The following is a 72,089-nucleotide window of genomic DNA, read 5'->3' as shown; positions in this document are numbered from 1 at the left end:
TTTTAAACACTTATATATGACCCATCACCTCTTATATACAATTAACTTATCTATATTTACAGTAAAATCCCAGAATGTAATGATAAACAATTTCCCCCCCTAACGTACCTATTAATGTTAAATTTTGACAGAGGTTATACTCAATAATTATGTATTAATAATATAAAATAAAATATAAGATAATATAAATATAAAGTACTACTCACTAATATAATAGTTTAGTTTTCGTTTAATAAATGTTAAGTTTGAAATGAAATGAAACTCTCCGGGTATGTGTGCACACGATAACCTGATGAAGAGAGATTCAAGGGAGAGTCAAAATCTCATCCCTTGGTAGACAATAAATAATTTAATTAAATTGTACTGACTATTGTTTTAGGAAAATTGAATGTAATTATTATTAATGATGTAAAAGTTAAAACCTTGAAGAGGACGTAATTTTATTAAAGATATTTAAATAAGAAACAAAAAGATAAAACTAAGTTCTTCCGGCCAGTTTCCGTAGGTTTCCCTGGAAGGTCCTCTGGTGAAGAACTAGCTGCAGGTGGGTAAATTTACTCCAAACCTGGGTTCCATATAAAAAAAGGAGGTACTTTAAACCAAGTCCATTAAATTCTTCTTAAAAAAAAACCATAAACTTAAAATTCTTCTTCCCCTTGTCTTAATAAATTTTCCATACAAAAAAAAATAATTATTCTTCCCTGACTTGCACTGGAATCCGTAAGTAGGCTAAAAAAACAGTTGTGTTACTCCAAGTCCTTTGTTCATACAAGAAAGTAAAGAAAAACCAAGAAAGGTCAACAGGTTGCTTTAAATTAAAATAAAAACTATATTGTTTTTCTGTAAAAAATAACCTTGGGATGGTATGACAATGTTTTATAGGATATATTAAATAGATAGGTTTTCAGAAAGCATGGTCTATATATATTATAGAATAGAAAAAAAAAGGAAATATTAGCCGGTTTAACGGTATGGAATTGAAATAGATAATTGTTGGTTTTCATCTTTGGAAAGAAATAAAGTCTGAGATAATGATAAAATCTAATACTTGTAATATATTTAGGTATTAATGAAATAAGTGAAATAGGACATATATAAGATAGAATAGATAGATAGATAGATAGATAAGAATATATATCGGGAGCGGATTAAAATAGATTTGAATTTCACTAACAATGGCGGATGATATGACATGTTTTTACACATAATTTATTTATAACTTTAAACTTACCGGCTGAGGTGGTCCAAAATTAAAGTACTTTCACAAAAAAACTAAATAACAAATGGCTTCTTCCAACACAACAGCTTTTCCACAAAAAAAATAAAAAATAAACTTAAACTCAATTCATGAAAATGGCACCTACAGCCGCCTTGAACAACGATGTTCACTCGAAGAGATTCCAGCAACAAGTGGCGATCTGGTGCTACGCTGTCACAAACGATGTACTTTCAGAGTCTTAGACAGAGGTCGGGATTTAATGCCAACCTCAGAAAATAAGATTTACTGGGAGTTTTAAATATTTGGTTTAGGAATATTTCAAAAATGAATTTAATTTATAATTAAATTAAAGATTCCAGTCACAAAAAGAAGGTAAACGATTATTTAAGTAACGGACTCGTTACACTATCTATCTCTTTTTGGGTCTTCCCACGCTTCTTTTTGTTTCTCGAGGTCTCCAGAATGTCACTTTATGAGACCATCTTGGTCTTGGTCTTGCTAAAATTAGGCGGTCTTGGTCTTGGTCTTGGTCTTGCGAAAACGCAAGAACAAGACCAAGACTGCAAGACCAAGACCGATTTTGGGCAACACTACTTTAGTGTAAAATTCTCCTTTAATAGTAATATAATTATATAATTAATCAATATAATTCTAAAATTTTTAATATAATCATGATTACATTTTTCTGATTATTGTACCATGTTGACACCGATGAAAGATCGAGCAGTTCCGTATGGGTGTTGTATTATTACCTGTGTTAGGTCAACTCTAAGGTTGATGTTCTGGAAATTTTAAATACAAGTGACGTCACTTTGTATAAATCGTGACGTGCAACGTTTTAACTTTGAAAAATGGTATGTGACAAACCAAGCTGAATATCTCAAATTGAGCAGTCACTATTACAAAGGCAAGACAGAACAACCACAAAATAGATGATTATATGACGTCAAACCACATATTGGTCCAAGATGGATTTAAATTGCTTAGGAAAATTAAAAGAAGAAAATCGTCAAAGACTACAGTGTTTGAAAAATTGTAGTTATTGAAGATATTGCGTTATATTATAACCTCCTCTAAATTTTTAGCAAACAGTTGTTTGTGCCAAATATGACAAATATTTGGTAAAGAAATTAAGTTTAATTTAATAGTATTCATGTTAGTTACTGGTGCGGATTAATATATCTAGTTAATATTATTCATGAAGCCAAAGGTTTCTAAAAAACTCATTTTGTAGTCCGATTGGGTGTTTTAATTATATACCTTTTATAAAGGATTTTAAATAAATTTATTGGAAAAATAATTACAGCAAAGTGAAAAACAATTATGATAATATTATTAGCGATGCCAATTTCAAAGAATTAAATAATTCAATGGACGAAAATATAATAGAGATTAAATATAGTTTTGCGTATAAAAAATAATACAATTTTTTTTCGATATAATTTCCAGATGATGAAATTCCAATCATCTGTTTCTGTGCAGTGTTAACATACATAATGTAAACAACACCAGCGGTATTAACAAGCGAAACCTTCATTTCCTATTTCCCATTAAATGGAGCGGATCTAAACAAATTCGGCAACGCAAAGTGATTGGTGATAGCGCATACGTTACATTGACGGTTGCCATTTATATGTTTAATTATACTGGGCCGATTGCTACCCAAACCGAAACATTAGCACCCGAAATCGAAAATGATGTTACTTGCCGCCTAATGTGTTCTATGTATTCAGTTAATCGAACTATTAGTCTTCTCGTATTGATAATTTGGGCGGTCCATTCGTTCCGAGCGTTTCGCTAGTGCACGGAACAGCAATGGTGAACAGCTTCTGAAATTTAAAATTCAGGTCCGGTTTTAACTAATTTCTTTTGTTTTAAAAACAATCAAAGTGTCCTGAGCTACTACATTATGTATTCTCTAACACAAAGAGTATTATATAATACGTATTACCGGTCATAAACTATAGAGCGGAAACTATGACTCTAACTACGGCTTCGAAATTGAGAGTGTCACAGAGACGAATGCAACCATGGTACAATAAATACACAAGGTATGATATTGCGCATGACATTTGACAGCTGGCCCAGTGTGACGTAGTTAAGATCGCCTGAACCACCTCGAACCCATTATTACAGCTTAACGTACACATTAATTTTGAAATTATGGTTAAAAAGTGATCTAATTTTTTTTTTAAATGTTTTGTTTTGGTTATAATTGAATAAAAAATATATTTTCAGTAGCGTAAAACCTTTACTTCTCCTAGAGATTCAGGCAAAATATTTATTTTGTTTTCATACATATACTAATAATATAAGTACTCTTTTTGTATGCAAATCCCTTGAAATTTAAAAATTTTCTGCAGAGGAAATACTGTGAATAGGTAAATAGTAGTAGATTTGCTTATTCTGATTCACTGTCACTCACTTCCAAGCAGTTTTACTGAAATAAAAACAAAATAGAGTACAACAGAGAAAAATCTGTTTTACAATTCAATATGGTATTTTAGATGAGTTATAATGAAATTTAGTAAAATAAAAAATATACACATTACTATAACCTACCGATTACTATATGCAAAATTTACTTATCAAACAATATAATAATATGAAAATAAGACACAAATTAGTTCAAACGCAAAACACAATAAATATCGACTTCAGACGACTTACACCGCCAAGACAGAAAGCTTGTATAAAAACAAAAGTTCAACAATAATATCGGTTATCAATGGTGACTATTGCAAATTGCAAGTTATGAGATAATAAATATATTTTAAAGTATCTCAATACTGACTGAGTCATCTATTTTATAATAGAAAAATAATTTAGATATATGCTTATATATGTGTCTTTATACAAATGGTGTTTAGTTACTATTTATTTATACTGTATACTATTTTTTTGTAAAACTGAAAGTTTTTATTTGCCATTGTATATCTGGTTTTGTACCTTTTTCAAAGTACGCTGTGCAATTGCTTGTTGCAATAGTGACAATGAAGATCAAATCTTTAGGTTTCATACATTTCCTAAAGATAGCGTGACCAGAAAACTGTGGATTATATCTGGTTGTAGATAGGATAATTTTAATTGTAATACTGCAAGAATTTGGTATACACATTTTAAAACTGAAGATTACCAAAGAAATCTACAACAGGAACTTTTAAATTACGTTTCTAAAAAGGGTCTAAAACTCAAACATGAGGCAGTACCTAGTCTTTATTTGCCTAAATCAACATCGGCTACCCTTTTAACCAACCAAAAGAAACGCGTACAAGGAGGCGAACACAGAGAGTCCAAAAAGTATGTTGAGCAGCTTCTTACTACTTCTAGGTCAACGACGTAAGTCTAAATCTTTATTTTTATTAATTATTAGTCATGAAACCTTAATGGTTTTTTCATATCGATTTGTTAAGTAAGAAATTAGCCTCAGCCTGCTATGCAATTTGCAATAAGAACTGTTTCGGAGGAAATCAATTTAGCATCTTCCAAAATAACATATTTTTCTTTGTTAAATCATGTTATCATTATTAAAACATACAATGTTATCATTATTATAAACAATACCAAGATAATTTTATGTGCGAATATTACAAAAATGTCATTTTAAATGTTGTGCAATATTGTGTGCCCTCACTACACTCATATTCGATGGCCAGCTAGCTCATTCGATATAAATAAAGTTGACTTTGTCATTATTTATTTTGATTTTGTGTTTAGTTCAGTAGGTATATATACGTACAAATTTTGTGTACCTCCATTACCACTTTTCTGTATCTTTTTAAACATCTGAAATATCGAACTCTGGAGTATAAGTTAATTAACCTGTACCTACGTGTAATAAAAGATAATTAAAACTTGTCTTATAAAGGATATCTATGTTTTATAAAGGATAAATATTATAATAACATAATTTTATCATCTCTTTATAATTATTATAATTAAATTAGCCAAATTATATAAAAAAACTTAAAATTAAAAGTCTTTCCTATACAACTACATTCAAATGTTGCGGGAATAAGCGATCTTGACTACGTCATGCGCGAAAGCGAACCGATTTTGGAACATTATGTATCATACCTTCTGTATTCATTGTACCATGAATGCAACGGTCTATGCTGGGAGTGACGTTGCGGGACCGAATAAGAAACGAAGATCTGCGAAAAAGGACGAGTATTGCTGATGTTGTGGAACGCATTCTTCTTCTTAAGGTGCCGTGCATTTCTGCGTAGGCGTCCACCGTACATCGTCTTGTCAGGTGAGATGTTAAATAGTCAGGATTAAGTAATTCTGTTTTTAGCAGTATTGCGACGTATTTCGTAGCTGTGGATTCCTGTCCATTGTCGAATATTGCGCAGCCATGACATTTTTTTACGTCCCAAAGACCTCTGCTACCCTCTATCTTCCCTTCGAGTATCAGTTACTGAAAAGTATATCTTTCTCCTCGTAATATGTGTCCCAAGTATGCATTCTTCTTACTTTTTACATAACTAAAAAGTTCCCTATCCTGTAAACCCGCTCTTCTGAGTACTTCCTCATTTCTGACCCTGTCCGTCCATGATATTCTAAGCATTCGACGCAGGCACCACATTTCAAACACTTCAAGTTTGTTCATGGAACTGGCTTTTAACGTCCATGCTTCCATTCCGTACAAGAGAATAGGCTACACGCAACACTTAAGCATCTTGTATCGGAGGTTGAAGTCCAATTTGCGATCAGTCAGAAACTTACGAAGCCCCAAAAAAGCATTTCTGGCTTGTTCAACTCTGCTCTTTATTTCATTCTCGGGGTCCCAACCTTCGTTCAGCAAACAACCCAAGTATTTTAATTTTAAATTTTTTAAAATCTTTGCGTTGGGGTAATCATTTCTACTTATAATCATTGTTTTTGTCTTCTTGATATTTATTTTCAAACCCCGAGCTTCACTTGCAAGAGTTAGATCATTTAAAAGACATTGAAGATCTTCGATGTTATCTGCCACTATTGCTATATCATCGGCATACCTGATGTTATTAATAAATATGCAGTTAACTTTAATACCCTTATTAGAGTCTGCCACTGCTTCTGCGAAGGCTTTTTCTACGTATAAATTGAACAGAATTGGAGACAGTATACAACCTTGCCTTACTCCTTTTTTAATGGAGAAATCTTCTGTTTCGTTGAAATTTTGAAGACGTACTGTTGCTGTCTGGTTCGAATACAGATTGGCGATAATTCTTATTTCCTTGTCGTCCAATCCCAACTCTTGTAGGTATTTAATCATCAATTCGTGTTTTACATTATCGAATGCTTTTTCATAATCGATGAAACAGACAAAAATATCCTTTCTTGGATCTAAACAGTTCTGTATTATTGTTTGCATAGCGAAACTAAATTGGAATTGGGCAGGCCATGTAGCGAGAATGCATGGCTCAACATGGACGAGCAAAATTACACATTTGAGGCGAAAAGCAGACAAACGTAGTAGAGGAAGACCACCTACACGTTGGGCTGACGACATCAGGCGTATCACGAAAAACTGGCAACAAAGAGCACAAAATCGCAAAGAATGGAGTTTAAGGGAGGCCTGTGTCCAGCAGTGGACGTAATAAATAAAGGCTGGATGATGATGATGATGATGATGATGATGATGATGATGATGATGATGATGATGATGATACACAGAGTACCGTAAATGAGATATTATATAACTAAGTATTTTGTATAACTATAAGACAGTAGGTGCTTAATATGCATAGGTGAAACAAGCTTTATAACTATTTTGTAAATTATTAAACATATTTACTAACAATATGTGGCGAACTAAGCAATGGTCTATTACAAATGTCTAGTACTTATATATTTGAATATATGTAGTCCAAAATTCACCAACTTTATTAAATAAAAACTACTTAAGATTGTGAGTATTGACTCATTTTCCATATACTAGTATTATAGACTCACTTTTTCAACCTTTTCAACATTTTTATCATTTTTAAATTAAAAATCATAAATCATTGTAAGTACTATTATAACAATTTTCCCCAGAAAATTCACCACAACTTGAATTACAAAAAAAGCTCAACTTTTCGATAGCCGAATGACGCACTGAAACTTTTTTTGCAATACAAAATGTACAAAAAAAAGTTGTAAAAAAAGTACACCTCGACTCAGTTGAACGAATATTTTTGTTGCCAAGCCACACTTGTATTTGATAATGTTCTCTTAAAGTGTTCTTTTAGGGCATCTACAATAGGAACAAGCATGATCGTTTCGCGGCATAGTTTTTGTTGGTAGCCTTAATAAAGAAATCATATCACATCTGCTCAAGATACTTTTCCAAGTCTTCGACTAGGGATACACGCGGGACGTCTCGTTCCGCACTTTATGCCGCATTTGGTCCAGCGAGACGTGACAGGACGCGTGACAGGACATCGTTTTTTGCTGCGGCACGAGACGTAGGACGGGATACGGGATGGGAGTAGCGCTTTGTCCCGTAGTACGTCCCGCATGTCATTAAACAATTGATACTTTTTCTCAAAAGCAGATTTAATTTGAAAAGACAAATCATGAATGCCTGAATTCTCCAGCTCAATACATGTCTAATGCTGTACCACGCATGCTCTATTCCATACTTAAAATTAAAGGTTTGTGGTACTGGAAAGAAGGGGTTTAACAAATGATAGATGCCTATATCAGTTAAAGATTACCCCTTTGAAATAAAAATCTCCCTGTTTTAGCATTTTCTCAAAATCCAATAAATATTTCCAAATATCAGGATGGATTCTTTTGAATGGTGTACTGTAAATCAATGCAACCAGTATTTGAGAATATTGAATCTCCTCCAAACTCAAAGACGTGAGATTAGTAAAATATTTTGTTTTTTTTTATATGATATTATTCTAACAACATTTTGTAATGAGATTACGTAGATAATCAGCATCGAAGCAATATTGTATCCTTAATTTAAAATTATATTATTTTGTTGTATATAAAATGTAATAAACGGCATATGACTTTCATTTTAACAAATGCAGCTGTTATCTCTGTAAATTTTTATATTGATTTATCTGTTATTTTGTGTTTAATATTCCGGGATATTCTGAATAAAGTATTCGCTTTGCTTTATTTATTTTTCCGTTAATATTAGTCATGCATATTCCACGTAACAGTTATCTAACTAATTAAACTAAATTAAATAATTTAGTTTTATTTTTAAAGGTTGGAAAATTCAATTAACATTTAAAGCAACAACAAAAATGAAGTGGAAAACACAAGAATACTCACTGACAAGCAGGCCATCGAAATTTACAAATCTAAGAATCCTTTTCATTCTCATATTAATTTCATTAAGAAAGATCTTTGGAACCATCGATAAATCGGGATCTTTTGGCCCCACCAAGAGTCAGATTAACCACTAACTCGAACAGTTGATATATTCTAGCAAGATTAAGGGAACCGAATATCTTAAAAGCCATTAAGCTACATTCTGCTTTTCTACACGACCAACCTGCTTCAGTATGTTACGAAAGATTTATCAAAACAAGCGTTAAACTTTTTTTGGCTTCCGAAGAACTTCCCACTAAGACTGAAGATCTACGAAAAATCCTTTTAGAATTTATCGATGCTTATGGAATTGATTTATCTGAGGTGAAAGCTGATCTTGTTTCTACGGAATTCAATGTGTTTCAATCTTGGCAAATAGATAACAACTGATTAGAGCAAATTATACTGACTCTAGTTATAAAAGCATTGTATGTGGGATACCACAAAGTTCAGAATTGGGTCCTCTATTTTCCCTATCTTTATAAATGACATCAATAATTTAAAAATCAATGGAAACATTTTTCTTTTTGCTGATGATACCAGAATCACCTGGAGAAACTCTGCATGCAACTATAACTTCTGATCTACTTAAAATGAAAACCTGGTCCGACTTCAATTTACTCTCTTTTAATGTGGATAAGAGAGCAACATTATCCTATAAAAAAGCTCTTCAATTTTTGCTTCTTCAATTTCTTGGTAGTTTTATAGACAGCAACCTTAAATGGTCCCTTCATATCGATTTGTTCAGTAAGAAACTAGCCTCAGCCTGCTGTGCAACAAGATCTGTTTTGAAGGAAATCAATTTAGAATCTTATAAAATAACCTATTTTGCTTTGTTCGAGTCTCATCTTGGATATGGTTTCCCTTTTAGGAGTTCTATTACAGCTGCCCAACCAGCTGTAATTTTTAAATTACAAAAAAGAGCAATACTGTATCTGGTCTACTTCAAAAATCACCGGATTTTACTGCTTCTTTTTTATAAATTTTAAAAACTATTTGTTTAATTCGTAAACACCTATATGTTTTTCCAGCAATTCCTAATCATGACTGCTCCACCAGAATTTGGTTTCGAAAATTAGTTTACGGATTTTAAATCTATATTATATTCGGTACAAAAACTATACACCATACAACTTAAATATCTGCAACATGTTCCCCCAAATTCCGTGAAATGAGAAAAGCCTATCTATCTGAAAGATCATATTATTTAGTAGAATAGTCAATTTGCAATTTATTTAAATTTTGCAATGGATTGTTTATTTTATTATCTTTTATTTTTTGATATTGATGATTTATGTAATTTCAGTAAATTTGAATTGTTGCTGTTATTTTCTGACTTTTTGTAAGCTTTGTCCATAAAATTGTACAATTTTCAGTGACAATAAAGCATATTTCTATTCCATTTTATAGAACAAAACTGTCCATTGTAAGTATTAGAAAAAGTGAACAATATTAAGAAGGAAATGGAATAATGGATATATAAATTAATCAAACCAGTACTGGAAAACCGGGATTAAAACCAGGAATTTAACTCAGATTGTAGACATACAGAGTTTTCCACTAATGTAGATATTTGATTGCCGTGTTCGGTTTAGCTTGTTCTGCTATGACAATAACCGATTAAATGCTTTGGCACACAGGCTTGTTTTCTGAAGTGTTTGCTTGAGCTTCACTTTATCTAACGAGATATCAATTTCGTTATCATTTGTTGGCAGCGGTGTTATGAGTATTATCCTTTTGATCAATTAATTTTAATTAGTAGGAATTAATAAATATCTCTTGAAAATATGTTGTCAATATATTGTTATCAGAAATTTGTTTTTATAAAGCTGTACTGTACAGTACGATACTAAATTATCGTCAGTGTAAAGTTAATATAGTATACTCCCTCTATAACGAACACGGTTATTACGAGTTTTCGCTTATAACGAGGTACATTAGATGTAACGTGAAATTTCTATTAAACTATAACCCTCTATAGCGAGGTAAATTTGCTTATAACGAGAGAAAATAAGATTGAAAAACGTGTTTTTTTATGTTTTGGCCCAACCGTAGCTATAAATAAATACCTATTTTAACTGCCGTCCGCAATAAACTTCTTACAATTTATGATTCTTAGTCGAAAATTTACAATTTATGATTCACAAAGTGTCATTGTAGGGGGTTGACCATTCACACCTAATAATATAGGTCCTAATAGACAAGATGTGGAAAGTGTTTTAAAGGTTTTCAGAAACTTTATCCAAAGAAAAAACGCAAATGAAGAAGCATAAAACTGTTTCACATCTTTAAAAAATATGATAGAATACTGGACAATTTAAAGCAGTCAAAAATGACAGACTTCTTGAAATTGCAGACGGAGTAGTTTATGTTATTCTTGAAAATACGCTTATACAGATATACAGAATACAGCTTTTTTGTTTTAACGTATATCATTGACAATAAAAGTAAACAACTCTTTTTTGTTTTAATGTATTTCATTGACAATAAAAGTAAACAACTTTTTTTCAAAAACGCCATTCAAACAGTTTTTATTATCATCTTATATTGCTCCGAATGGCTTCACTATAGAAAGTTAATGTTTTAGAAAACTACATATTCATATGTATGCACAGTACTATTGTTGTTGGATATAACGAGATCCGCTTATAACGAGGTAATTAGTCTGCCATTTCAATTCTCGTTATAGAGGGAGTCTACTGTAGTATGTTCCGTATATACATTGTCCTCATTTTATGCTGGCATAGTTGGTGTTGCCATATGCAGTTAGAACATACCCATTATGATTGCAATATACATTGCGGGTAATGTTCCCGTTCCCCTTCAAAAAGCATACTGGGATCGACAAGATATGTGTTACATTTATTATAAATTCTGTTGTAAATGATCCAAATATAGATTTTTGCAGCGTGACTCACCAAACTATGGTCCTCAAATTTCCTTACCTTAGTTCTTTTATGGAGGGCTATAACTAAAAAGATAGGAAGGGTAAAATTGTATTAAAATAGAAAAAGCCAATATCATCACTTATCTCGGTTTAAATTTAAATGACAATTGGGATATGAGTCAAGAGAAAAAAATTCGCATTGAAAATGCCAAAGCACTGTTCTTCCGAATGAAAAAAGTATTATGTGGACGGAGTATTAAAAATCAAATGAAAATAAAAGTAGTCAAATGCTACATATTTTCGACATTATTGTATAAAGTTAAAAGCTGGACGCTCACTAAATCTCTATTAAAGAAACTTCAAGCTTTCAAAATGTGTATGTATCGAAAGCTTTTACTTATAACCTGTGTACATGTATTGTAATTTGTTACTACCAAACAAATTTTGGACTCCATTGGTCAGTAAATGCTCCTGTGAGCGGGGAAGAATTTTTTTGTTCCCAATACTGGTTTATTAAGTCTTCTTTCACAATATGACTTTATATGTTGATCATGTTTGACCCCCTAGCTTTTAGTTTTAATAAATATTTTTGCGATAATAACTGACTACATAAATCTAAAGGAAATTCATTACATTCTGCCAGAATTGTATTCACTGGCAAGGATATTATCCCACCGATGCAAGTTCTAAGACATTTATATTGAACTCTATCTATTTTTTAAGGTTGATATTACTTGAAGATTCGTATAAACAACGTAAGTTTTGCATTATGCGTTATTCACTGCGAAGGTCTACATAATATATGTGTCTGTTTAACTGAGCACTGGAAATCTAAAGAACAACTAGAACTCCACCATATTAATGGATTTTCTCTGGCTTCATCTTTCTGCCGTGACCAAGGGGAACATGGAGAGTCTTCAATCCATGTGAAAGAGGGTGTGGTTTGGAAGGAACGTTCTAATATATGTTCTCAATCTGAGAAATATAATTTTAAAGTGAGTGCTGTTGAAATAGACTATTGCCTTTTTAATTGTGTTGTGTTGTGTATTTATCAGCCTGGACATGGCTCTATTGATGTTTTTATGTCAAAACTGGATCTAATACTTGATGTGCTAATCTCCGAAGGTAAGGCTATAATATTAACAGGTGATTTTAATATAGATTTCAAATCAAATGCACTAAGTAAGCAGAACTTGGTGAATGTTTTAGATTCTTATGGCTTAACCGTAACTGTGAATGATTATACAAGAGTAACTGCAACTAGTAAAACCCAAATTGATTATATTGCTACAAACATAAATCACCCAAAAAAAAAAACAATGGTTGTGGAAGGTTTTATCTCTGATCATCGTGCGCAATTGTTTCAATGTAGCATTAACACAGACAATGATGCCTATATATTCATCCGTTCATATAGTGAAAGGAACATAAATCGTTTTGTTCAAACCCTTGAGTCAACAAATTGGTCAGAGGTATTTAATACAATTTCTGCTAAGGATAAATCATTAGCTTTTTTAAATACTATCCAAAATTACTTTCGGTCCCATTTTCCACTACTTAAATGTAAACCTAAAAAATGTACACGTTCGGATTGGTTTACGCAGGAACTGTACAACTTAAGGGATCAGCTAAAACTTTTAGAAAGAATCTGTCAGCAAAATAGTAATCTTAGGCCAGTCCTTCAATTGGCAAAGGCAGAATATTCAATTAAATTAAAAGCAGCTAAAAGTAGTCACTTCATGAGACAGTTAAACGAATCATCAAATAAAATGAAATGTATTTGGCATTTAGTAAACTTAACAGTCGGGAAACAAAATAACTCAAAAGTACCTAGTGATGATAACAGTAATTTAGCAGACAAATTTAACCACCATTTTGTTGTAATGGCTCCAAAGTTACTTGCCGCTTTGGATCCTACTAAAATAGGAGGGTTTACATCAGCATCAAAAAACCGTAATAGTTGTTCTATGTTTTTATATCCAACTAACCCACAGGAAATAACTAGTGTTGGATGCTTTGGACAGACGAGAGAAGGCATGTGATTTATTTCTCGATTTGTCTAAGGCGTTTGACACTTTGGATTACAATTTGTTGCTAATAAAACTTGAGGGGATTGGAAGGGAAAATTAAAACGTTAAAAATGAAAATTATTTTAAACTTAAATTGTGACTTATTCCCAATAAAATTAGTAACTGCATATGTTACTTTAAAGTACCGTATAAGCAATTACTATAATAGAAGCTGATGCTCTATTATAGTTACTGTATAGTTACTATGTATAGTAAATGTACTTTATTAAATTAGAAAGGTATTAAATAAAAGAAAAAGAGAGATAAAATCCCATACATAAATGATTGATAAAGTGACTCCAATAAATTCCCTAGCCCGAATATGCTATTTATACTCACTTGTCGAGGAAAATACCACAAACAAATTAAAAAGTGTCATTTTTTTTTTCATTTTGTTCAAACCTGGAAACTTCATATAACTGATAGAGTCAATTGAGCCGGTCGTTCCATAACAATCTTATCTCAATAATAATTTTATTTCTGTATTACGTAGTGTTCCAATGTAACTTCGCAGACAATAAACTTAAATCTTGATGATCATAAAGTGAATACGCAATAAAACGTTCGGAGTAAGTAAATATATACAAAGCTTTCTCTCTGTCTCGCTCTGATTGAGGTTTATAACCACCTAAGCGTAATTCTCTCCTTCAAGCACGTACCTTGTTTATTCGATGCATCGACAATTTCGAGTCAATCAAACAAAATGCCAAATCAAACGGTTGTCGAGAACTCCACCAGCTTTTGGTAATAAAATCACGGAGTTTCAGAGTTATACAAAAATAAAGCGATTGGAAGAGGGGAGATTGGATTTCATTCAATCAGTGGGGAGTTATGATAGGGGATCGAGTAAATTCTGGTTTTTGACGACGTCAAATGCTTTAACTAATGAATGAAAATTAGCATTAAAAGCATTAATTAAAGATATACTAAATAATCTTATTGAATTTTGTTAAATATTTTCTTTATATCCTATTAAGCCACAATTGATTGTTATTAAAATTTGACGTCATGAGTTCTACTCCGGAAAGCGTTTTCAAAAAGATTATTAAAGAATTTTGTTGAAGGTGTATAAACGCCAAAGTTGACTTCTTTAGCCCTTGGTCTCGGTGTCATAGGCAAAAGCCATGCGTGGCTAGAAATATATGAAAGATATGAGGGTGGATTTTATGCCCTCTGGAACTTCTATATTTTGAATATTATGTGTGTTTCTGCCTTGTTTGTAAGTGTTTAAACGTTTGTGTATGGATGAACTTTCGTGTATTGTGTTTGTGAGTTGCATATGTATTGTGTATGATTGAAGATCATGTGTCTCGGAATTTCTTAATATGCTATCATTAGTATATTCTTGTACTTGAGTTCTTCTTTTAGTACTGACAACCCAAGCCTGCTACATTCTGCTGATCGGTTTGCTATACATTTTTCTTCATTGATTAGAATGAAGGCTGCTTCTTTGACTTTTCTCTTTTTCACGTCTGTTTCTTTCGTGATTATAGATGCATCTTTTCATTATATTCTGTGCTCAAGGTCCCAGGTATGTTTGCATATCTGTAATGTGTCGAAATTTCTATTTTTGATATAAGTTTTATGATCGTTGACCCTGACACTAAATGTGCAAGACCGTTTCTCCCATATAAAAATTGTTGCATTCAGTGTATTTTATAGATGCAGTTCTTTGAGCTATCTTGTGTGTTGTTAGGTTTGGCTATGGATGGGATAGATCTAAGTGTTTTGGTTATCTTAAATGTTGTTGTGATGTTGTACTTATTGTTTATTTTTTTTTAATTTTTCTGATAAACTATTTAAATCAGTTGTGACTTAATCCCATATAAACACAATATTTAATTTTATTGATATGGCTGTTTTCCGAATTAATTCTGTAGTTCTAAGTTAGTATTTTCAACAATTCAGTATAAGACATAGATATTTTGCGTGACCAAGAAGATTGGTCGACTGGTCTTGCCCTGTGTGGCTGCTTTTATACTTTCTGTAGAGATATAAAAGAGAGTATAAAAGCAACCACACAGGGTAAGACCGGTCGTCACTCGACACTGATGAGTAGGCAGATTGAGACCTTAGTGTCGTTTGATGGTTCTAGTATTTATACTGACCACGATACTGGTACGTCACTGCAGTGAGGGGAGTAAGCAGTGAGCTGTTTATAATGGATTCAAAATGGGTGCCGAAACATTCGGTGCCGATTATTACATTCTCAAAAACTTATTAGTACTTACAGTAATTTTTATTTTCCTGACCTCGGAAACCTGTCAGAACATATATATATATATATATATATATATATATATATATATATATATATATATATATATATATATATATATATATATATATTGTTGTGATCTGCTTTATGATGTTTTATTATTGATTAACACTAATTCAATTAATCCAATTATTTAATTAATTAATTCACTAATTTATGCAGAGTCATACAATTCAATTACTATTAAAATTTCTCAGGGTGCCTTTTTAATTTTACTTTAATCAGTTTACTTTATATATCTCTTCTAATGGGTTCAGTATCTCCTAGTTGCTCATAATCGGGATAGAACAGGAAACGGAACTAACATTAAAACAACATAAATATGCACACAAATTATTATTTATTTTCAATAAGCAATACGGTGAATGTTAATAAATAACTTTTTGCGGGCAATTATCTTTCCCAACAAACTCCTATACTCTAAATTTAATTATAATTAACAAACTATTTATTGATCTGTTTTATAATAATATCTACTAAAAAAATTTACCATATAAAATATAATTTATTCACAAAAAAATAACTCTTTGAAAGTTGGAATCTTAGTTCGTATGTTTATATTTGATTTTAGCTTTAGAATATCTTAGAAGTTTTCTTTCATTCAAATTATTTGACTGACCCTTATTTTTTTTTACACCAATGCTGTCTCCTCTCGATCAAACCACAGTTCCTTCCTTGATTGATTATGTCCGGCTACCATCAAATCTTTCCCGTTCTCAGCATCGATCCAAACCGCATACCAGCAAACTACTCCTCCGAAAACACAAGCCCAAGCCTCTTTTGACCGGTACTCTTTATTCACAAATTCTCCTTTCTTTCTCAATTATATCTCGTGGACTATGCAGACTCAAAAGAGGTATCAATCTTCTCGATTTTGATCTGCTCTCAGCTTCCACCTTTTTCACTAACACACGAAAACACTGGTACTCAGATTGACTACACGAAAAACACGTCTTCTCTTCTGGTCTGCCGGTAACATAATCCTCTTTTCAATCTCCCCAGACAAACCTTCTCCCTCTCTCATTCCCCATCATTCCTTTTTAACCAATCATAAGCATTCATCTTTCCCACTAATTTTCGATTTAGAAAATTTCCAACATAATATTTAAAACAAATAAACTACTTTCACTCAAATTACTTTTCAGAAACCATTAACAATTTTGCCTTTTTCAACAGAAATAAAATTCCAAATTCTTGTTATCTCATATCTAAATCTAATTCTTATTTACTTTCGAAAAATGCCCACCGCAAAATACAATTACAAGTTTATTCTTATCTATAATTATACGAGGTTCCATTGTCCTTTAACTATTCACTCAGTGTTTCAAGGAAAAACTATTCCGTCACCGAAACAATGTCTTCTCTTATTCTAACTATTACAAATAAGTACAGGGTTGTATTTTAACTTATATGCCCGCGGTATATTAAAATAATAATAAAATTCTTTATTCTATTTCTGATCGATAAACTGATCCATAAAAATATATATATATATATATATATATATATATATATATATATATATATATATATATATATATATATATATATATATACATATAGCTTATCTCTGGAAGAGATATTAAAAAAATCCAAATTGGCACAAAAACCAGATAGCATAGATACGATAATTTGCATTTGATCTACTCAGGATTTGAAATTGGTTAATATTATTCTAAAGTAATTTTCTTTTGGCATCTTAATAAAAATTTACTATGTTTATTAGGAAGAAACAATAATTTTAAATTTAAAATATATTTATTTTGAAGTTTCTTTTTTCACTTCGAACATATTTTAAACCAAAATTGTGGTTTAAAATACTGATTTACAGTAAATATAGTAATTTTAACATGGTTATCAGGATCAATTGAGGAACAATAGCCGAAATGACACGACCCGTTATATTTAATGAATAATCATAAAAAATGCGTTTCATTTTGTTTCTATTTTGTTATTTACTACACTTTTTTTCTCTTAAACTTTTGTAATTACACCGGACATTATCCTGTATATTAATATATCCTCCATTGCGCTGTACATTCGCTCCGAGTATATACACGTATTAGAAGGGATTATATAGAGTTAATACGGGATTTTATTGAGGTATACTGATATTGCAGTGAAATATATACGTATAGGTATACTACATAAAGTACTTAACTAAGTACTTAGTTTATTATTTTGCATTAAGGGAATTAGATGAAACATTTTATAATGCCGAAATGCAAGCGAAGTTGCAGATATTTCTATGTGGCTGTTATGTTTATCCGTTTAACGTAGATATTTTGATCGAATTGGTGCTTATACTTTATTGGATTAAAAGGGTTACTGGTTGGAATTTATTAATGGGTTTTATAAATTCCAAAATTGCCATTAAAAGCGAGTTAAATTTTCCAATAAACATTTTTAAAATTATTAATAAAAATGTTATTTGATCTTTGCCAAATTTTTTATACACTAGACAAAATGTTAAAAGCCGAATTGTACTCAAAAATAAAAGTTCTTTTTATTTTAGGTATTAGTTTTAGGTTTAGGTATTAGTATTTTTATGAAAGATCAAAGCCCTCGAAATGTATGTCTATATAAAAATTCTATGAATGTCCTGAACAGAATAAAAAAAAACCTGTCAATTCCGGAGGAGCTTCATATAAAAGATAGGCTATTAAACACAGTAAACCGAGCAAAGGTATTTACTTCGGTCACATAGCTGGAAGAACAGGGACCATGGAACTATTGGTAGTAGAAGGAAAGGCAGAATGCCGAAGACCAAGAGGAAGATCTGCAACACGATATGCAGACCAAATAAAGACTCTGGTGGAAAAATTCCTACATGAAGTCGTCAGTATTAAATCTTTTTGACTTAATACTTTTTGACTTATTATCGGTTTTGGTATTTGGTGACGTTTTCAGACGGTTTTTAACAAATAACTCAAAAAGTAAGTATTTTATCGAAAAAAAATTTTCTTAGCCAAAATGTAGCTTACAAAAAAACAAACAACAAGAATTCAACAAGAAATTGTTTATTCACGAAGTATGTAGACCTAGTAGAAGCAGAATTGTAGCTCATAAAAAATAGGTTCTTATTTGGCAAATTCCAAATCCAATATTCCAAATTGAAACACTTTTCGGGGAATATTCATCAAAACTTTTTTAAAGTGTTTTTTTTTTGTAAATATTTATTTTTGTTCTTAAAAAAGTTTCTAGTATGAAATCTAAGCTAGTTACGCTCAAAGTAAAGTTTAAAAAATCTTAAAAATCACTCCCTAATTAGCACTCCAAATAAAATTAATCGATATCGCTTTGGAATTTACTTTATTTATGTTATCTTTATATGATGTGTAAGTTTAACCGGTTTAAAGAGGTTATTTTTGAAACAATTTGGTTTTAAAATAAAAGAAAATTTTTGAAATTTTGAAAAAAAAAATGTTTTTTTTATTTTCTGTAAGACAAATATTAGTTAAGATATGGCTGTTCAAAGTTTAAGCCCTTTAAACTGCAACCCTTACAAAAATAAGATTTAAAAACAATAATTTAAATGATTTTGTTGCCCTTAAAAAAATCTATAAAATAATTTTTTTAAGCACTTCATAGCAAAAAACCAATCACATATTGTACGAGATATCAAAACACGTATACTGAAGCATTGTAAAAATATAAAACAGTAAAGAAATCTAAATTTAATTTCATTTTATAATTAAATAATTCCAAATTGCTTAAATTTACAATTATACGATTTTTTCTATTAGGGGTAATTTTTACTCCTAAAAAATAAAAGGCAAACCAAACCGGCAAAAGTCTATTTTTGAGTTGGGAGTAAGTATAAGCTAAATCCAAATTTCCATGCAAATCAGAAATAAGTTATTCAATGACAATGTTTTAATTATAACTATTCTAAAGAGTGAGATTTAGGGGTTAACCTGTGAAAAACCTTAATTTATCTTTATAAATTTATTTAATGTTAATTGACATTCATTAATTTCATTTTAAGATGATTTAAATCAATTGCCAGCTTTAATTTACAAGTATACGATTTGTTTCTAGTAGGGTTAGTTTTCATCCTTAAAAAATATCTAACAACCAACGGCACAAGTCCAAAAGTAAAGTGGAGGGTAAGTAGAACCTAAGTCCAAATTTTTATGTAATTTGGTGGTAACACGGAAAATTACACGGTATCGCCGTATTTCACATTTATTTATTGGCCTATTGGTCACATCAGACGTAGAAAATGAGAACTATGTGGGGCGAAGGATAGATATAGCGGTTATATAATATTCAGTGTTGGTTGTCTCTTTTTTGCAATGAGACTAGTAATATACTTTTGCACTGCCTCCTCCTTTTTTATATTACTGAGGTATTTGTTAATGTTCGTCGTATTAACTCTATGTACAAGGAACAGGTAATTGGCGATAACTCCCATATTTTACATAAATATCTCTTCTACAGCTCAAGCATAATTCTTGCCCTGTCTTGCAATTTCATCTAAGGCTTTAAATATTTGAATTATAAATAAACTTAAGGTATTGTGCACCAACAATATATTTTGGAGTTTAAATCAATCTCTATAAAGTTCCCAAAGGATTTAATGCTTGAGTATTCTTTCCACATTTCTGTATTTTGATATGTCCCAACATAAATTTAAATTTAATAGAAAGTTTGTTTATTACGGTATAGTCCTTTTCCATTATATTGATAGCACATTATGTATGCAAATCCTCTACAGGTCAAAAAACCATAGGCGTTACCCTATACTTGTTTTGAAATAAATAAAAAAAATTAATATTTTAAGATGCCGTCAACAATTCATTATCTTTTAAAAAATCTTCTGTAAAATAAGTGTCCACTAATCTCACTATACCTTTTTTGAGCGTAAAAAACATCGGTATATATGCCACACGATTATTGTTAATTATACACGGGTGATTAACGAGAGAATTCAATGTTTCACGAAATAAATTAATGTAAACAGTAATTTAAAGGTGATTATTGTTTTCTACACAAGTTATCGCCTGACACAAAAAGAATACCTTCTTTGAACGATTACCTGGAATTACTGATAAGGCTTCACTAATGATAGTTTAAGTAGTTTTATGCCACATTACAGCTTATGCCAATAATATAAATTAGAAATTGTTTGCATCTTTCATTTAGTTTGTAGATGTATATTGTTCATATCTTACCTACCTACGTTTTTGGTGCCGATATTTTCTTATTTGCATTTAAAAATGACGTCAACAACAGGTTTTATCCCGGTTAAGTGTAGTTTTAAAGGTACCTTCAGTCTAAGAGAGAAAAATATAATATTAAATGTACACGATGCACTTGTACATCAACGCCCTTTAAGTAATGTTCGTAAAATCGTTAACTTGTGTTCAAATGTGACAGGGGTTGGAGAAGCAACAATTTATAGATTCCTAAAAGAAAGAAAAGGAGGAACTGTTTCATCTCCCAAGAAGAGTGGAGGGAGTAAACCCTTGGAAATTGAAGAAATACATAAAAATATGATAAGACGCAGCGTCCACTCGTTTTTTTTAACAAAGAATTTCCAACATTGGACAAAATCCAAACATTAATTAGAGAAAACGAAGAGTTACCAATCATAAGCAACAAGAAATTATGGGGACTATTGAGAGAGATGGGATTTCGTTGGCAAAAGAATAGAAGAAAATCCGTTTTAATTGAAAAAGATTACATTGTATGTTGGAGAAGAGATTATCTAAGAACTATTAAAAAGTACCGAGAAGAAGGGAAAACAATTTTTTATTTGGACGAGACTTGGCTAAATGAAGGTCATACTGTACCATATCTATGGGTTGATACAAATGTGAAAAGTTCCCGTCAGGCATTCATCGAAGGTGTATCTACTGGAATAAACAATATTCCCGTTGGAAAAGGACGCAAACTCATAATAACCCATATTGTAAACGAATACGGTTTTGTCAATGGTGGATTATTAAGTTTTGCCTCAAGATCAACCAAAGATTACCACGAGGAAATGACGGCTGACGTTTTTGAAGAATATTTTGAGCAAATGTTGGATTTAATTCCAAAAAATTCTGTCATAGTCATGGATAATGCTAGTTACCATTCAAGACTAGCAGAAAAATTGTCAACAACGGCATGGAAAAAAGGAGAGATAATCGAATGGTTGGATAAACACGCAATTGAGTACAAGGAGAATTCGACAAAAAAGGAATTATTACCTATTGTAAGGCAACATAAAGCAGCTTATAAAAAATATATAATTGATGAAATGGCATTAAACCGTGATGTAATTATTTTACGTTTACCCCCATACCACTGTGATCTGAATCCGATAGAAAATATATGGTCTCAAGTAAAGGGTGAAGTCGGACGCAACAACAAAACTTTTAAATTAGAAGACTTACAACAAATATTAGAACATTCCTTATCAAAAGTAACTCCAGAAAATTGGAAAAATGCTGTTAGTCATGCTCACAAGGAAGAAAATAAAATGTGGAATTTGGATAATATGACTGATGCAATGCTGGAACCGGTAATAATTAACATTGGAGTTGAAGATTGCTTAGATTCTGAAGAAAGCAGTGAATCTGAAATGGAATTTGATTAAAATAATATTCATTTTTTTACAAATCGGCCCCTATTACGGCCACAAATTATTTTATATATAACCAATAAAATAAACATCTTACATTTCTTGCAAATTCATTAGTACTTGTTAATCTCCATCACTCCGACACTGGCAACTTTATTTGGGGATTAGTAACCCTCAAAACTATTGTATTCTATTCTGCTTCAATCTTTATACCTGGTGGTCATACTCAATTTAAAATTGTTTTCCTATATACTTCTGTAAACTTGTTGACAAATATCTATTTTTCATTGAGTCACCCATATCAACAGTTTAGGGATTTGCATACATAATGTGCTATCAATATGATGGAAATGGACTATAACCAAATAAATATTATTCTGAAAGCTTTTATAACGTATCGTTATTAATTATACATAACAGTTAAATAATTATTTGGTAATAAACAGTTCCAATTTTATATTATTATATCCATCAGACCAATAGTATGTTATGCATGCGAGACATGGGTGATGACAGAAGAGACAAAAAGAAAACTGGAAAACTAAAAAGATTCGAAGTGTTAATGCTTATGTTGATGCTTAATGTTAATTAAGTAAGGATATTTTACTCTAAACTTATATGCTATTTTAACTTTCTTGAACAAGTCTTTTAACTGAAAGTAAATTTTGGACATATCCTTGGAAAATTGCATTCCATTTATCCTGTGCAGCAAGCCAAAGCTATTCTATCGTATTTGGAACGGGATTGTTTTGTCGTATTCGGCGTTTTATATTATCTCACAAGTACTTTATTTAATTTAAATCCGGGCTAAAAGGTGGCCAATCCAATCTTCAAATTTGGATCTCATCAAGATACGCACTATCTTGTGGTCGAACATTATCATGATTTAACATGAATCTGTCATATCCAATGTAACCAACATATGCCAAAATATGATCTTGTAGGATGTTTTGAACGTCAGAGTCACCAGTCATCCGTACAATCACTTCCACGGTGCGGTGGAAGTGCGGTGCGTCTAACCCAACTAATACCTCCCAGAAGCATTATACCGCCACCTTCAAAACTAACGATCTGTGCGAGATTGCAGGTGGCGAATCGTTCTTTAACTCTTCTGTAGGCGTGGTTGCAGCCATCTGGCTTCCATAGTAGGTTCTTCTCATCAGTGAAAAGAACATTTTTCCAGTTGTCGATATTACACTAAATATATGCTCTTGCAAATTCTAAACCACGAACTATATGATTTTGGAGAAGACATGGAACTTTGGCAGGGCGTCTAGGCTTTAAGTTTACTTCTTTTCTTCTTCTTTCGTATAGAACCAAAAAACGTGAACCTTGAGCTTCCTTGACCGACCTTCGTACAAAATGTCCTGTCTCGGGGTACCTTTTTAGAGTATTTGAAACTGTTGATTGACTTCTGAGACGAAGTGAGGTATCTTTTTTTGTATATCCTTCCTCGTAGAAAATTACAATCTAGTCTTCATCGCAGTGCCGAATTGGTAGCATACTTGTGTTACTTTAGCCGCCAGTCAACGACCTGTGACCTTTTCGAATAATCGAACGTCGATAGGTATATTTCCAAACCCTTCACCGCTAATGGTAGAGGCTTCGAAACTAGTTTCGATAAATCGATAAAACGTAAAAATGTATAAATTCAAAAATAATTTAAGTTCAGGGCAGTCGGTGTTGTAAATTCGTTATTATAAGTCTAAAGGTCGACGCATATTATCATGCACGTATAGTTTCCGGCACGTAGCGGTTAGAGTCAAGCAATCGGATTGCACGTTCACATTTTCATACATAGAACGTTTCAGTTTGGTTCGGTGAAGATATGATCTCGATGTGCAATTGCTTTTCTACATAACGATGAAGAAAGAAAAACTGTAGTAAAAAGAAGGTTTGAAGTATATCCAATACTAAGAGAAAGGACAAAGGAAGGTGAATACTGGACTTTCTACAAATAATTAATTGATGACGATGAAAAATATTATGGACATTTTAGCATGAATAGGATTCAGTTTGAATATATTTTAAATTTAATTACACCTTTAGTTAAAAAACAAAATACTACATTTATCGAAGCCACACATATCAAACCAAAGAGTATTTTTAAAAAAGAAGAGGTATCATTTCCGTGCAAAAGTCCTAGTTGTTTATCACTTTCGTGTTTAATTGTCACAAAGCATTGAAAACACATGCATAAATGACAAAATAGCCTCGAAAATTATTTTTTCAAATACTCTGTATCAAAATCAAACAAATACCTAAATAAACAACGAGGGGGAAACGACGGACATCTAATTCACATTATCCGTACCAACCGGTCACAACTCGTTACGTAGCCGTCGGCATCAGTAAAATATTGTTTTCAAATATACTGAACGGAAACGTTAGGTGTCTACGCTACGTTCATGACAGAGTGAATTGTTCGTATTTAAAACCATTTAAATTATATTTTTCGGAAACTATACACTACGGGCTGGAAACGCAACGTGCATGATAATATGTCACGACCTTCATATAAATTGTTGTATAATAAATTAATGTTGTGTTCTTAGTGTAAAATAAATTAGTGTTGAACTATATTTAAATAAGTGTAAATAAATATTAAATAAAGTAAAGTGTTATAACATTTTATAAATAAATTAATAATAGAATAAAAACAAGATTTAATTAAAAATAACCGAATTACTATGGTGAATTACTATGATTTTTTACATGAAGAAGGTTTTTTTATGATAAAATGCACAAATGACACTAAACGCTGAATTAACGTCAAAATATTTCACATCCATTGAGCACATTAGCTTATTATATGAGTAACATCAGTAATCTAAAATTATTTGAAAATAGAAATGACTCCAAAAAAAAAATTGCAAAATTCCAAAATGTTCGATAATTTTATCCATAAGTTTATTTATACTATGAATGACTATCCTAAAAGAGAAGTGACTTTTCCAAATTTGAAAAGGACAATCTCCCAATATATTAACCATCTCCGAGAAAATTCAATTCCGTTACTTTGTGTTATCAGTTACTCCCTCGTGTTTACCTTCACCCCATAGGTAAATATGTTGTTTAACTAATATTTCGGTTTCATATCTAAAAGCTACATACATATAGCTACGTGACAGTCAACAACCTGCGATATTTATCTACGTGTTCATATTTGAGACGCAGCCGTAAAAGTGTCTGCTCAAGTTTAAGAAAATACGAAGGTTGGTCAAATAATTGATTAAAGAAAGGAACAAGTGGATGTAAGTGGATTTAATTTATGCTAGTGTTCTAAACAGAATGGTTATGGAATTGTTTTCTTGTTTAACTAGACCATTATAGACCGGGATTCTATTTGTAGATCACCAAAAACTTTTTTTTCAACCCTTAAAATTTGTATATATTTAAAAAAAAATCGTTGATATTTAAAACTGTGGTAAACTGAATTATAATTTTTGTTGCATTATATTTGCAATATTCTTTTAACTAAAAAATTATCAACATTCTTGGACTTCGTTTACATTTACAAATTTAATAATAAATGTTTCATATCGGCTTTTTATTATTTACGGGATTATTCTTGTTGAGTAATGTTTATTAAAAAGATAAAAAGTTTATTCATGAATAAATCTCTGAAATATACATTGTTGAATCGTTATTGTTTTATTTTACTGCCCTGTAAACACTGGTACTTAGCGTTAACAAAATGTACAGTTTTCTAGTATTCAGTTGAATGCAAATCTGTGCACAAAAGCGTTGTGCGCAAAGTAATTGTATTGTTTATATTTTACATTTGTTTATTGCGATTTCCATAAAATGTTTAATATTTTTTAATATTAATATAATATGTTTAACTAATATTTTAACGAACAATATTTCGGAATATAGATATAAAATTGTTAACAACAACCAAATCTCTGCTGGCACTCAGGGAGTAAAGTTCCTTTTTCGAGCTGGGAAATTGTATGTTCCCTTAAAAATGTAATCGCTTATCATCGACCTTGCGTCTTAATAATTATGATGTTGGTTACTCTAATTATGTAATGGAAGGGTCATCTTACCCTTAGGCACCCGGGAGGCTCTATTTGCTGTCCAAGTGCTTATGCAAAGATGCAGGGATGTTGCAAATGTTATCAAAAAGGATGTTATCAAAAAGGCATTTGATAGAGTGAAGCATGATAAACTTATAAACATCTTGAAAGAAGTGGGGTTAGATGATAGGGACTTAAGAATCATCTATAATTTATATTACAACCAAACAGCCAATATTAAAGTGGATGACCAATTGACAGAGGCAGTCTCCATATATAGAGGAGTGAGGCAAGGATGCATTCTGTCCCCGGTGTTATTTAATATATACTCTGAATATATCTTCGAGCAAGCGCTAGGCGAACTACAAGAAGGCGTATTAGTCAACGGAATACGTTTAAAAAACATTAGATATGCCGACGACGCAGTAGTTTTTGCAGATAGTCTGAACGATTTGCAAAGAATAATGTCGCGTATATCAGATATAAGTAGAGAACATGGACTTGATCTTAATACGAAGAAAACAAAGTACATGGTAGTCAGTAAGCGCGAAATATTAAATACACAGCTTTTGGTTAACCAACATCCAATTGACAGAGTGGACGGCTACACATACCTTGGTACCAACATTAACAGCCAATGGGATCACTCCAGTGAAATAAAACAACGCATAGAAAAGCGAGATCGGCGTTCATAATGATGAAGTCTCTTTTCAGAAGTCACGATTTACCACTTGCTACCAAAATCTCTATCATTAGATGCTATGTATTTTGTACGTTATTATACGGAGTAGATGCCTGGACACTTTCAGAAGCTTCCTTAAGAAAACTCGAGGCATTCGAGATGTGGTGTTACAGACGTATTTTAAGAATTTCATGGGTGGTTCGTGTGACCTATGTTGAGGTCCTACGTAGAATAGGCAAGGAATGCGAGATTATTAACACCATCAAGGAGCGCAAAATAGAATATCTTGGCCATGTTATGAGGAATGAACAGAGATACGGCTTGTTGCAACTCATTCTTCAGGGTAAGGTATTTGGAAAGAGAGGACCAGGGAGAAGAAGAATATCTTGGCTTCGAAACCTGAGAAAGTGGTTTAATACATCTACAACCGGACTATTCAGAATAGCAGCAAGCAAAGTTAGGATAGCCATGTTGATCGCCAACATCCGGAACGGATAGGCACCGTAAGAAGAAGAAGAAGGGTCATCTGACCTAATTATGTGGCTAGTTCCAACTGCTTTATAGACGTTTTTTACTGATGATGATCTGATAGATTAGAAAATTTATAAATCTATTTTGCATAATTTTAAAATTTGAATAGAAATTTTATACCATTTAAGGAAGTTTTTGCTTCATTGTAAGTTCTTTAAACTATGGTTTTTAGCCAACCACTGGTAATTTTCCTTTTAAATTTTAACATGACCATGGCTGTTCTCCAATGGATGCAAAAATCAACAAACAGAAATGAGTGGACACCCTAAGGGAGGATTACATCCGGCGTAGAATGGAATAGCTGATATATAATAATAAAATTAGTATTTTTTGGGTTTAGGTTCAATAAGTAATATTAAATTTGGAACTAGATTTTATTCTCCATTGTAATCAACGTTTCGGCAGGAAACCCTTGCCCTTGTCAAGATTCTAAAATATACAAGATTAGGAACAAAAGTTATTGTAAAATATATAAAAAACTTTCCAAAACGTAACACGAGACACTGGAATTGACAGACATTAGTGAATTGACAGAAGTAAAAATGAATATCTGGTATCTTATGGTTTACTGTCATTAATATATAATTATTTTTATATGGGCGTATCGTTGATGTTTTCGAAAAAGGTAAAGTGGAGATACGTTATGACTGTAAGAGTCTTTTATGATGTTATATTTATTATTATTTAAATCAGATTGAAATATATTTTCTTTGGCTTTTAGGTATTTCTTTATATTTGTATTGATGTATATTTCCCTCTTCTTTTTGTTTTGCTCGGTTTTTAAAATTTGGATGTTTACGAAGTAAAATTTATGCTTTTTTTCTCATTTACATGTTTTTGTAAGCGCAGCGATGGTGTTCTTGTCATATTTGTGAGAAGAAATTCTGGATTGAAGCAGTTGACTGGTTTGTCCAATACACCTTCACAGTTAATACTTTTTATCTTGTAAACAACATGTGATTTTGTATGTTTGGCTAAAAGATTCCTTAGTTGTTCGGATGAACCGAAGAGTTGTATACGTAGTCTTGACACTGTTGGGTTTATTATTATTTGTATTGTTGTAAAATTTATTTAGTGTTGATTTGAAAATGGTTACGATTAGATGTTCGGGATATGCATTATTTTGAAGGGCATTTTTTACTTTTTTTATTGCAGTTGGTCTATATTCTGGATCTGTTAGTTTTGTAAATCAGCAAAATTTATAATTACAAATTTCGTATGGGAGAATGGATGATGAGATTTATAGTTGAGATATCGTGAAGACCATTTTTCTTTGTAAACCACATGGTTTTAACGGTGTTATTAATGCGATGTAAGGTGATATCCACAAAATCTATTTTATTATTTGATTCAATTTTTATAGTAAACTTTAGTTTTGAATGATAACTGTTAAAATTATCTAAAAGTTCGTTCATTTAATTTGTTGAAATAGCAGAGATACAGTCATTGATATAGCGGTAGAAGAATGGTACATTAAAATCTAAATGACTCATGACAGATTCTTCTAAATCTTCCAGAACTAGTTGAGCAATGATACTAGAAATACTTGCACCCATTGTACATCTATCCATTTGTTGGTATATTTTGTCCTTATATAAAAAGTATGTTGAGTTTAATGTTAACTCTACAGATGATTGGAATTCTTGCAATGGGATGTTAGTGTACTCTTTTATGTCATTCCACTTCTTTTTAATGATGTGAGTGGCAAGTTTCATTGGAATGTTAGTGTATAGTGAAATGACGTCTAAAAATATTATTTTTAGTTATTTAGTACGTGAATGTGTTTACTTTTAAATATAAGGTCATTGGAATTTTTAATATAATAAGGATTTTTATTTGTGTCATTAGAAATAATGTTTTTAAGAACTTTGAAAGATTCTCGAAAGGTGATTGAATGCAGGAAACGATAGGACGTAGAGGTAATTCTCCTTGTGTGTTTTAGGTAAACCATAAATTTTTGGTGAAACAGCGTTGTGGAAATAGCTTACGTGATTTTGCTGAGTTTGGTGATACATAGCCATTGTTGTCCCATCTTTCAATAAGATCACTATTTCTTTTTTGGAAAATATTGGTAGGATCATTTATAACTTTATGATATATTGTTTCGTCTTTTAAAAGATCATTCAGTTTATTTTCGTAATCATTAGATTCCATAATAATGATTTGGTTTGTTTTATCAGGTTTCAGTACGACTACATTACAATTTTCCTTCAAAAAGGCTTTCGTCTTTTGAATTTTATATATATATATATATATATATATATATATATATATATATATATATATATATATATATATATATATATATATATATATATATAATTTATATGACACATCTCCATAAATTGTCATATTTTGAAACAACCTAATGCATTAAATAAGAGAACTGATATCAGCAACTTAAGCCAAATTTACCATGCACTAATACTACAAAATTGATTCTTCCGTATTCTACTTTTAATGATTGTTTTCTTCTTCAACTTCTTTTATTATATCATAACATTTATGTTGACATCTATAAAACTTTTCCTTCAATCTCACCAGCTGATTGTCATTTCTGACAGTCGAGCTTTCAAATACTTTATTTTCATGATATGATCATAACAGTCAAGAACCCTAGCCGTGCCGTTGTTTATATAACAATTCAAAATTGACAATTATATTTTTTGATAGATTTAATCAATCAATGTTTTCAAAAGTGAAATTTAAAACAAATTAGTTAAATTGGGAATCTTCCAGCGTTCTGTGTTTCTATATCTTTTGCTGTTATATTTATTATATTAATTTTTTGATGTTTCTTTGCAATAACAACATTGTAATGCTACAGATCTTTTAAAGGTAAGATCATTTACTTAATTGTTTTTTCATATTAGATGTATCGCTAATAACACTCTTTTAGATGAACTGATGATGCTTATTGAACAATAGGCGAAACGTCTTCAATAAATAGATAAAGTAGCACAACTCTTGTCTTTTTTATCTCCAGACCGATAACATCCCATTCACTTACGAGTGCACATTTTTTTATATTAAATTAAAGGTCATATACCTTAAAGATATATATATATATATATATATATATATATATATATATATATATATATATATATATATATATATTCCCTGCATAATTCTTTTACACAATTTAGTATAATATTTTGGTTATCCCTGGTACGTGTCTCAGACAGAGCCGTAAAAAGTTTTGTTAAGCCTGGCTTCGGAAAAATTACGAGCTGTACCTAGCGGAAACTAACACGGTTATACTCTCAAACGACCCTCATAAAAGTTGGCGGGAAAACGCCCGCAGTCTGTGGGTCATTTCGACCACCACTGTTTTATTTTCCTTCAACATTAGTTACGTTGGTTCTCTTAAATCGTTGATAAATTATATCCAAATATTGGCATTGGATATTGGATCCAATTTACCTTCTATAAGCTGCGACGCATTGATTTTTTACGACTGTGTTGAAATGTGATAATAGAAAGCATTAGCTAAGTAAGAATAAACAGTAAGATAATAGTATTATTATATATATTGTCGATGACTTCTTTGGAAACACTCGTGGCTTCACCGCAAATGTTTCCACACGTAATTTCGTGACTGGCCTTAAAACGGCTTATCCACTCACTCCATGCTTTAAAATTTGACCATTGCAGTATCGGGTTCTTTATTAGTTGCGGCACGTAGTTTTTTCGATTTACCGGAAAAAGACGAACCTGCTTCGAAATTCTTGTGTTGATTTTTGAGCATGGTAGATAGAGTGGAACTTGAAATTCCTCTTTTACAACAAACTTCTGCTTTCTTCTTACCGTTGTCAACATCTTTATGGATGTTAATTTTTTCTTCTAAAGGAAATGCTTTCCTTTTAGGAGTCATAGTGTGTAATCTATGTGACTATGTAATCTACAACACAACTTTCAAGATGCGAAGGCACAATTATGAAACAAACGATAAACATCTACGACATAAACAAATGAAATTCTGGCGAAATTTGTTTTATTTGTCATGTTTTTAAGCCTCTTTACGTAATTTATTAGGTTCGATTAGTCAAACCCCTACACTGCCACTTGTGAATCATAAACTGTAAATTTCCGATAACACAATATCGGTCGGTAGATTAATCAGAAGTTTATTGCGGGCGGCAGTTAAGAAGTGTATTTATTGATAGCCACGGCCGGGCCAAAAACGTAAAAAAACACGTTTTTTGATCTTATTTTCCCTCGTTATAACCAAATTTGCCTAGCTATAGAGGGTTATAGTTCAATAAGAATTTCACTATATATAAACTACACTTGTATAAATACGTTACTTACTAAACGTTATAATACTAAACGATTTATGTGAATGATATTCGTATATAGCATTCGTGACAATAAGCCATTCTGTTTGATATCTAGTGCTTGCAAGTAAGTTTTTTTTATTGTAAATACAATAGATACAAACTGTAAAAGGGATAATTATTTATAACGATTTGGAATCATGAAATACAGAACAATGTGCAAACTTAAATATTACAAATTTACATATTGCGTGTTATATTAATACTAATAAACCTCTGTAGGCCATGTAGGTCTTATACTGGAATAGTAGTATAATATATGTCTATTTTACGTATTACAATAAATAATATATTAAATGTATATTACATATAATTCTATTGTGCAATTATAACTCACAACAACGACATGAATAGCGAAATACAGATATAGAACAGTGATTAGGGTAGCCATAACATACGGCTCATAAACCTGAATAAACACGAATCAGAACGAACTACTGTTAAAGCAATTTAAATGTAAGTATTGTGAAAAATATATGGACCTACCTAGGTAGGACCTATCTAGATAAGATAACTGGACAATATAGAGTTACACAAATGAAAAGCAAGTATAATCAATCAAGCATAATTAACGAGATCAAAGTCCAGAGGATTACATGAGTGGGACATGCGCAGAGGGCACAATACAAACAGCTCATTAACGAATATGGGAAGTGGCCATAGCCGGCCTATGAGTAGGCAGGTAGTATGGGAATACAAAAAATTGGAGAGAAGGTATGATGCACCGAAGTAGATGGGTTGTGAATAGTTGGAGAAGATAGTTGGAGAACACGAAAGGTTGTAAAGCTACAGAGCGAGAGAGAGAGAGATAGGATATATTCCAATATTTATCAATATTTTAGTTTATAGTCTAAAGTTTTTTTTTTATCTAATCACGTACAGGTCGACAGAAATATCTTAAGGCAGGGTCAGACATATTGAGAAGTTTGGTTATGTGACGTTTTCAGATCAATCGGGTTTCAAACATTCTTCGGTTTTTTATTTGTTACCTGTTTCACAGACAAATTGATGACAATTCTAATAAGTAACAGTGTATATCGGTGAAATTCCTGTTCTCAGTTATTTCAGTCAAATACAAATGAGGAATACTAATTGTTATTTAATAACTTCAACCAAGATACGTCTAATAATGTTGAGCAAGGCAAAAGGCTCAGGGTCGTGGGAAGAATATTTCCATTAGATTTTTTCTGCATAATCACTTCCATCAGATACTCCAAAATAAGCGTCAAGAGGTCGCCCAGGCGAAAAGTTATTCAATTTTTTTTATTCAATTTTTTTTAAGCACATTGTAACATTTTTTTCGGCCTGGACGTTTTTTAAATTTTTTGAATCATTCTGAACAAAATGAGACTCGTATATAAGTTATAAATAATTTAAAACTGAGAAAAACGTAAAATTACGTTTTCAAGGCTCAAAAACAAAAGTAAAAAACATTATTTTTGAATTCACTAAGAACCTAAATTTAAGTACAAACCTTGTTCTATCATTTCCCGATAAATATTTTGGGCCCATTTAGTTTAGTGTAGTAACAACGTTTTAAAATTAAACAGGCCCAATAGAGTCATCGGGAAATAATAGAACAAGGTTTGAACTTAAATTTAGGTCTTTGGTGAATTTAAAAATAATGTTTTTGAGTTTTGAAAATCGTAATTTTGCAGTTTTCTTAGTTTTATTCTATTTGTATATGTATTTGGTACTGTATATGGTATTTTTGTAATATAATTTTAATGACGTATTTATTTTATTTTAAATGCGATCATCGCCACTGGAATCGCTATCAGAATCTGATTAAAAATCTTCGCTGTCTGAGTCATCGTTTACATTAATAATATTATCTATAGCTGCATCTATTAGTGGCTCTTTAGAGATTAATTTCAATGATTAATTTCAATGACTTTGTCAGTTACTTTTTTCCATTGTGGTACAGGAAATCTCCCAAAAAAATTCATCTCCTAGCTTTTGTCTTATCTTCTTTTTTTTATGTAGACATGACTCTAGTTTTCCTACTGACCACCTTCGTTTTGAGGAACAGTTTCTTGCCGTCTTGACTACTCTATTTGTTGTCATTAGGCTTATATGATCGTTCCAATCTACTATTCTATTTCTCACCTAGTTCTTGATGTTCTCCACCTTGCATCTACGTCGTATGTCTGTACTTCTAGTGTTTTCTCTCTGCTGTTTCTAGCATTATTCTTGTCCTCTTTGTGTCAGGTCGTATTTTTGCCGCGTATGTCATTATTGGTCTATTTATTACTATATATTATTAAGTATCAAAAATACCAATAATATACCAATAATATTGGTATATTATTGGTATTTTTGATACTTAAATACGACTATATATCTCCCCAAATAATTTTAATCGGGTTTAAATTTGAATGGTATAGTGGAAGTCTTCTTAATTCGTGCCCATGCTCTATAATCATGCTGCCAATTTCATATTTTACAAAACTATATTCAACATGGAATGTGTATATGGTATATTTCATTCACTGAGCCATTCCTACATAACACTCTTTCGGGATGAGGACGTTGGACATTTATCGTCTTGCGTATGATGATATGGTGCATTATCCAACACTATTACACTGTTTGGAGGCATACGAAAAGAGGAGGCTGTCTTACTTTATACAAAAAATTTGACAAAAAGAAATGGAAAACTTAAAAAACAAATAACCTAAAAAGCAGGATTCCATCTTCAAACTAAGACAGTACAAGAAAATCTAAGATCGGCCCAAGAGAACATTTGTCTATTTCATTTATCAATATGTTACTTGCATTCATTAAAATAGAGGGTGTAAACAGCGAAAGGTGTAAACAGCGTACATATTCGAGAAGTTTTCTCAATTAGCCATCAGTTATCGTCAGTTAATGGCCGCATCACCTTTGATAATGTTTGTCACAATAGCAGACGAAACTCCGGACACACTCCATACACTCTTACCACAAGTTCCTGTTCCATCGATTCGATCTAGAGGAGATAGAAGGCCGACAACCGTATAAAACAGCTTACGCCGCAAGAGATAACCGAGTTCCGCTAAAGTGCTGATCTAGTGGAAACACCACTGAGCCTATGGGAATCCAAAAGAACCTCCAAAGATCTAAGATCAAGGCTAAGAGACTTTTTTAAAGATCACCGAAAACCGACAAGTACGTCCCAAAAGCCAAGCCTTCCAAATAATCTGAGCCCGACGTACTAACCGAATAAGACCCGAATAGGAACCGAATCTGAAAAAGAATATAAACCGAATGAGACCCGAACACAAACCGAACCGAATAGGAACGACATAGCAGCAAGCCAGTTAGGAATTGCGAAAACTGTTTGCCGAATTGCGCAAAAATACTGATCTGGCTATGTTTAAATAGTACGCTATGTTAGAAACTGTAAGAAAAAGTCTTCAGTGTAGACTGTCGCAGATGCACCCAGCAGGAAAATGTGTCTATCACAATGTCCTAATTGATTTGGTGGGGCCATGCCCAAGATTTACAGAGGAGACCATCTTTTTGATAGTTATCTAAGACCAGTTTACGAAGTTGTCGGCCGTTGTAGGCTCCTCGCCTAAAAAAAATGTATGTTACATTTTTTTTCTACAAAATGGGGGGTGTAACGAAATGCATCGCCTCCGTCCCGTCAGCGCTTCGCATACACGTCTTCCCAACACAAGTTCCGCTTTCATGGATGCGCACTAGAGGAGATGGAAGGCCGTATAATATAGTGTACGCCGCAAGAGTTAACCGAGTTCCGCTAGAGTGCTGATCTAGTGGAAACTTTACCGGGCCTCTGGGTGTTGACTGGAGGCCAACCGTAAGGAGTTTTGATCTGATAACAACTCCACTGGCTTTAAGGTATTGACTGAAGGCCAATCGCTTATGCTAGATTGCTGATCAAGTGGCAATTGCGTACCCAGTCTTGGTATTGATCTGAGACAGACCTATTCCTTCCCGTGGCTAAGTATTGATTAGTCGCACACCATAATTGCCATTTTAATTTTGTGACATTAATTGTATTTTATTTTCGCAGGTACAGAACAGTGGGTCGCCGAGACGTACATCTAAGCCGTAGCCGCAAGATTGGCAGTTTATTTGTATTGGCTTGAATATAGCTTTATTTTAATTTAAACCTGCGTTTTACTGAGTTTGTTGTCTAAAAGTGTTCTTACTCGCCACTCACGTAACTTCAAGAAGAAATAATTCCCAAAATAAGTAAATTACATTAAAGCTTTTATTCCAAATTATAAGCAGAATAATATCTAAAATATTTAATAAAAGAACATTAGCATTAACTCTTTTTAAATATTCAATCATCTGAGTTGTTCCATCTCTATATAAAAGTAATTACTATTTAAATGGGAATAAGCCACAAGTAAAGGTTAAAATACGTTTATTGACGTTTCAATTTCCACTTCGGAAATCGTTCTTTTTTTTTGAAAAAAAAATTTCGAAATTGAAACGTCAATAAACGTATTTTAACCTTTAATTGTGGCTTATTCCCATTTAAATAGTAATTAATTTAAAATGCCACAAGAAAATAGCTTCAGAACAATATATAAAAGTAGTTTTGGATAATACCTATATAGCTACTAATATTTTATTCTTCTTGCATGTTCACACTTGACACTTGATGTTTACCTTTAAACCACATAATGACTTAATAATTTTCTTTATTTTCTAGGTGAGTCGAGTTGATGGTTGATAAGTGATAACAACACTACTAGGTGAGTCATATCGTAGCTCTTTATTAATAATAATTACTTTAACGGCGTGACTTGGCAGTTTATAACAAATCTTTTTAAGGCTGTTACCGTTATTAGGCAGAAAAAAGAAAATAACTTTTAAATCACGTAACGGATGAATGTTGTGACTAGCTAATTTCTTTTAGTGACCTAAAAAGCGGAATTCCTACTTTTGAATGGACTTTAATAAGCAGTATAAAAGTTTTATGTCACGACACGACAAAGACTAAATCAATAGTTTTTGTTACGGTTTCCTGGAGATTCTTTTTTATTATTATTACATTTTTCGAGTCCTAATTCAATCTATGTCATTAAATTAATTTGTTATAGCACGATTAAAGAACACTATGACCAAAAAAAAAATAAATCAAGGATGAAAATTTGGGAATAGGTATGTGAAAGTGTCTATTATAAAATAAAATAGTTTGCATTCCTTAGGTACGTCTTAGGTACTATTGTATACCGTATTTATTCAAATGTTATATTTTCGAGAGATTAGAGTTAAAAATAACCTAATATTTACTCAGAAAATAACCTACCTCATCAATTTATGTACCCCACAGCCTCAAACAAATCAGTAAGGAACTTCATTGGATACTCAGATAGGGCAGCACTAAGTACTACAAGTCCAAGCCGATCCTGTTGACCTTAACATTATACAAATATATGCACCAACCTTTGACAAGCCTGAAAATGAAGTAAAACAATTGTACAGAGAGATTAAGGAGGTAATGAATCTGATCAAGAAGAACCAGACACTTATAATCATGAGAGATGTCAATGCGAAGATTGGGCGAGGACGTGTTAAAGATGTCGTGGGTGACTTTGGCTTAGGAGGTGGAAACGAGAGAGGTGATATGTTAATCCAGATCTGTCAAGAAGAAAAATTAGTCATTGCGAATATCTGGTACAAACTGCCACCTCGGAGACTCTACACCTGTCAGTCTCCACAACATACACATGACAAGATCGTAAGAAATCAAATTGATTTTTTATTGATTAATCAGAGATACAGAAACGGATTGCAAGGAGTAAAAACGTACCTTGGAACAGATATCGGATCTAATCAAAATTCCATAGTAGGAAAATTAAAAATTAAGGTTAAGAAAATTAAAAGAAAATCCATAAAGAAAATTGATATAAACAGCTTGAAACAACCTAACGTTAAACTAAAAGTCGCAAAAAAATTAAATGAGGCAATAGCGGATATAATGGCAAGATCCAAACAACCGGTCGGTATAGAAGATGGAATTGTATTAAAGAAGCTATCGTAACCACCACCAAGTCGCTGATCGCTTCCCAAAAGTACAAAAAGAAGAATTGGATGACTGGCGACATATTATTAATGATGGATGGCCGTAGATAATTTAAAAACAAAGACCGAACCAGACATCAGCATATTAACCGACAAATACGAAAAGAGTGTCGCAAAGCTAAAGAGTAGAAGTGTGCAGAAATGGAGAAATTGGAAGACAAACATGACCACTTTAACATACATAAACTCGTTAAGGAAGTGACAGGTCATACAAAACCTTGCAGTTTCAACAGTATTGTAAAGGACAATAAATTAATTACTGATCGCAAGGATCTACTTCAACATTGGAGAAACTACACACAGCAACTATACTCAGACAACACTACAAGAAACTCTGAAAATGTATATAAATGTGAACCCTCCCCCAAAATATTGAAGTCAGAAGTTGTAAGGGCAATCAAACAGGGCAAATGGGGAAAAGCACCAAGCCCAGACGACACATACATAGAGGTTCTAACAATGTTGAGTGAAGACAATATAGACGCCTTGGTAGATCTTTTTAATGACATTTATGGGTCCGGTCAAATACCACAGGATTGGCTTCAATCAACCTTTATACCAATCCAAGAAAAGCCAAACACTAATAGTTGCGACCAATTCCGAATGATCAGCTTACTGAGCCAGGTCCTAAAACTCTTCTTAAAGATAATTCACACAAGAATATACAACAGATGTGAAAGAGACATTAGCCTCACAGAGTTCGGTTTCAGACAAGGATTTGGCACAAGAGAAGCACTTTATAGCTTAACTGTGCTACTTCAGAAATGCAGAGATCGGCAGAAAGATATCTTCCTATACTTTATAGATTACCAGAAAGCGTTCGATTGTGTTAATCATTCAGAATTAGTAAGATTGCTCCAGGAACGTTCGATAAATGAGAATGACCTTAAAATCATAAAGAACCTTTATATGAATCAAGTGGCATCTTTGTGAGTAGGACTGGAATCTACATCATATTTCTCAATCGAAAAAGGTGTACGAGAGGGTTGTGTTCTGTCACCCCTTCTTTTTAATCTTTACTTTGAAACGATTTTCGATAGAGCCTTAAGTGACACTGAAGATGACATTAAAATCAACGGACAGACTATTAGTCTTCGCTGTGCTGATGAAACAGTCATAATAGCTGATAGCCAAGAAGCGCTACAATGACTAATAGATAGAATAAACACTGAAGAAGAAAGACTGGGCTTGAAGATTAATATAGACAAGACGAAGGTAATGGTGGTTAGCAGAACACGAAATATGCAATTAAATATAAGACTAAACGATAAGAACATCCAAAAGGTCTCCAAGTTCAGATATCTCGGTAGGTGGATAACTGAAGATCTAGATCCGGACATAGCGATACGTAGCAGGATTGAGCAAGCCAGAACAGCATTTACTAATATGAGAACCTTGCTAAGCAACAGCAGCCTTAACTTAACGCTTCGATATCGCTTTGTAAAATGTTACATTTAGTCCATACTGCTATATGGTGTAGAAACCTGGACCATAAAGGCCAATGTGATGAACCGATTGGAGGCCTTTGAAATGTGGGTATTTAGAAGACTACTTAAAATTCCCTGGACAGATCACACAACAAATGTCGAAGTATTAAATCGAATGGGCAGAGAACAAAAATTGCTGGCAATAATAAAAAGAAGAAAAACTGCTTATCTGTGTCATATGTTTCAAAATTCCAAGTACCAGTTCTTAAAGCTTATTATGGAAGGGAAGATAGAAGGAAAACGGGGCATCGGAAGAAAGAAATACTTGTGGCTAAAAAACATAAGGACAAACCTCGATGCCTATGCACTCTTTAGAGCTGCACAATACCGAGAGGAGTATGCCAGAATTTTCGCCAACATCCACTAATTGGATAGGGCACCATAAGAAGAAAAAGAGTTAAAAATATCCAAAAAGATCTTGGATAAATTTTGCATAAGTCTGGGATATTGCGAAGCCACGACTATTGTTTTCGCTCTTACATATCCTCTATTTTACGTTACAGTATGCATTTTGTTATGGAATAGCGTGAACTTCTTATAACTATTTGCCCAAATATGACATTCTTTTTTGTTTGACGATATTTAAAACTTATACCTACCTTAATAGAATTTAATTATTTCAATCCGTAAGTTTCTTGAAAATTTACTCTTATATGAATTGGTGCATGCAGTGGTTATATTACAGTCAGCATATAAATATAGTTTATGGACACTTCGAGAAAATAACTCATTTTAATATAAAAGTTAGTGTTCTAAAATGCATAAGCAGCTCTATTTCTACCGGTTTCATCATATCAAACTACTTTTAAAAGAAATATTATATCCTTTTGTAACGCAATATAAAGTCTTGGTTTCGAATTGCATACTATTATGACAAATAACAGTATCGCAAGGAATTTTTACCGCACTTGAAAATGAAAAATGAACCATATTACGTTTCAAAATGCATAATGCGGAATTATAAAGTTGGCGGCACTGAAAAACGAGACGTTTTCTACTTCGAACTTTTAATATTAAAATACTAACAAACAGAAATACATAAAGAACGCTTTTTAAGGCCTATATAAAAATTCTTTGATGCCCGCAGTAAATCGCTATTACACTGTAAAAATATATTAATACTGACTTACTCATTAACCACTAAGACACTATAATGTTTTTTTATGAAACCGAACAACAGTGATAAATTTTAAACACAATTTTTCCAGTCTAATTATATGGCTAGGCACCTTATGATCCTCCCCCGCGTTTCCGACAAAGACTGGGGGAACAGTAATCAAGACTTAGGAAAATTAAACTTAGATCTAAGAATGGAAGATTGGCTATAAGTTTTTTAATTGAAAAAGTCTCTTACAATTCGTGCTTCTTCCTTTTCTTCTTCCTCAGCTCTTCCCTTTTCAGGGGTAGCTGTTCCCTACACTTCGTCACTCATTTCCGTCCACCATATCTTCTTCATTTAAACTTTTCTCTCTCAAATCCTCTTCCACAAAGCCCTTCTATCTTTTCCTCGGTTTTCTTCTATATCTCTTTTCCTCGGTTTTCTTCTACCTCTCTTTTCCTCAAGTCCTAACTGCTTTATACTTCGTTCCACATCTTACGTGATTAAACCATTGAAGTCTTTGTTCTTGATCTTTTTTGGAACTTAGTCGCCCTTGCTTTTTCCCTAATCACGTCTCTCCTAATAGTGTCCCTTCTAGTCTTATTCAACATCCACCGTAACATTTTTATTGCAGTTAGCTCGATCTTTTTGTCCTAAACCCTCTATATAGGCCACACTTAACCGCCGTATATTAACGCAGGCCTCACCATACTCTTATATATTTTTTCTTTTAGCCCTTCCCAGTTTTTGTATTCACAGAGTACTCCTCTCTCTTGCTTCCAATTAAAATAACTGGCCTATAATCTATGGACAATTTCTTGATCTAGTGTCCCATTTTCCGTTATTTAGGAGCCAATGAATTTAAATTTCCCAAGAGAATTGATGTTCCCAACCATTCCTGTGCCCTCGAAATGCATATACATACTCCATTTACGACCTGCTAACTTCAAGACTTTCCCCTCCAGTGGCCTTTCTGTAACCCTCTAACTTATCCAATATTTGTTTGCTCCCTCTCCACTAATACGATATCATCCGCAAAGAGCATGGACCAAGGAGCTCCTTCTCTTACCTTATCGGTAGGTATATCCATAACACGATTAAACAGGTAGGGGCTCGGTCTCTACCTGTTTTATCGTAGGGTTTCGGTCAATCCGACAAAAGTCCCATTTTTCCCTCATACGTCTCCATAGCTCTTGTCTATGAACTCTAGACAGATCCTGTCAGGATCTATAAATACCAAAGGTCTCTTTTCTTCTTGTTGTATTTCTCCATGAAATGTCTCAAAGCAGACAAGGCTTCCTCGTTCCTGACATAAACCCAAACTGCTCTTCTCTTAGTGGTGCTTCCTTTCTTAACCTTTGCTTTAAAGTCCTTTCACACATTTCGTTTTATGTCACATTAACTTTATCCCTCCGTAGGACTTCGGTCCTGAATGTCCCATTTATCTTTATACAGTGATCATGCTCTCCCTCCATGTATTGGGCATCCTTTCTTTTTCATATATCTACCCATTATTTGCCACAAAAGTCAATCTCCTCTTCTACTAGAGCCTTCCAAATCTCCTAGGTATTCTATCAGGTTCTACTTTCTTACCATCCCGAGTCCCGCATCCTGTCTCTCCCCTGGTGTTCTTCATTTCGCAACTTTCTTAAGTACGCATCTTTATTTTATTTCAACGTCGAATCTACCCGCGCTCCTAATTTGCCGCACGCGAGTTAAGTCGTTTGATGACTTGTCCCTTGCTTAAACAATGTGGTATAACCTTTTTATCCCCTCGGGTATTTCCAACTCCTTATTCAGTTTTGTAGAAGATCTTTCTTTAAAAGTAGCTACAGTGCGCTTTGCTTCTGAATAAGATACATTTAGTTAGTTCATGCCTTTTTGAAGTAATATTTACTTTTTGAGTCCTCTGTTTTTCCAGTGTATAGTGTCAAGGCGTTTTTTGTGTTTTTCATGGCTCTAAAGCGTCTTTTCTAGTAATCACTAACCCACCAATGTTTTGTAAATTTACTAACCTGCTAAATACCCCAACAGAAGCATAAGAATGATCAAATTGTGATTTAAACTCAATACATTGAATACAATCTAAGCACTTCAGTTTGGGAATAAATTTCCTAATAATAAATCCACATATATAAAAAGGATATTTATACAAACCTTATCAGATACCAACACAATGTTTTCTTATGACACAACTCTTCTGGAAGCAAATCTATCAATTTCTATTTCATTATCTTCAAAAATTATTCTTTTCCTTGTTAACTTTCTATTCACAAACCCAAAGATTCACTAATATATTATATATTTTTTTTCTAATTATGATTTAAAAATACTCTCTATCGATAAAAATGATTATTACTCCAATAAAAGGGGAAAAATGAAAAATTCTTATACAGATATTAGGTTCTAAAAGGAATATGAGGGGTAGCTGATGAAAAATCCGTGAAAATGTACAGCTGATTTAGTTTTGTTTTATTTAAACAAAACAATCTTAAAAAGTAAAAATTATAGTTTGCCTATAAAAAGTTTATTATACATTCTAAAATGGTTTAAAGTAGACCATAAAAATTTATGTAATTTCGAGAATATCCAAATTAAAATACATAAATAATTGACCGAGATAATTGCAAAAAACCATTATTTTTGCAGTAATTCATAATTGTTAATAACTTTGTTTTTTGCATTACGACATGTAATATAGCTACTTGAAATTATGACAATTAATGAGTTAATAAGGTGTGCTAATATCACCTAGGTAGAGCAAATAGTTTATAAGTTATTCAGTTTGTTTATCCCGGAGAGTAATTATTTAAATAACTGTACTTGCCCAAACAATAGCTCTGTAGGCATTTTGATAAACTTCAATCGAGTCTTTAAAGCTTCAGTTTTGGGATATAATAAAAAAACTTCTCGTGGTACTCACTAAATCCCGCCACGGAAAAGTAAAGGGGAGAACTGTTTGAGCTCAGTTTTTTGTTAGATTGGAACTTCAAATTGAAGCGCGCTTACAAAAATTGCAATATCTTTGACTACTATTGCAAGTAGAACACTCATTTTTTTAAACGTGGATAGCCCAACAAAGTAATAAGAATTGTGCTATTTTCACCTTTCGAAAAATCCCAGAAAAATAAATAATTAAATTTTTTCATAAAAACGCTATTCAAATTTACTATTATTTCGTAAAAAATATTTAAATTTTATTGATAAATGTATATTATTTATATAAATATACAATAAAAGTTATAGATTATTAAAATTCATTTATTTTTTTAATTTAATCTTTTATTTAATTTTATAGTTTTTTCTTCCAACAAAAACATTTCTTTTTATTTTAATTGCATTTAATGAAGATATGTAGCAGTAGATAGTAATATTTTTGTAGTTCACCTCTCACTTTTCTGTGGCGATATTTTACGAGTACCATCACTTTAACGGGTTTTAACTTTTTACTTTTTCTCGGTATATACCATCTCAAAAGTGGATAATAAAATATAGATCTTCATTTATAACCTGTTCAATACTCAGCTCCTAATAATAATAGAAATTAGTTAATAAATAGATAATTAGTTAATAAATAATAGAAATATGATTTTTAGGAAAAAAAATGCTATCTTATTTCTTATTGGTCATCGAAGGTTTTGTTTTGGAAAGTGTGCTTTTTTACTAACTTTTTACTGGTCCTACCAATAAGCGTATAAGTACCAATAATCAATAAGTTTTTATAATCGTTTATAAGTTAAAAAGTCAGTTCTTTTTCAAACTGTTTTTAATAACAAATTTAATGAAATTTTGTAGTTTTTTTTATACAGTTGGTCAATTTTAAAACTTACAATGGGCTATATCTCACAAACAAAAGCTGATATTGAAAAATTCTTGAAATAGTTTCTAGGATAGTAAGGGGGAACTAAAATGACATGAAAGGGAACTCCTTCCATCAACCCCCTAGGCCCACCCACCATTACCAAAAAAGTTTAAATTGCAAACCCCTACTTGTGATACATCATTAAAAAGACTATAAAAAAATGCTATTCAATGGTATAAATAATAATTATACAGTGTAAAGCAATAATTGTGAAACAAATTTGTTAAAAATGTCAATTAAATAAATGTTCAAAGTGGGTTCCAGTTTTTTGTAAACAATGATACAGCCCATTTTCAAATTTTGCACAAACTTTGGCAAATGTTGTTCTAGTAATAGCGTGACATGCTTACGTAATTATTTTTCGAAATTCCCCAAGTGACGCAGGTTACTTTAGGTAACCCCATAGAAAAAACTCAGGTGGCGGTAAGTCTGGTGACCTCAGTGGCCACTCAATAGAACGTCTCCTTCCGATCCATTTGTTCGGTTAATTAGTATCCAACCAGTGCCTAACTGGAGCTGCATAGTAAGGAGGTGCTCCATGTTGTTGAAAGTGCAGCAAATCTTTGTCTAGAGCTAGGTTGCCTTGATAGTCCCTTTGGTTCTCTAATTCATAGATTATTAAAGGTTTGATGGTGATGAATCGATGCCGGTTCGCATTACTTCAGTGCCGACAGTTTTGTTTATTTACATTAATATTCAGCTTAAAAGTACATTAATCAGTAAAACAAATATTTTTTAACATTCTCGGTTCAACGCGAATTCTTTCAGTCATGAGTTCACAAAACTTAATTCGTCGGTTTTGATCATCATCCAAAGGCCTAGTTCTTAAATAATTTGTGTTATGTACGGGTGAATCTTATGTAATTTCAACATCTTTTTAACCGACTCATGTGAAAGTACTGCCATTGCAGATACTTAACGGTTGATGCAGTAGGCTCTATTGCAAAATTTCCAAGGACCTCAATTTGGGATGCTTCATTTAGTAATCTTGGGACATCCCTTTTTTTATTTTACATTGATCCCGTTTCTCTAAACTTTTCAACTAAATTGCGGAGGTATACGTGACTTACATTTTTGTCCGGATGCCTTTCATGAAATATTTAAGCTGTTCGTAAATAGCACTGGTTCTGGGAGGCAAATATGAAAAGGATCTCCACGCATTCAGGTATACTGTAAACCATCGTAACAACTACAGCTGAATGACAATACCGATCTTACAAATGATGAAAACTAATGACATTTAAAATTCTCAAATAAACCAAAAATTATTCAATCTGACAGAACACAAAAAACAGATGTTTTCAACTTATTTTGCAAAAACGACAAATTAAGTTTTTATTTTATTATTTTATTTAACAAAAAAAAATCCGATGGACACTTATTAAAAATAATAGTCCGGGAGATAGCATTACAAATACAAAAGTCATAATACGCCGGCTGATATTAACACCCTGTATAATTATTAAACAATAATTATACAGGGTCATCAACAGAATCAAGAAAAACCTAATTAAATTTTCCATTTAAGCCAAAGTGTCACAATTATTGCTTCACCCTGTATAATTATTATTTATACCATTGGAGATAGCATTTTTTATAGTCTTTTCAATGATGGTTCACAAGTAGAGGTTTGCAATTTAAACTTTTTTGGTTTTGGTGGGTGGGGCCTAGGGGGTTGATGGGGGTGAGTTCTCTTTCATGTCATTTTAGTTCCCCCTCAGTATCCTAGAAACGGTTTCAAGCATTTTTCGATATCAGCTTTTCTTCGTGAGATATAACCCATTGTAAGTTTTAAAATTGACACACTGTATACCTTAAAAATATACCCTTATAGAATCGATTGGGAACACGAGAGGCTCTTTTTGCTTTAAATGTGTTAACGCAACGATGCAGAGACATGAATGTAGATGTATATGCATGTTTTATTGACTATCGAAAAGCATTTGACTGCGTTAACCATCAAAAGATGATCGAAATTCTGAGAACAACTGGAGTTGACGAACAAGACTTGCGAATTATCTCAGAACTATACTGGCACCAAACGGCAACAATTGAAATAGAGCACACAACATCCGAAGACATACAAATCCGACGAGGAGTGAGACAGGGTTGCGTCTTATCACCGCTACTCTTTAATTTGTATTCGGAGTCTATATTCAGAGAAGCATTAGACGAGGTCCAAGGCGGAATTAAGATTAACGGAATCAGCATAGACAACATCAGATATGCTGATGATACCGTCTTAATAGCAAGCAACGCACAAGAAGTACAAAATATAATAAATGCGGTAGTTCACCACAGCGAAATGTTCAGTTTACATCTAAACGTTTCCAAAACTAAAACTTTAGTATTTTCAAAGACACCAATAAACGTACAGGTGTATGCCAAGGGTCAAATAATAGAACAGGTAAATTCCATAAAATGTTTGGGAACAAATATCAATAGTCAGTGTAATCCAAAAAAAGAAACCCTATCAAGAATCGAACAAGCAAGGAAAACATTCATGAGCATTAAAACATTTTTTAAAAGATCAGACCTTAGTCTACAGCTTAGAATCCGAATGATCAGATGTTACGTTTTTTCTGTCTTAGTGTATGGCTGTGACAGTTGGACAATGGACTTTGAAATAGAAAAAAGAATAGATGCCTTTGAGATTTATATATACAGACGAATGTTGAGGATTCCACGGGTACAAAGAGTTACTAATGTTGAGGTACTTCGTCGCATGTGTAAACAAAAAGAATTACTAAGAATAATCAAAGAGAGGAAAATGCAATACTTGGGTCATGTGCTGAGAGGCGAAAGATATGAATTACTTCAAGTTATACTGGAAGGAAAAGTACAGGGCAAAAGATCAGTAGGAAGACGCCAGAACTCGTGGCTGAAAGACCTGAGGAGATGGTTCGACCGCTCATCCGCAGAGATCTTCCGCGCAGCAGTTTCCAAAACTACAATTGCCATTTGGATCGCCAACCTTCGAAAGGAGACGGCGCAATGAGAAGAAGAAGAATCGATATCGACAAAATACCTCTACTCTAGAGTGAGTGCCTGGGCAATAACTTGTAAACTATTCGGTCAATCTATTTAAAACTTAGCACACTTTATTATCTCATTAACGACAACAATTTTAGTAGTTATTTTATGACAAGTAGTTATGTTACATTCTTTAAGTATTTTTATTTAGAAACTTGCTAATTGAAGAACATTTTAATATCTCCATTCTTTTTATTTGAACAATTTTTCTCTAAACTGCATAAGAAACGTTTTATAGGCAAAAAAATGACTTTCACTTTTCAAGTTTAATTAAAACAAAAATAAAGTAAGATTTGCTATACGTCTTCACGAATTTTTCATCAGCTACCCATTATACACCTTTTGAAACCTTCAAATATCTGTATAAGATTTTTACGTAAAATCAATGATTTTTCTCAGATAGGTTGGTGTATATATTTCGGCCAGGAGATTATCTTACTTTAAACCACTCACAAAATTCCATATAGTTACCATGGAAAACAAGTGAAATATTTCAAACTATGTTTACATTTTTTTGTCCCCTTATTTGTACCCACCTAGCGGATAACACGTGCACTAAACTTTAAAAACGACTTTAGTAAGTCTTATTTTCCTCCAGTGTTATATCTAAAACAACAACAACAAACTCCGCTGCCTGCAGTCCTTATTCCCTTATCTTACATTTGGCATACTATACCTATGTACAGTTTATACAAAAAAATGTGAGTATATACCCTGAAGATTGAACACTGGGAGATGCCTACATTCATAATAATAAATAGATAATAAACTGCAGATAGACAGAGATGTATTTTAGCATTAGAAATGATTCTTTTAGCAGAATAATATTGTTTATATTAATAAATAATTAATGGATCAAGTAAACCCTAACTCAAGTACATCTTTTCAACAAATGAAGGGACCTTCAAAACAAACGCAAATAAATAAGTAAAGAGAATTATTATGGAGGTGATTAAAAATGATTTTCTATTTAAAAATAAAACTTTGGAAAAAGAGTCCATGTCCTGCAATTGAGTCATCAATAGAAGATAAAGGATGAAAATTTTGACAAATCCACTCTAAGCTATAGTTAATATAAACAGCAGTTATTAATTCTTCTTCTTCTGCTTAGCCTTCAACATATTTCCAATTTGTTCCGGCTATTCTTTTAATGTCATCAACCCATCTCATGTGTGGTCTTCCTCTTGGTCGTTTAATTTCGTAAGGTCTCCAATGTTGTATTGTAGTATTCCAACCTTGGTCTTTTTGTCTAGCAGTGTGGCCCGCGAAGCTCCATTTAAGTTTGGCAATTTTTGTTGCTATGTCCTCGACTTTTGTTTTGGAGCTTACCCAGTCGTTCCTCTTTTTATCTGACAGTCGTATACCTAACATTGCTCTTTTCATTGATCTATCTGTTGTGGCTAGTTTATTCATGTTTGCCTTCGTTAGGGTCCAGGTTTGGCATCCATATGTCATGATAGGAAGGATGCATTGGTTGAACACTTTGCTCCTCAAGTATTGGGGTATTTTGCGGTTCTTAAGTATCCAATTAAGTTTTCCAAATCCTGCCCATGCTAGTCTTGCTCTTCTAGTACTTTCCGCGCTTTGGTTCTCTTTGTCAAGTCTCAGGATTTGGCCTAGGTAGATATATTCCTGGATTTGTTCTATCTCACTGCCATTTATAGTTATACGTCTGGGGTGATCTGTGTTTGTCATTATTTTTGTTTTTTTCATATTCATTTTTAGGCCAACCTATTGGGAGCTGGCTGCTAGTTCCCCATCATAATTTGCAGTTCCTCGAATGTGCTCGCTATAATCACTATGTCGTCAGCGAATCTGAGGTGGTTTAACTTGTTGCCATTAACGTTAATGCTATAGGTTGACCAATTTGTAGTTTTGAAGACGTCTTCTAGGGCTAGGTTGAAAAGCTTTGGCGATATTACGTCTCCTTGTCTCACTCCTCTCTTAATGGGGATGGGATTTGTATTTTCGTCTTGTTGTACTATCATAGTTGCATTTTCATATATATTATGTATTAGTTGCCTATATCTCGAATCTATTCTACAATTATTAATAGCTTGTTCTATGGCCCACATCTCGATACTACCAAACGCCTTTTCATAGTCGATGAAGGCAAGAAATACGGGTAGTTGGTATTCATTTGCCTTCTCTATCAATGTTCTCATTGTCAGCAGATGGTCTGATGTACTATATCCTTTGCGGAAGTCAGCCTGTTCAACCGGTTGGTAATTGTCCATTTTGTAGGTTAACCGGTTGTTAATAATTCTCATAAATAATTTGTATACTTGACTGAGCAACGATATAGGTCTATAATTCTGTAGATCACATTTGTCCCCTTTTTTGTGTAAGAGTATTACTAGACTCTCGTTCCAGTCTTTAGGGATCTTGCTAATATGGAGACATCTATTAAATAGCTCTGTTAGTACAGGGATTGTTAATGTCTTGCTTGTTTTCAAGAGCTCGGCAATTATACCGTCGTGTCCTGGAGCTTTATTATTTTTTAGCTCTTTTAAAGCTCTTTCTATTTCGAATCCCTTTATATTTGGTAGTACTTCTGATCCCACGTTTTTTATTTTTCTTTTGACGTTCTCCTTTGTTGTTTCATTAGGCTGGCCTTGCGAGCTGTACAAGGATGTGTAGAAGTCTTCGACAATATTTGTTATTTTATATTTGTCCTTCTCTTCCTTATTGTTGGCGTCTTTAATTTTGATAATTTTGTTATCTCCCAGTACGGGTCTTAGACATTTTAAGCCTCTGTTGTTTTTAATGACTCGCTCTATTCTAAGTTCTCGTTCCATTTTTGTATGTCGCGTTTTAGTTCTTTTTTAATTGTTTTAATAAGTTCTCTGTATTCTTGAGTATGGCGTTTGTTTTGCGCTAGTAGTTGTCTTCTTTCCGTCATTAGCTGTTTAGTTTCATTGCTTATTTTGTCTTCTTTAGTCCTTGTTTTCTTTGCGACCTGTAGTCCTGCTGCGAGAAGGTTTTTATTTATGTTTTTGTTAATCTCGTCAATTTGATCTTGATTATGTGAAGGATTAGATTCGAACTTATCCGCTAAGACCTCTCGGAATTGTGCTTCATTTGTTCTTAATTTAAAGGCATCTATCCTCGTTGTCTTTTTAAAAATCCTTTTTCTCTCTTCTTTTATTTTAATATTTATTTTTGCTCTAACTATACGATGGTCACTACCCGTTGCTACGTTGTTTATTGTTGTGACGTCTTCAAATATTCCTTTGTTGTTTGAGAGAAAATGGTCTATTTCATTTTTGGTAAATCCGTTAGGTGCGACCCATGTCCACTTTCTGTTAGGTTTCTTTTTGTAGAAGGTATTCATAACATACATGTTTTCTTGTTCCAGAAATTCCATGAGTTTTTCTCCTCTTGTGTTTCTTGTACCGAATCCAGTTATTAATATCTATCTACAATTGAAATTTCTCAAATGGAGAATTTTTGTCCATTCCTCTGTATATATTTTCTTTGATACTGGGTTATTCAATTATTCTTTCGACATTTCGCAGTTAACATTAATGTCACCATTCACTAAAATCAATGCATTTTATCTTTAATAGTGTGTGCTAATGACTTTGCATATTTAAAATTCATGTGCTAAAATTTACATACATGTAAAATGGATGAGACATCAAATATACGATTCTTAGAAACAAATTAATAAACTGGAAAAACCCAAACTTTTACATTTTTATGATTGTCCAATACAACAATAGCAAAAGACATAAAACAATGTTACATAAGCTATTATAATATTGCTGGTTCAATAAACCATCATTTGAATTTTCTACATTTACGAGACATTTTATGAAAGTAGTGTCTGTTTAATTTTCGGTATTGTACATCTATTGCAAGAGTCATTTTGCTGGCATCTGTGTTTTAAAGTTGTATGTGACTTGTTAGTCTGGAAACTAGTTACTTTATAAGGTAAAAACATCTCTCGCTGACTAGTATGTTATTGTGTCAATCGAAAGCATTAGAAAATTATCACCTTGTTTGCAGATTTTATTGCACAACATTACTAAGTAATGAGTACTTGTCACACTTATGTATCATAGTCAGGGTCGTATTTCGTTTTTTTATTGTATGGTTATACCTATACATTTAACAAGTATTCAGTACAATTCCAGACAAATTCACTCTTTAAATAGGTACATTTTAAAAAATTCCTAAGATGTTGACTGTATTAGATAATAGGACTAAAAAATATAATATGTAGTTTCTTTATTTTTAAGAAATTTGATTTTTATTAAAAATTTAATATGTACCAACTCATTCTTAAGTCAAGTGATAACAAACTTGGTAACCATTAAAGGTCGCGGCATGTTATCATGCACGTACAGTTTCCGGCACGTAGCGTTTCCACTCCAGCAATCGAACTGAGCGTTCACATTTTCATACATAGAACGTTTCAGTTTGGTTCGGTGAAGATATGATCTCGCTTTTCTCGATAGAAATTATGTGCAATTGCTCTTCTACTTAACGATGAAGAAAGAAAAACTGTAGTAAAAAGAAGGTTTGAAGTACTCCAATGCTAAGAAAAAGAAAGAAGGAAGGTGAATACTGGACTTTATACAAAGAATTAATTGATGACGATGAAAAATATTATGGATATTTTAGAATGAATAGGATTCATTTTGAATAAGTTTTAAATTTAATTACACCTTCAGTTAAAAAACGAAATACTACATTTAACGAAGCCATACATATCAAACTAAAAAGTATTTTTAAATGACAAATAGCCTCGAAAATTTTTTTTTTAATACTCTGTATCAAAATCAAACAAATACCTAAATAAACAACGAGAGAAAAACGACGGACATCTAATTCCCATTATCCGTATCAACCGGTTACGACTCGTTACGTAGCCGTCGGCATCAGTAAAATATTGTTTTCGAATATACTGAACGGAAACGTTAGGTGTCATACGATACGTTCCGGACAGTGTGAGTTGTTCATATTTAAAACCATTTAAATATTTTTCGGAAACTAAACGCTACGTGCTGGAAACGTAACGTGTATGATAATATACCACGACGTTTAAGGTCTACAAACTTCAATAAAACACAACTTTCTTTGGGAGCGAGAACGTCTTATCTTAGAAGTCAATTGAACAATGAGTTTGACATATATTATAAATTGAATCTATGATATACCAATTAATTTAAACTTTAGCCAGATCTCTGGCTACTGCGTCCTTCCATCTCTTTCTTGGGCGACCAACTGACCCTCTGCCATCGGGCTTTTCCCATAATGTGGAGTCTTTCGTCCCTCGATCTTAGTACGTGGCCCGCCCATCTTATTCGGTTTGCTTTAATGTAGCGTACTATGTTTTCATAATCCATATACTGTCTGGAGTTCATGATTGTGTCTTCTTCTCCATTCTCTTGTTGTCTCTTCTCTGCAAGGCCCATAGATAGTCCGCAGTATCTTTCTTTCCAGTACCAGTAATTTTGTCGTTTCCTGCTGGTTCAGAGTCCATGTCTCGCTTCCATACGTTATTGTGGGACGAATTGTTGTCTTGTATACTCTTATTTTTGCTGGTATTGAGAGTATTTTTGATTTAGGTACGGTCATTAATGAGTAATATGCCCTGTTTCCTGCAATAATCCTGGCTGCCACGTCATTTTCATATTTATTTTCAGATGTTATGATCGCTTCCAGGTATTTGAGTTCTTTGACGACTTCAAAGTTGTATTCATTGATTGTTACGTTTTGATTGTTTGTTTGAACAAATAAACAATTAAAGGAGAAATTTGGAGGTAGGTATGTGATATTTCTTTAACTATAGCAAAATCAATAAGATCAGGAATTTTTTGTCTATCATTGGGCCAATAACTAGGCTCTTCAGTAGAGAGAGAGGATTTAAATGATTCTCCTTTAATTTATAAATAAATATGAGAGTAAGAGAATTCAATGAGGATCATAAATAAAACAAAACAAACATTGCCTATAGCCTTACATAAAAAGATTTTTGAATGATATTAATGGCTCTTGATGTTGTCTTTAAGTAATTAGACAGGATTTCAAAATGTAGTGGTTAGTTGCTGATGTAGCTGAATCTAGTTACTTTCACATTTGTATCTTCAGGTGGCTATTGGGTTCTGAATAACAGCTGTAATGCTATTATTGCATGGTCAACCATGTGCTATAGAGAATACGTCCCACCAAAAGGTGAACAAGAAAAATTCATAAGGCCAAAAACTAGAAAAATTAGCCTTGTGTTAGCAACTGCATATGTTTAAAATATTTCCTTGTCATATGAACGTTGAAAATAATTATAATTTTAAATAGTAAATAGTAAGTTGGCAACGAAAAAATGAACATACTTATTAGTATACAAATTAGTTTAATCATATTAAAGATACTTCATATGAGACGAATTATAAGTTAAAAGGAATATGTGCGGAGGAGGTTATGTATGAATGAAAAAGGTCAAATTTTAAATAAGACATAAAAAAACCGATTAATAAAAATGTAACTATTCACCCCAGGAAAAGATCTAATATATGTAAAATGAATTTTGAGTAGGAGATGAAGCTTAAATAAGCAAAAAGACATTATAAAACTAATCTCCCTTTATATTAAATTATTCCTACTTCAGTATTGAAGTGTGACATGACAAAGCAGAGTTGTCAACTGACAGATATACTTTCTGTTAAAGTGATTCATAGAAATTTATATGTTCCATGTCTATGACATAGAACAGACTGGAATCCAATACAGAAATATAACTGAAATAGATGAAGATTGAAAATGAAAAGTAAATATCAAATAGGATATTTAGATGATTAAAAAGTTGAGTAAATAATTGAGGGTCAACTATTTTTATATTAAATATAGTAAAATAAAATATAAAGCTATTATAGTTATTAATAACAAACATGTGACCTTTATAACCTTTATGTGTATTCTATTCTATTCTATTCTATTCTATTCTATTCTATTCTATTCTATTCTATTCTATTCTATTCTATTCTATTCTATTCTATTCTATTCTATTCTATTCTATTCTATTCTATTCTATTCTATTCTATTCTATTCTATTCTATTCTATTCTATTCTATTCTATTCTATTCTATTCTATTCTATTCTATTCTATTCTATTCTATTCTATTCTATTCTATTCTATTCTATTCTATTCTATTCTATTCTATTCTATTCTATTCTATTCTATTCTATTCTATTCTATTCTATTCTATTCTATTCTATTCTATTCTATTCTATTCTATTCTATTCTATTCTATTCTATTCTATTCTATTCTATTCTATTCTATTCTATTCTATTCTATTCTATTCTATTCTATTCTATTCTATTCTATTCTATTCTATTCTATTCTATTCTATTCTATTCTATTCTATTCTATTCTATTCTATTCTATTCTATTCTATTCTATTCTATTCTATTCTATTCTATTCTATTCTATTCTATTCTATTCTATTCTATTCTATTCTATTCTATTCTATTCTATTCTATTCTATTCTATTCTATTCTATTCTATTCTATTCTATTCTATTCTATTCTATTCTATTCTATTCTATTCTATTCTATTCTATTCTATTCTATTCTATTCTATTCTATTCTATTATATTCTATTATATTCTATTCTATTCTATTCCATTCTATTCCATTCTATTCCATTCTATTTCATTCTATTCTATTCTATTCTATTCTATTCTCTTCTATTCTATTCTATTCTATTCTATTCTATTCTATTCTATTCTATTCTATTCTATTCTATTCTATTCTATTCTATTCTATTCTATTCTATTCTATTTTAGTTTATATATATTCAGTACGTTTCGATTTGAGAAGGTTAGATTCGATAATCGATTTGATCAGGATCGATATTGGATTCGATTTGATATTAAATTATATTCGATATTTCATTCTATTCGATTTGATTCGATAATTGATTAGTTTCGACAATCGATTCGATTAAATTCGATATTTAATTTCGATAATTACTTCGTTTCGCTTCGGTAATCGATTTATAATCGCTTCGATTCGATTCGCTAATCGATTAATTCGCCAATTCTTTTTAATGCCTACTCCGAAGAGGTCCTGAAAAAAGCTCTTGAGGGTGAAACAGCTGGAATAAAGGTAAATGGAGTTTCCATTAACAACATTAGATATGCCGACGACACTGTGATCTTAGCCGAAAATATTTAAGATCTTCAGAGACTGGTGACCAGAATAGCAGAGTATGGAAAAGAGTATGGTCTAACAATGAATGTCAAGAAGACGAAATTTATAAGAATATCGAAAACTCAATGAAATAACGAGAATCTTCTAATAAACGGAACCAACGTCGAACAAGTGGACAAATATGCATACCTGGGAACAATGATTAACTCCACAAATGATTACAATCAGGAGATCAAAATAAGAATAGAAAAGGCTGGAGCAAATTTCAACAAAATGAGAAGAGTGCTATGTACCAGGGATTTAAAACTGGAACTAAGAGTTAGGTTGGCGAGGTGCTATGTTTTTTCGACTTTATTTTATGAAATGGAATCTTGGACCTTGAATGCGACATCAATGAAAAAACTGGAATCATTTGAGCTGTAGGTATACAGAAGAATTCTGAAAATATCATGGACAGAACACGTCACAAACAAAGAGGTTCTGGGAACGATGAACAAAGAAATGGAAATTTTAAATACAATAAAAACAAGAAAATTAGAATATCTCGGACATATTACACGTGGAGAGAAATACACCTTGCTCCAACTGATTATGCAGGGAAAGATCCAAGGAAAGAGCAGCATAGGGAGGCGTAGAATGTCATGGCTGCGCAACCTGAGAGAGTGGTACGGATGTACATCGAATGAACTTTTCAGAGTAGCCGTCTCGAAAGTTCGAATAGCTGTGATGATTGCCGACCTCCGCCGCGGAGATGGCACTTGAAGAAAAAGAAGAATCGATTAAATTTCATAATCGATTTTATTCGATTCAATAATCGATTTGAGTCGATAATCGATTCGATAATAGATTTGATTTAATAATAGGATATATGCGATAATTGATTTAATTCGATTTGATTTGATAGTTGATTCGAATTGATTCGATAATCGATTCGATTATCGATTTGATAATATACTCAATTTAATCGACTCTATTCGATAATCAATTTAATCATCGATTCGATTTGATTTGAGAATCGATTCGATTTGATTCGATTATCGATTGGATTCAATAATCGATTGGGTTCGATATTTTATTCAATGCGATTCTATTCAATTCGATTAGATTAGATTGTATTTTATTTTATTTTAAAATATATATAACTAATTTTAAATTTAAATTGTGGCTTATTCCCATCAAAAATAGTAAATTTTATTTTACGTTTTTTTTATTTGATTTTATTAATAAACACGCATGGCGTGTTTATCTTTACTACTCTATGTAGTCTGTGGTCGCGTGTAGTGTATGGCCGCGCGTTGTGTCGTTACAGTTTTTTGTGTCTGTTTTATTTTTTTCACTCATCAGTGCGATCCTTCCCTCCGTCCGTAGCCTGCGATAAGAGAGCTATGCTTCCAAAAATAATTTAAAAAACGATGCTTTATTCTTATAGCAGTTTAATATTTCTTATGAATTCAACTATTACAAGTAGGTCCAAATATAGAAAGTTTTTAAACACATGTCCATTACATTCTTGGTAATTGGACATTTCGTATAGATTGTGACAAATCGTAAAATAAAAGTAAGTAGGTACCTAAAAGTCAATTAGTACGAAAAAAGTTCCCCAACTAATTAGAAAGAGAGATTTTAAACACATATCCATTACAGTCTTGGTGAATAATTCTTCACGTTATTGGTGATAAATGGAACATTTCTTATAGATTCTGACAAATCATAAAATAAAAAGGAAGTTCCTAAAAGTCAATTAGTACGAAAAAAGTTCCGCCTTCTTTAAACCAACTAATTAAAATAGGTACTAGTTCAGTGAGGTGGGATGACACCTTTAGTACCGCCTCTCTAATAGATTTTTTGGTACTAGAAAGTTAGCAATGTTTTTTTTTTTTTTTTTATTAAATTTGTAAATTTACAATCTGCTATTACAAGCTATTAGTAAATGTGAGTATTGCAAATACATGAGAGGAGAAATTATCCACTGATAACACTCCCAATACTAACACTAACAAATAAAATCAGTGTAGGATTATAATTTGAAACTAGAATTGAAATGGAAATTAAAATTAAAGTTAAAATTAGTGAATAAAGTCTGTTGGCCACTGTCTCTTCAATCTTCGTCTGACTTCTGGTTGTAGGTGTAGTTGTCTTGCTTCCTCGTTGGGGTGGGCTGGCAGATGTTCTAAATAATTTCTTGTTAGTCTGCTGATTTCGTCTTCAACGAACGGTATTCCAGAGTCATCATGTAGTGTTTTATTACTAACGTACCGCGGCGCATTGAAAATCATTCTGAGTATTTTGGATTGGATCCTCTGAATGATTTTGGTATTAGAAGGCTTTGCACAGCCCCATAGTTGCACCCCATATGTCCATATAGGCTTTATTATGCACTTATACAAGAGAAGTTTATTATCTGTGGATAACTGTGATTTTCGGCCTATTAACCAATTCATTTGACGTATTTTCATGTTGATTTGGATTTTTTTTTGCCAAGATGTGTGCTTTCCAAGTGAGCTTTTGATCAAGTGTCATTCCCAGGTATTTGACTTCTGTTTTTACTGGTAGTAATGTGTTGTTCAGTCTAATTCTTGGACATATGATGTTCCTGTTGGTGAATGTAATTTGATTAGACTTAGTATGGTTAACTTTGATTTTCCATCTATTCATCCAGTCTTGTAGCAGGTTCATGTGTATTTGAAGGTTTCCTGATGCTACTTGGGGGTCATCATCGATGGATATTATGGCGGTGTCATCTGCGAACATGGCTACTGTGGTCGTATTTGTTGTTGGAATATCAGCAGTGTATATGAGGTACAGGAGGGGACCCAGGACACTTCCTTGAGGGACACCGGATTTTATGGGATAGTAATGAGAGGTTTCTGTAAGGAATCTGACTTGAAAGTGACGTTCTGTGAGGTATGATTTTAAGAGTAGATAGTGAGGAGTGGGAAAGGATGACTTAAGTTTATACAGGAGACCATCATGCCAAACACGGTCGAAGGCTTGTTCTATATCCAGGAAGGCAGCAGTGCAAATTTTTTTCTCTTCGAGGCATACATTAATGTTTTTAACAATCCTATGACACTGTTGTAGAGTTGAATGGGCTTCGCGGAAACCAAACTGGTGTGTGGGGATCACTGAATTAATTCCGATGTCTTCTGAGAATCTTTGGAGCAGAAGTCTTTCTAAGATTTTTGACATTATTGGAAGTAAGCTGATTGGTCTATATGAAGTAGTAATATTTGGTGGTTTATTTGGTTTACTAATCATAATTATTTGTGCGAACTTCCAATTAATCGGGTAGTAGGCTAATCTTATGATACTATTATATATCATTGTTAGTAGGACAATTGCTTTTCTCGGTAATTTTTTTAATATTATCCCAGTGATCATGTCAAAGCCTGGTGCTTTGTAGTTATTGCATCTAGAAATTTGTTCTTTGACATTATTAGGAGTAAAGTATTTGATTGGTAGCATCATTGGGCATGGAGCGTCTAAGAAGTTTTTAACTTGTTCTTCGTTATTATTGTTATTAAGTTCAGGTGCACCAAAAACGTGTGAGAGATGTTCAGCAAATATTGATGCCTTTTCTTGTTCAGTTTTTCCCCAGCTTCCATCGGCTTTCCTTAGAGGTGGTATGTGCTGTATAGGTCTCTTGAATGATTTCGTTGCTTTCCAGATGCTGTGGTCTTCTTTTGACAGGCTGTTGATGAATAGTTCAAATGTATCATTCCTCGCGTCTTGTAGAGCAGTTTTAAGTTGCCGTGTTAATCTATTGTATTCATTTTTATCTATAGGATTGCGACTTCTTTGCCATATGCGCCTGGCTCTTCTTTTTTGTGCAACAAGACGTTTTATATATACGGGTATGTTGGTGTCACTTGGTTCTTTGTCATTCTGAGGGGGTGTAGCTATTTCAGCGGCTGCATGTACAGTTTGGGTGAGAAGAAGCACAGCATTATCGATATCGTCTGGTTGCTTTAATCTTATATTTAAATTTAAATTTTCATTTATGTAAGACTCGAATATATTCCAGTTGGTTTTTGATGTTGTCAACTTAGGGATATTCGGACGTTTTATAATTTGCGTAGATAGTGTCACAATTATGGGAGTATGGTCGGTGGACAGATCCCAGGATGCTTGTATGTCAAAATAATTTAAGGCCATGTTATGGAGGATAAAGAAGTCGAGTAGATCTGGGATTTTGTTTGGATCTGATGGCCAGTAGGTGGGTTGCCCTGTAGATAAGTAAGAGCTGTTTGTGTTAGCTATGGCTTGTCTGAGATTTTTTCCCTTTGTCGTACATAGTCTTGATCCCCAGTCTGTATGCTTGGCATTCCAGTCACCTCCAATTACGAATTTGTTTGATAGATGTTTGAAGAAGTCTTCATATTCTGCTGTGGTGATATTATGCCTTGGAGGGCTGTACATTGCCGCAATGTCAAAAGACCATGATTGAGAACTGATACAGATTATTGCAGCTTGTATTTTTTCCGTCTGATACATTATTTCCTCATAGTGTGGTATAGTGTTACGTACAATAATAGCAGCGCCACCGTGTGCTGTTCCATCAGGATGGTTGGTGTTGTAAATAGAATAATGAGGGATCTTGAACATCGTTCTGTCAGTGAAATGGGTTTCCGATATGAGTAGAACATCAATTTTGTTATGTTTAAGAAAGTTAGTAACTTCTGTGTAATGGTTGCCTAGGCCGTTGGCATTCCATTGTGCAATTCGTAGTGACTTAAGTTCCATTACTAATTTTATTTATTACTGTGGAAAGCATGTTTAAGATCACGCTATTTTGATTAATTAGTTGTGAAAACATAGCTTTGAATTCGTTAAGGAAACTCTTCATCATCTCTCCAATGTCACTGTTTGTATTACTTACATGTGTTCCACTTGTTATTTGAGCGTAAGTTGCATGCTTCTGGTTGTATGAGTTCGTATTTTTATGGACATTATTTACATTTATTCCACCCGTTGCTTGTGTGTAAGTCGCGTGATTTTGATTGTTTAAGTGCGGATTATTCTGTACTGTATTTCTGTTATATTGTAGTTGATTGTTCGCTGGAGTGTGCGATGATACTCCTCTTGCTCTGTTTCTACTGCTAATTAACTCTTTATATACCATGCATCCTTTGTAATTTGCGGTGTGTGCTCCATTGCAGAGAGCACATATGGCGGGTGTGTCTCTAGGTTTTTTACAATCAGCTGACATATGGTTGCCTCCACATTTGACACAGTGATAAGGTCTATTACAGTATGTCTTAGAGTGTCCATACAATTGGCATCTGGTACACTGGACAATGTTATTCTTTTTATACGGTGGCTCAATAACTATTTTCGCATTGTTTATAAATTGAATTTCATATATTTTTTTATTATTTCGATTAGGTTCTATATCGACGTAGAACATCATTAGAGGGTCCTTACTTACTCTGTGTTTTATATTTACAATATTGCGTACTAAATGCCCATGTTTTTCTATTTCGCTTTTTATTATATTAATGGGCACTGTATGATGTAGATTACGAATTACAACTCTGTATGCTCTATCCTCTTTCATTTGGTACGTATGATGCACAATTTTTTTGCTGTTTAAATGTCTTACCAGTTTTCGGTATGTTTCTGAGTCACGGGAATTTATTTTTATTGTGTTGTTCTTTAATGCTGTACAATAGAATGTCTCTGTTTGTGTTACTTCAGATAGGCTATTAACCATTTTATTGTATTCAGTAACACCATATATAAAAATTGGTGGGGGTTTAGAGGTTGCTGGAGTTTCGTTGGTATTTTCTGTACTGTTATTGTTGTCGTTTTCGTTTTCATTTTGTAGAATCTGAAATTTATTGCTAGTTACTACTGTGTCTTCGTTTTCTGTTGGTGTCGGAGGATTAATTTTGCGTTTTTTGTTACTATGTTGTATAGTTTGCCATTCGTGGATGTCCGATGACTCAATGTCGCTGATTTCCCCTGAAGATTCTTCACTTTGTAATGTACGTGTCATCTCAATCGAATCGTAAGCTCCATTTTGAGGTGAAGATAATGTGGGATTTATTTTAGGATTGTATTGACAGTTTGAGGAAGATTGTGATTGAGTACTTGGTTAGGAACATAATATATTGTTGTTGGTGGGTTATTTAAAATTTGTGCTGAATTTGGTTGTAAATTTTGTGGAAAAAGGACATTTGGGCATTCTGGTTGAATTTGCTGTTGCTGATATTGAGTATTTATTATTTGACCATTAACAGTAGCAGTATAAAAAGGAACACTCACCGATAAATCTGGTGGAGCACTCATTTTAATTGTTAAAACTGTATATTTTAATTTTTAAATAGTTTATAAATAGTATATCCACTTGAACGATAATGACGGTAAAAACGCGGCCGGAGCCCGTTTTTAATCACCACTATAAACTTTCGCCCAATTCGTATCGATGTTTACAGGTCGAGAGTCAAATGAATACTCAAGTTAGCAATGTATTTAAAACGGTAATAAAATAACGTACAATAACATTGTTTAGGTTGCTCATAATACTATTTGTTATGGCTAATATAAATGGAGTGCAAATAAGTTCTTTGTAGTTTATCCATTATTTCCTGTTGTAGTCTGTAATTTGTTCCCTAGTCTGTCCTCTTTTTTGTCCAAATTTCATTATTTTATCTCACTATTTTTCCTTGGTCTACCTTTCTTTTTTGTTTCTTTGTTTTTTGGGTGTGTTGAGTTCTTTATCCATTTAATTAACTTATTTTGTAGTTTTCTGTTTTTTTAACTTCTAAATTAGTTTCTTTCTTTATACAATTATCATACCCTTTACTCTTACTTTTAACCAAATTCTTTTTACTTTTCTTTTTTATAGGCTGCTCATCATCACTAGAACTACTGAGACAATCTAGATCCGAATTAGAGTAAAATTCATCTTTATAATTTCTTATTTTTCTACTTTTTATCCGAGCGTCTTCCTAAGAATCATCATATACTAAACTGCTGTATTTTTTATACTTTTTGTTTGTTTGTTTATTTCGATGGACGGCGTTTTGATTTTTTGAAGTTCGTACGTTCGTTGTTGTAAAACGTCGAGCCATCAAGTCTTAGATAGTAATAAGTAATACGCTTTCTTCTTCCTTGGTGTCATGTAAGCATAAATCACACAATTTACGTCTTTTGCAGAAGCCAAATATACCGCAAATGGCTACCACCTTCAAAATTAAATACATAATATCCGAATCATCTGTGAAAAACTTCCGTAAATCGTTTTCCTTAAATCCATATGCCTTATTGGCCATGGCATTCTTGATAATTCCCTTCATGAATGCATGCACTTTCACAAATGATTTTAAAACGATCCCTTTGTTTATCCTCAACATATTTTGCAATTTCGAATGAATAGCCCACATAGTCGACGGCTTGTACTGTTTCGTCATTTTCTGAAGGTAAGCAAGCACAACTCGTTCACCTGGATCTCTTACCTTTTGCTCTTCCATCCATTTAATGAATTTGTAGTATTCTTTTTGTAAGCGTCTTTTAATTTTTGCTGTATAAACCGCGATTCTGCTTTACTATTTATGTTATTACTGTTAGAACTCATTTTTAAGCAACGTACAACTAGTAATATCAATTAATCTTATGTTTCAGATTGTAAATTAATTTTTGTTTTTCTTTTTTCCATAAAAACGAAAGGTATACTGATGTACATCACAAATTCAACCATTTGACATTATTAGCTCTTATTTCAATTTTTTTGTGGTAATAATACAATAATTATATATTTTATCCTACGACAAATAATTGAAGAGCGTGTCGAAAGAAGTAGAGAGACCCATTTGGTATTTTTATAGACCTTGAGAAAGCATATGATAGTGTCCCGTTAAAGAAAATGTTTGAGGTCCTCGAAAGGTCCGGATTGGATTCGACGTATATCCGAGCGATATATAAATTGTACGAAAATGCAGTTAGTTGTGTAAAAATTGGAACCAGAACCTCAAATAAATTTAAAGTCACTAAAGGCCTAAAGCAAGGATGCTGTTTGTCACCGACACTCTTTAAAATATACGTCCAAGAAGCATTGAGGAATTGGAGAAATAAATGCAGATTTATGGGCATCGAAGTGGGACAAGAAACTCTGTATACATTGTTGTTTGCAGATGATCAGGTGGTGGTTGCAACCGATGAGGAAGATATAAATTATATGAATCGAAAATTATTTGAGGAATATGCCAAATGGGGGCTTACTGTAAACATAAGCAAAACAGAATATTTAAAAATTGGAGGAAATACCACAGATCTGAGGCTTGAAAACGCAGTCATAAAAGGCTGCAACCAGTATAAATATCTAGGAAGCATCATATCAGCAGATGGCAGAGTTAAGATAGATGTACAAAACCGAATAACCCAAGGGAAAAAATGCATCCGAATACTGAATTCATTACTGTGGTCTAATAAAATAAAGATGCATACCAAACTTCGCGTATACAGAGCAATTGTAGAACCAATTACCACATATGGTGCCGAATGTTGGACGATGACAAAGAATGAACGAGATAAAGTAGACGTTGTGGAAATGGATTATCTTAGAAGGTCATGTCGAGTATCGAGAATGGAAAGAATCAGGAATGAAGAAATACGAAACCGTACAGGAAATAGAGATACTCTTTCAGATAGAATACAAGGAAGGCAATTACAATGGTATCGTCACGTGATGAGAATGGAGGAGGAGCGGTGGCCAAAGAAATCCTTAATGTATGTTCCGCCAGAAAGAAGGAAAAGGGGAAGACCACCAAATTCCTGGAGAAGAGAAATTACAAAAACAATGCAATCTAGAGGCTTAGAAGAGGGAGATGGAGAGATAGGAAAAGATGGAGGCTGAAATGCGGGAAGCGGCAATCGCCGTAGGACCCCCGTTATGTGATGATGATAATACAATAATTTCAAAGTGTACGAATAAAAAAATAGCGTAAAGTATTCGTGAATAACTGATCTTTAAAACACTTGCTCTATTTCGAGCATCCCGGCTGCGCCGTCCTGCTGGAAAATTCGCGCGTGTTTTAAATAGAGTTCCACTAAATATCCACTTATACTTTAATATACTATTTCGACATATTTCCTTAAACCTACAAAACATTACAAAAACAAGATTTATTATTATTTATGTTAGATTAAATATTCGTATTAGTTAGTTGGTATTAAAATTGTAAAGTTTGTTTAGCAGTAAATGGCTGACTTCAATTAGTACCGACTATAAACATCCTGGGTTAACCCATAATAGTATAAAAGGCCCGGTTTCAGGTAAAATTTAAATATGTTTCCTGATAAAATTTGTCAGTCTTCATTTCTTAACGTTGATTTAATTGCGTACAATCCAATCTTATTATAATTTAATTAATACAGATAAGGCTTATATTGACTGTACTGATAAGAGGGTTTTTCAAATTCGATGGTAGTACTCGACGGGTTTGTTAATCACCTTTTAAGTGGTTTTCAGGTATTTATATAATACTTTTATGAAACTGAACACGAACTAGTATTTAAATACGAGTTCTTGATAAAATTTGTTTGTCTTTATGTATCACGGGAAGTGTTAAGTAGTATTACTCATTTTATTCATTACGTTTTCTATCATTATATGGCGTCGGTGGTATAATAATAATGGGGCTTCTTCTAGCGTTCTGTTAAAGAAGAAACATTTATCTGTAAATGCAAAGTAAATTGTAAAAACTATATACATTACCTTACTTAAAAGAGGACTTGACACAACTTCCGCTACGAGTGAAATATGCAATTTGACGAAAATACCTCTGACCACAGTAAAAAGAATTACATCAACTCCCATAGAAACAAGTAAAAAACGTAAAGATTCCAGTTCCACCAAATGTATGCATGAAGACGATAAGGACTTGATACTCCGAAAAGTCTATACCATGTACGAAGAGCAATGCATACCTACATTAAGAACTTGTGCTCTAGATCCAACACCTGATAGGCTATCGATCCCATTGGCTCAATTTTTGTTTGGTAGCAAATTACAATGATGGCATCATATATGTCAATAATTGATTTAAGAGGCATCCTTTAATACAAAAATTTAGTACACGCAACAATAACTATTCGCAATAAATAGTACCATAAGAAACATAAATTTTTTCAGAAAGAAAACTTTTCTTCACGACCTTCAGAATGCCTTCTTATCGAGCTTTTCCAGTAACACATAAAAATCTCTAACGTGTTAATGAATGTTATCTAAATCAGTAATTTCAGGATTAAGTCAATCAACCAGGATAATGATGATATGATTATTATAAATCACGAAGTTTTCTTCGTAAGTCTCTAACATTTTGGTACTAAGGGCTAATATTTTATTATAATAGACGTTTATTCTTCGGTATATAAGCTCTAATAATTCGTAATATTCGTAGGTAGTCAATCTCTGATGAATAAAATGCACGAGTTTAAACAATAATGGCAATATTAAATTGAATTAAACGAACGGTATAAAACACTAAAAAACTCATGCTATAAAAGTCATTACAAAATGATTTCTCTGCTAAGGAAATATTAAGTAGACCTGTAATTATAAAAGACTGGTTACGTCCCTGGGAAGAGTAACTATTTTTACAACTGTATCGTTTCTGCGGCCAAACACATTAAGGCCAATCGGATTGATTGTCTGTCTATGGATGTTGATGAAGTTTTTCACGAGATTTATGACGTATTCGAATGAGATGAATGTTCGTAAGTAATTCTCGGAATGATGTTCAATTGTAAAGTAGTTGCATTAAGGAAATTTAGTCATTAGAAAGTCCAAGGAAGATGACGATTTAACAACGTTGAGCAATCATTGCAAACCTAATTATCGTTCATTTGACGAATTGATTGATGGCATTTGAGAAGTGGTGGATCTTAATGGCCACATAAAAACAATGTTTGATAAATACCATTCATGAATAGCTTTATATAGCTCCTCGGCTTTGATTAACTAGTGATTAACATATGGTATAAAGCAATTATTAGATAAATTAGATCAATATTAATTAAGTAACATTGAACTTTTAAAGTCACTAGATATGCGGCGGTTATTTTCCATTCTTACGTCGCCACCCAACTATTCTAAGAGGTTGTTCTAATTGGTTATTGTTGCTCCAGTCATCTGAATGACTAATATCTTTTATTTGATCATCAGGTAGAAATCTCATAGCAGTCGCTTTTTGTAATATTGAACTGCAACTTTATATGCTCGGATTCCTTATTTTGTACTATACTCCTAAGGTTGTGGTCTTCAATTAACAGCGTACACCGTGCACTGCGTTAGGCCATATGCCGCATGCAGCATTTGACTGTGATCTGTGACTGTTTAGGCTGTGATCTCCAATAAACGTCATACCCGGCGTACAGCATTATGTCATACATCGCATTTAGCATTTGTCGGTCGCAGCAACTTTACGTAGTCACTACAGAACGTTGTCGTCGAAATCAGTGGAGTTCTATCTTTCAACTTGTTTTGTTAAAAAATGGATGATAAAGTCACGATATGTTTATTTATTTAACACCTTTATAAACACTGAATTTATTCTCGGCAAATTACAAAAACTGCATACGAAAGCTGCACTTTTTACCTTTAAAACGCATCTTGATTTTTGTCGATAGGATTCTTGGATCAAAAGATATCAAAATTATACCGTCGAACCGTTCTGAAAAACTGTTTATTTTACACAAAAAGTGCTTATTACCATTTGTGTTTAAAATTATCTCAGCTCCATTTTTTATTTAAAATATTTTTTTCGCTGCGTACAGATTCTTGGTAAATCGATTTTTTGCATTTTTGCTCCCCTACGAGTGGTGTTTTTGTCACCTCGGGGGAACAAATAAGGGTCTAACCACCTTATGTTGTCTCCGGGTGCTCTGTAGAGGGCTTCGAATATACTGTCGAGAGCTCCCCTACTTAAGTCCATTTTCGGGTTATGGACTTGGAAAATATTTATCTTCGGTGTCTTGCCTTGAAAAAGGCAAGATATTTCTTACATGACAATTTCTTCGTCGAAATAAAACACCAAGTTAAGTTGAAACAATTCTCAGCCACAGAGTATGAAAAATAAATGCAGGAAGCAGAGCCCCGAGAGCACTAAGCTCTCGGAGAGCCCGTGAGGGACTGACCTGAAAATCGCCAATATTTATATGCGCTGTTCGAGCGATAAATAGGGATTTCCAGGTCAAGAGCCAATGGGAAAATTCGAGGCGGGGCGACGCGCATCAAAATGCGTACTAGTCCACAGACTATGGCATTCGATGACATCCCCCCCTTCTCTGATGACTCTGCTCCTGGGAAAAATATTTATTAACTAAAAAGTACAAATGTGAAAATATGCATAAAAATACAAGTAAAATGTTCAAAAAGAAATTCATACAACACTGCCCTACTTACAGGGGGAGATCGGTGGTGATGACGGCATCTCAAGTTCCTACAGGTCCATCCTCGGTCGGCGTGCCAACTCCTCCAACGGGTTCGTCTTCTTCTCGGTCGTCCGGATCCCATCTGCCATATCCAACGGGGTTTCGTAGGAAGGTGTCTGCACGTCGAAGGCATCAGGTCTGCAGAAGGCCTCGATGTCGGAGTGTTAGAGTATTGCTTTTTAACACTACGTGGTTCTCCCCATTCTTCTCTTAACTTCAACCCATGTTGAAGTCAATGGTGTGTTCGAAGTCAATGTGAATTCGAGCTGGGTCGTGGGTTCGGATTTTAATCACGTTGTCGGGCGCCATGTCACCTCGGGGGAACAAATAAGGGTCTAACCACCTTCTGTTGTCTCCGGGTGCTCTGTAGAGGGCTTCGAATATACTGTCGAGAGCTCCCCTACTTAAGTCCATTTTCGGGTTATGGACTTAGAAAATATTTATCTTCGGTGTCTTGCCTTGAAAAAGGCAAGATATTTCTTACATGACAATTTCTTCGTCGAAATAAAACACCAAGTTAAGTTGAAACAATTCTCAGCCACAGAGTATGAAAAATAAATGCAGGAAGCAGAGCCCCGAGAGCATTAAGCTCTCGGAGAGAACGTGAGGGACTGACCTGGCTGACCTGAAAATCGCCAATATTTATATGCGCTGTTCGAGCGATAAATAGGGATTTCCACGTCAAGAGCCAATGGGAAAATTCGAGGCGGGGCGATGCGCATCAAAATGTCTAGCGTAAGTCTGGAGGTAAAACTGGTAAACTTTTTTGCATCTGTTTTGGGGCCCCAAAATTAATATTCTCAGCAAAATTCAGCTTGTTCGTATGATTTTTAGGAGTCAACTGTCTGACGACTGGACTATAATTATAATTCTCCTTTTAGTTTTATGAAAATTGCAAGAATATTTTAATTAGTCAGGACATCCTTTTGTTATGACCTAAACAAATACGGCTGACTTGTTATCGGAAATTAAAATGAAAACCTCGTTATGTTTGCCGCAGCCCCTGAATTACATTCTTAAATATTGTGTAGAGCACGTTTCTTTAGTGTTGTTTATTTGTAAACTAATTACAAAATGGGTCATGTAATCCCGTAATCCTGTTCAGAGTCTATAGCGTTAATATAATCTGTGGCGAAGAGCAAACTTGGATTTTCTCCTTGTTTAAGTGCTAATCAAGTAGGGTGAGCAGTTCATCAATTAGTCGGGGATTCTTAGGCGGCGAGTAATAGAAGCCGCCGCCGTTGTTCTATACTTTGCTGCTCCCGACTCTGCATCATGACCATACGTTCAAAGACGTTTCTTATTTTTTTATTTACAGGATTTGTTGGCTCTGTTTTAATTTTGGTTGTATAGGCAAATAAGGACTTCAATGCAACCGATAAAAGAACTTCCGTATTTGTTAAATTTTTTAGGACTATTTGACATTTATATTGTTTTTTTTGCGTATATTAAAGGATTAAATTGCACTATGTATTCTGTGAGTCATTTTATTTTTTACACATTTAAACACGCTAATCAACTCTAACATTTTCCTGAATATTTACGTAATTTTTTAACTGCTTTTTGAACTGTTCTAACCTACGATTTTAATGAATCCAGGCCACTGTTAAAGTGGTACAGATTGATATAGGCCTACCCTAATTCATTTGTCGTTCTCTATTTACATACATCTTGGTCGAGCTTGTTGTTTCAGACTTTCATCAGACTATCGACAATATGATCATTCTCTTTGTCGTTTGGAATTTTATAATCTAGAACTATTTAAATATGTTATTTATTTCATAATGTCTTTCTTCTCTTTTAAAGTATATTCAGTAATTTTCCATGTAAGTTTTGCTATTTAAATTAAAAATTTTCCTACGAATCTAGCTCAGTTGCTACCTAGTGTCCATATAGGGACTACGTCCCAGGTACAGCAACTCTAATTGGGAGTGTTGCGTTACTCTGCAGTAAATATGTTATACCCTTAAATGCATCGTGTTGCCGTTCGGCAACATAGGTAAACGATTAAATAAATTGTCTATTCTGATTCAAATTTGAAGTAACTGCATGGCATTGGGATTTATGCACCCTCTTTAGTATTCGTTACATAAAGCAAATATTTTCTCTTCCCTCTTATTTATCATAATATTTTTTGTAAGTATTATCTACTCGCATAAATGACATTTATAATAGTGCTCTTAAAAGTCTCGGTTTTATTAACAGATCTCCAAAAGATTTTTCCAACATCTACTGCTTCAAAATTCTTTATTGCTCTTTAGTACGTTCTACTCTGGAGTATGTATCAATTGTGTGGACACCATATAAGTGAGGTGTATGTTATTAGAATGGAAAAGTGTTTTTTAAGGACTGTTGCATATAGGATGAATATTCCCTATGATAAAATTGATTTTACGTCATTGCAATGTCTTTTGAATATCCCACTTCTTAAGGAATTCTTCTTCTTCAGGACCTCCCCATTTGTGACCCGGTCAGTCCACGGGATCTTAAGCATTCTTCGATATAACCACATCTCAAATGCTTCCAGTTTTCTGCACATATCTTTATTCAAGGTTCACGATTCAACACCATAAAAAAGTACAGAGAAGACGTAGCATCGCAGCATTCTTACTTTTGTACCAAGAGAGAGGTTATGATTCTTGAAGAAGGTCCGATTGAAGGTGGATCTAACTTTTCCGATGCGTACTCTAATCTCATGGTTGTTGGTCCATTCTTCATTTACTATGGTGCCAAGGTAGTTGTAGTGCGTCACTCTTTCTACAGGGGATTGGTTGACGTAGAGTTGACCTTTTGTTATCCTTTTCTTGCTAATTATCATAAGCATTGTCTTCTTAACGTTTATATTAAGTCCATAATGTTGAATGTAATACGTGATTTTGTCCATAAGAACTTGTAGGTCTTCTAAGTTGCCCGCAAATACTATGGTGTCATCTGCATATCTGATGTTGTTTAGCCGGTAACCATTTAGTAGAATACTTTTCTCAGTTTCGTGCAAAGCTTCTATAAATATTCTTTCAGAGTACAGATTGAAGATTAGAAGAGACAAAATACATCCTTGTCTCACTCCACGCATGATTTTCACATAGTCAGTGTATTTACCTTCAACTCTGAGATTTGCTGTCTGATTCCAGTAAAGATTTTTAATTATTTTCAGATCTTAGTTGTTAATTCCTATTTCTTTTAGTATTTGCATCATCTTGATGTGCTGTACTCGATCAAACGCTTTCTCGTAATCAACCAGACATAAGTATATGTCGCAGTTGACGTCTCCGCATCTCTGGAATAAGATTTGTACTGAGAACAAAGCCTCTCTGGTACCAACAGCATTTGAGAACCCGAACTGGTTGGGGGAAATTTGACTTTCACACTGCTTGTAGAATCTCTTATGAATTATCTTTAGGAACAATTTTAGGATATGACTCATCAGGCTTATAGTACGGTAGTACGGTACGCCTTCTTAAGGATAGAAGAATTTATTTAAATATATTATGTAATAATTTAATAGATTGCTATCACTATTCATGATGCACCCTACGCCTATACCATTGTGTGACTTTTTCTATAATATGTTTTATATTTTTATCTTACTTATTTGTAATTTTGTGTATTGTATAGTTGTTCCATGTGTTTTTATCGTAATGGCAAATCTGTAAATAAATAAATATATGATACGAATATCTGTGTATTATAGAGCTTCTTAACGAAACAATCAAAAGGCTACAAAAATAATAGATTTAATGTTTGAATAACGCTATATGCACAAAAATTATATTCTATTTTATATTATATTGTATTCTAAAAAATGTTATTAAATGAAATTTACTATTTTTGTAACTGGTGAATTCATTGGAATTATCAGTTGCAAATTTTTCGATTCCAGTTCACATATTATATTTTCATAAATTTTTTGCATAGCAACAAATACAACAATGTTATTTTTATTAAAAAATATATATTGCGTATTCGATGATCTCGGCAACATGTAGGATGCTTACGGTATAAATAAATTATTTTAAAAATACGATTTCATTTTTAGCTGATAAAAAATATTTTATTTTTCCAA

The sequence above is a fragment of the Diabrotica undecimpunctata genome, chromosome 5 (assembly GCF_040954645.1).
Source record: "Diabrotica undecimpunctata isolate CICGRU chromosome 5, icDiaUnde3, whole genome shotgun sequence".
Classification (NCBI taxonomy): domain Eukaryota; kingdom Metazoa; phylum Arthropoda; class Insecta; order Coleoptera; family Chrysomelidae; genus Diabrotica; species Diabrotica undecimpunctata.
This window is presented reverse-complemented; position numbering follows the sequence as displayed.